Source organism: Calonectris borealis, chromosome 7 (assembly GCF_964195595.1).
Source record: "Calonectris borealis chromosome 7, bCalBor7.hap1.2, whole genome shotgun sequence".
Taxonomy (NCBI): Eukaryota; Metazoa; Chordata; class Aves; order Procellariiformes; family Procellariidae; genus Calonectris; species Calonectris borealis.
In genome coordinates, this window is record NC_134318.1 from 37,106,885 (window position 1) to 37,178,973 (window position 72,089).

A 72,089-nucleotide genomic window follows, 5' to 3' on the forward strand; every position below is an offset into this window, starting at 1 on the left:
TATATACTGCTCATTAACAAGTCAAGTATTTTAAATTAATACTTTGCCAGCTCATTTGTTTTCATTCGGGAAGAAAATATTCTACGGCTGTATTCACGTAAATCACCTTTTTTTGATGGGTTCCTGATGCCACGGGGCTTGTTCCAGTGGAAAAGAATCCCCCTCGGCTCCAGTGATTTCTGGTCAGGTCTCTGGTTTTTTTTTTAGTTTAAAAACCAGACCTCATCCATCATAATAAGACTTTGTTCTGAGGCTGAGGGTACATGCTGTGGACACATCAGCAGCCGCAACTGAGATAATAGCTGAGCAGGTGGTAATTATTGTGATTAACCGCTGTTGCTTACCTTCGAATTTCAGGCGGTTGCTCTGTTTTAGCACACCCCTTCATTGCGGTGCCTTCCCTGGGCCGTCAGTGGGAGCCCGTCTATCTGTTCTGGGGGTCTTTGCAGCTTGTAAACTCTTCCTGTGCACCCGATGCTATTACTTGCCTATTTATACAGCGCCCAGTATCGCCTGGTTGAAGCCCTGTCACATATCTGCTAAATAATACCAGCCACAACAGTTGTAATCTGGTATTTTCTGAGTAAATGTAACCTACAGTTACATTTTTCAGCAGTTCAGTCACTTGTTGCACAGACAGAAAATTAACCACAAGCACTGATCTTTCTCCCTATTAACCTCAGGGCTTCCAGCTTCGCTCCTCCCTGCTTCTAAATCACTGTTTATTGCTATTTTTACAAGAGAAGATTAATGGACTTAAATGGGCACAGGTAATTCTGCATTGTTCGAAGTCTCTTCAAATAGCACCTGCTGTAAATTCTTTAGTGCTCGTTATCTCTGCAACACATCTCGGTCTTTAAACAGTTTGTTCAGTGGAGGAGGGGTGCGAAGGGTCAGAGTGCCCTGGGAGCATTTCAAAAGCATCTCTTGGGCTTTGTGGATGCTGTGCCCTCGGTTGGGAGGGTTTTGCTTTCGCAGGTTCTCAGCCAGACTGGACTTTGAACATCTCTCCGAGCCAGCGTGCCTCTCGGAATGAACTTAGGTTGCTGCTCCAGGGTTCACGGAGGCTGTGGGAGAAGTGCCCATACTAATGGTTTTAGACATGAGCTTTTCCTTTTGTAATTTCCTCTCGTTTGGTACGTTCGGCTCTCAGCTGAGCTTTGTTCCAATAGCCTGGGGGGGATGTGACTTCACCGAGATATAAAACACACACGCACAAAAAGAAAATGCTTGAAAAATCGCAATGACATGGTTGTGTTGGTAGCTTGTGATTTTCTGAAATGAAATGTGCCTAGACAATGAAAATTGAGCCAAGATACTATATTTTCCAAGCAACCTTTTTAGCCTTCAAACAGGCTCCTTGGAAAAGCTGCACGCTGGTAAGCTACCTTCCTGATGCAATCATTTTTTGCAGTCCTAAGAGGAAAAATGCGCAATATAATGGCTAACATTGCATTAAGTAGAAGGGCTCACGTTGCAGCAGGTCGAGATGGATGGACGGCAAGAAAGAGCAAGTGGCAAAGCCAAATGGCAGAAGGTACAGCACCGCACCGCGGCGTGGGTGCGGGGAAAGGGCAGCTTCTCCAGCATGGCGCACACCGAGGGGTCTGGCCGGGGAACCGTGCCTCACGCAGGCACTAAAGCCTCTGTAAATCAGCCGGGTATTCAGGGATGCAAATTAGCTGTGCCAGTGCAGAAAATACAGGACTTCTGTGTCTAACTAGTTGCAGGTGGAAAACCATGGGCAACGTTTCAAGAAGTGGCTTTGAAAGTTGGCCCGTTGCGACCATAAACAAGAAACTAAAGAGCTTTACAGTATGTACTTACAGCTTTTAATTTTCTCTCCCTGTTCACAGATATCCGAGTATCTCGCACACTCGCGGACAAGTATTTTGATTGTTCAGCCCCGGTTTTACATTTAATAGCCTTGCTACCTTCTCCCCACAGCGATCACATTCTGCTCCCACATGTGGAACAGTTTACGTTTCTCTTTTGCATAGAGGTGGAAGGCATCCGGGCTCAGTTTTTGCGGTGAGCAGAATGGGCTCGCAGGCTTTGTCTGAAGCCCGTCAGGAGCCCAGTCTCACCGCCACGAGTATCGCACGACAGGGGAGGCATCGCAGAGAAAGGGCTGGGATCCAGTAGCGCTGCCTGAAAACAAGATTTCTGCCTCTTCCGCAGCTATTCTCTAGCCCGGTGGCACCGAAAAGTCATTAACAACCGGTGCAATTTTAGAGCGACTTGTATTTACACATAAGGACAAGGACTCATTATCGTCGTCATCTACATATTGTTGTTTTGCATAACAGCTGCAGTAGAGCAAGTGCACTTTGGTCAATAGTTTCATTTATAATAAAGTAATAAATTAGGAATATTTTTCCCTTGACAATAAGTTTTATGCCAAGATTTTATGTAGCTTAAAGCAAGTTGTCAATTAGGCTACTTAAATTAATTTTTGGCAGCAGTTAATTGGAGCCTAGAGTCTTTTGTCTTTAAACAGCTAATCCTAAACAAGAAAATACAATGATTAAATGTTTCTTAAACAATATTATTCACAGAATTTAAAATATAGCATTTAATTAAGATTTGGACTTGTTAATCTCTTTTTAATTTTTTTCAGAGAGATTAATTTAAATTTCTTCAAATAAAATTGCTACCATGACTCTGATTAAACTGGCTTACTGCAGGACTACGGTCTGAGACCTTCCAACACTCCTACAGCTCTTATACCCAAAGGCAAATTATTTTGGATTACTTTCTAAAGAGACACATTTTGTCCTTTCAGAGAAGCAGGACATTCCCATTTGGAACTCCAGAAGTCTAAGAGTTGTGTTTACAGGATAAAAATGCTGTATTACTATACTCAGGTACTGGTAAATATGCTAGACAAATAAAAGACTTCAGTAAGGCTTCCCAGCATGGCCGGCTTCTGGGCAGGAAACCAAGACTTCTTGAAACCAGAAATCACGGAGGTTTACTTCAAAAAGGCCGGTAACCAAAAATTCAGTCCAAAGTTATGATTAGATTAATGTGCTTCATATCAGTGACTGTAGAGCAGCTAGAGAGAGATCTCCCGGTCTTGATTTTAAATTTTTCCAATTCTGGAAATCTGCCGTATTCCTGGTTAAATGTACCATACGGTATCATGATTTGCAGAGAAATGAGTCCTGATAAGAGTAATATTCCTGACTGAATCTCTTACTTATATGCACCATCAGTTATGGCAAGGAGAGTGAATTAAGGCACTGTTCTTTGGTACGTTACACAGGAGTTAAGATTAGATAATTATAAAGCTTCCTACTATGAAATCCTGGAAGCTAATTTGTAATTAATGAATTAATTAAAGAGCAAAAAAGATGATGCATTTTAAATGATAAGTCGACCTAGTCACCTTCTCTCTCATAATTCTGGTCTTCAGTGCCTCCTTTTTTACTGGCAGGGAATATACATCAGGCGGACTTCATATATTTAAGAACTGGAGCAAAAGCCTGATAGTTTAAGTGCCCTGAGCATACCTAATCATAGAAAAATCAGCCTCTTATAAAGAAAGAGGCACAGACATGTAGAGAGAGCATCCCCAGTTTTGGGGCAGCAGGAGACCTCACACCATATTTCCTTTTCTCTGCTAGAGAAGGAGCGTTAGGGGCTCCAGGCGCAAAACGCACTGTTTGAACTAACTTTCCACCCAGCTCTCTCATTACCACTGCCACCACCCATGCGAAGGGAAAGCCTGTTGCTATTGTTTTGTGGTGGGAAGGCCCGTTGCTACAGAACTCATGGACAAGGACAGCAGGTGAAAGCAGCTAGGAGTAATCCAAGCTGAACTACTTTGGTTTGAAACCAAGGAATTGCTATTAGGGAACCGTCTTAGTGACTTCTTTCGCAAGAGATCTGCAGTACTGCCAGTCCCATGTATTCAGTAAGTCCCTCCTCATTTATGGGGTTTTCAGACAAAGAAATGTTGGGTTCCTTAATTAATGTCTTCATGTGTTTGAGTCTTTGCATTCTTGACCACTTCTTTGTAGCCAAGTAGCTAGAAAACTCTTCCCTTCACTTTAAAATAAAATGAAATTCAAATGCATTTACAGGACTCTAGCAAGTGGGTCTTCAAGAAAACCATCAAAATTCATGAGTCATCCTAAAACCACAAAGGAAGCTAAGAATGCTGCTCAAGGCCATATGTCTCACAAAGAAAGAGCATTGCTTTTTAACTTGAAGCACTGAGCCTGGTTGTTATTTGAAAATTAATAGGAGAGCTTCTCTGTTATGGTGGTGTTTTCTTATGTCTCAGCGTCATCCAGCACAGCAGCACTGAATCAGTCTACAAAGAAAAACGAAGGTGAGAATGACCGAAATAAAATGTGAAATGAACAGGACTGTTTTCATTGTCCAAGCTGATTGAAATGCAGAACAGTCTTTTCAGTTATTTAAAAACAATTTCACTTCACTTGTGAAAAACTGATTTTTAGTTTGAGAAAAAATGATTTAACTTGTAATGAAAACCCACACATTGGAAAGATGGTCATCAAATATAGACTCAAAATATAGTATCAAGATCAAATGCTTACTCATGGGCAACTGCTGAAAAAACCTTGAACTATATAAATTAAAAACAGATGCTTTAAATTAAAACACATAAATTACCAATGCTGATATTACTATAAATTTCAGAGATGAAAATACATCACTCAAGACTTTAAGGGAGATTCTAAAGGTTACACATAGTAGTATTTTGCATTATTAAGCAAAGTGTCACCTGAAGAAGTTCCCTGGAAGAATGTAGGAGGTAAAGTATCTCAGATTATTCTGACATGATTCAACTACCGTTACTGCTTTTATTCTGAGTCGATGTTGTATATCTTAGGCATTTCTTTGTTTATTTTCTGGTGTGTATTCAGAGTCTGAACGTAGAGCCTCATGTAGCTCATTCTATTTCCAGCTGGACATATACTTTCTCCCTATCCCCTCTACAGAGAACACAGCTGGAATCAGTAACATCTCTGCAAATGAACTGAACTTTTAAGTTCAACCATTGTATCATGCTTCAGGCTGCTTAGTGTCTTTCAAATCCTAGTGTAATTTGGTATTATTTCCACTAAATAATGGTCAGATCTTGTATATATGTATGGAAGGCTTTCATGTCCTCAGGACAGCGCACTAGTAAAAACAAAAGCTATATTTATAGCTCATTATTTTAGAAGGGTGACATTAACATCCAGCTGGAGTATTAGAATTTTGCGTTAAGCAGTTTTGGTTTTGAACAGTTTGAAACAGCGCAACAGTGTTGAAAACCATATATCAGTATAATAAACAGATGTTATAAATATATAAAATATGTGTATACATGTATAGCTGAACTATGTGAGTGCACAAATATATATATATTCTCACACATACATGCATGTGAATATAGACATTTTCTTAACTACACACATACGAAGTACATTTTATTAAGAGAATCCAAATTTTCATACATTTATTCTGGCTGTTTATATGAAAGCTTCTTTGGTTTCTTTTAAAACCATTTTCAGACTTTTCTATTATGACCACCCAATATTTATATTTAATATTCTATATCTAGTAAACTGTTTCTCATCTAGGACTTTACTAGATACAGATGAAGCATTGCTTAAAGAGAAGAAAAATCAACTCATAAAAAATGCACCTTGTAAATACCATAAAGTATTTGTTCATAAGTTTCTTTGAATTCTCTGTTTGTATTATTATTTTTAATGATGATACAATCCGTGGAAATGCAGTATCAACAACTGGCGTAACCAGTGGTGGAAGAGTGAAAAATGACGGAGATTCCCTGGTATCTTTCCATGCTGCAATATTTGAAGAACATTTGAGGTACTCGCAGTCCTTGATTTATAAACTGACTGCACAATCTTTTTCTGATTCCCCCCCTCCCACACACACACCGATTTCTATTTCTGTATGAAGGAAGATATTTTTTACTGTAAATTGACATTAGCTTCTTGATGACTGAACTGCCTGAAGATAATTTGTTGGTTTTGGACATCCAGCTACCATTAATTTATCATGGGACTGGGCATCAAACCCTTCAGGTATCTTTGGAAGTATTGAAAAATTGTATTACAGAAACAGGAATTTATACTTAGGGGTTTTTTTTGTTGATTTCAAACATGACTTGTAAACAGCAAAAGTAATTTATTCAACAGTTAAAATAATTAATTCACTGTCTGCCTCAGTCAGTTATGCTCTCTGTCTCTAAAGGCAGAACTAAAGTGACCTAGCATGGTTTGCAAAGCCCAGATGATTGCCCATGGTGCTTTTCTTTATATAGAAAGGGGAGCTTAAAAAATAGCTTCCTATGTCAGGAAGATCTACCAGATTATCTTCAATAACCTGATGATAGGATTTCACCAACCTACTATATATTATGCCCCATGACTTCTTCTGTAATTAAATCACTGCTTCCAGAAAACAACCAAGCTAAATTTTCCTGATAGTTTTTGCCCATGGATAATGACAAGCACCGTTAAAAACATACACCTTACTTGTAACTGAAGTTCACCCAGCTGTAACATCTTTCTTGTCATTACACCCGTTTTCAAAACATGTAGAAAAGTGCTCAAGCTACAAAAGTTCGAGCATTGCTCCCATCCTGCCTGCACTTCACCCTCCTGGCGACCACCATCCCCTGCCATTTCAGTAGAACAACCTTTTAAAAATAAGACCATGTATTTTCCTAATCCATGTTTTGTCATTCTTCCTTTCAAGTTTATGCAGCAATTTGAAGCTGCACTAACCTTCCTATGACCTTGAAAAGGTAAGGGAAAACCCTATGTTAACAATTCTTCTCTCTCCTTATTTGGGTAAACTAGAAGCCATGAGAGCCTTTTATTGACTTTCACTATAGTTTTCACCCTTGGCAGTACAACTGAACCTGCCCTGACCTCTTTTGACCAAGCGCCTTTGTCCAACAAACTGTTCAAAGCATCTTGCAGCCAGATGTGAGCCCCCACACCCTGAGTGTATATGCGCGACTGTACAGATCTCCTGCTACCTCCCCTGACTGCTTGTACCGCCAGCAATCGCCTTCAGCTTGCTGCCAGCTGGCCTGATTCTGAGATAAGACCCACTGGCCGGGTTAAGAAAATGACACCTGATCATGGGGCTGGTCTTGTTCCCATGAGCTGCACCCTCTCTGAAGGCTCAGTTGTGTCTTGAAAAACCACTCCATGCTGAAGGAAATAAAAGCAGCACCTTCCGCAGGCCATGGGAGGAATGCACGCAGTCCCTCTCCTCCCCTTCTAGCAGGGCTTGCTCTGCACGTTCCTCAAAGGAGCAGAAGACTGCATTTGCGACCACCCCAGCTACAAAGGGGAGCACTGAGGATGGGAAGAGACTCCTGAAAGCGTGGACCTGTGTAAAGCAATCTGTCCATCTGCTTATCACTGAATAAAATAATTTTCTCCTTTCTACATGGACAGTCACCTCTCAGCCTGCCTGGCAACAGCTCACGAAGATCTCACCCATCATCCCATATTTCTCTATCTCAAAGACTGTCCATACAAACTCCTAGTATCTTGTGATTTACATAGCACCAATGTGGCTAGAGCTTGGCTACTTGGTTAGGCAGCTAATTTTGACCTCATGGCTGTCAGGACGCAGACAAACCCAAATGAATAGAGTCAAACAGAAAGAAAAAATAGTTCCTCAGACTTAACACTGGCACAGAGTTTACGCTGACTTCTGTAGGCTTTGGATTAGATATTATAGTCTTCAAGATTGTTACTAGCTCTTACCATACCTAAACTTCTTTGAATCACACTCTTCTTGTTGTATTCATTGCATTAATTTGCCCTAGATTTCTATGAGTAAGTACGGTTGATTTTCTTTCCTGTTCACCAGCCATTTCGACCGCTTTCCAGTCTTTTGCACTCTTATGGCCCTATGCAGATTCTGTGCTCTAACAAAGTAATGCTTTCAGTATTTCGACCCTATTTCAATTTTATTTTGACTCATTTCTCCATACACTTAGACATCCCTGTGTCTGTCAGCAACAAATATTTGTTTATCAGCTTTTTCCCCGACTCACACAGTGTTGAAAACCTCAACCCTACTCATTGCAAACAGCACTTCTGAGTTCTTATTTACTCTAAGGTTCTCCTTATACTTAGCTGCCATCTCTGTCTCCCTGCTCCACTTGACTATATCCAACATCTGGAAAGCAGATCTATCCCTGAAGTCAATCTGACTCACATTATCTGGAAATAGCCTGGTTCCATTATAACAAGACCTTCACTGCCCCATTGCCTTCATGGCTGAAAGACATCTCAGCCAATGGGGGCACGGATTAATGTCCTGAAGGGAAAATGTGCAAACCTTCTAACGAGCTTTTTCTTCTCTGTATGAAAGAGCCATCAGCAACTGAAACTTCCTTGTAAGTCTTCAATTAGGCATTCAAAATTAATTTCTATTCCCTCCCAAAAATGAGACTCATGCAATAATGAACCCACTCTGAAAATACTTGTTTAGTAACAAATCCACTAAAAGAGAAAGGTTGCAACCAGGTTTGATCTGCAAGCCAACCAAACTCCTGCCAGTAAATACTGACATATTCTCACCTGGCAAAAATAGAAGTGGGTATTTTTAAGTTTAAATATTCACATACCTATGAGATTTTCAGCCAGCTCTACAGGATGTAATATTGCTGATAGTCCTTGAAAAAAACCAACCAAAATATGAAACCTTCTTTCTCACCCCTTCGACCCCCGTCAACACTGTTCATTTGGATCAGGTGTTTTTGAAGTTTGCACATGGCAGTCTCATTTGCATTTAATGTCCTTCAGATTACTTCCTTTTTGTTGTGCTAAACACCTCTCTCAGTTGAGTCTAATTTGATGAGGTCATGCTGTGACTCCTGACCCTTTGGGTTCTAAATGAAACCATCTGACAAAAAAAGTAAGTAGAGTGAGTCTTTTGCTTGTTCGTGGACATTTGATATTTGCAGATGTGCAGCAAGTTTTACAGACAACTCTTTTGCCAGGCTAACGCTTGATTGGAGAGGTGGAAATAAGTGAATTCCTAGAGAGAATAAAATATTCCAAACATAAATAGGTCATGGTAATCCAGTCTCCACAAGTCCACTAGCTAAAATAAAAATAAATCAGAAGCAAACACGGTCCATTATCTAAGTCAAGGGAATCCTAAATTCCAGCAAAACTTTTCTGCCCCCAAATTACTTAATATCTTGGTGTTTTCTTCAAATGTTTGTGAATGGAAACACCTGCATGGCTTGGCACGGAGACCTTGGGATTGTTTGGTGGCTCAGAGGTAGCCCATCGTGTGCACGGGAGCCCTCCACCTGCTTTGGGCTGATGTGCCCACTCTGCCGCAGCATTTATTGAAAAGCTGAAGAGGTGCATGTTTATTTGCAGTTGTCTACAGCCTGTGTTATACAGGAGGTCAGCCTGGATGATCTCACAGTCCTCATCTGGCCTTAAAAGTCTGGATCTGTTACTATGGCTTTGAAATGCTCTCAAGCACTGATCACTTCATTCCAGGCTAATTTTATGTAGAGGGAGTCACTGGAACATTAACACATATGGTCAAATAAAGAGCCAAAATGCTATTCCAGACTTTTCTGGCTCCAAAATAGATCTGAGTTTTACTAGAATATTATGATATAAAACTGGAAAAGGAAATAAGTAAGCTCAGAAATGTCTTCAGAATATTTTTTTCAATGTTCCTCTGCTCATCACCCATTACTTTGAGAGGCTGAAAGCAGGACCGTGCTTAAATAATATTTGGGTTTTAGCCAAAATACACTGAAACTGTCAGAAAGACCTCATCAGTGAACATTAGATGAGGCCATATATCTCTTTTTATTTGTAACTCTTCCTGTGCCAGCTCTCCCCACTTCCCCATACAGATGTAATTTTCCCTATGAACTCTATGGCTAATTGTACAGCTGCCTGTGGTATGCATGCCCTCCATAGCAAGACTATTTCAGAATTATCTGACTGTAGTAAATCATCTTGAGATGTACTGTAATTAAGTAGGAATATGCAAAGCATCAGACAGATTATCTTTGAAATGCATCAAAGTACATTATATTATAAAAAAATTAGGAAAAATCTGTAGGTCATATATTCACTAAACTCCTCTACCTTATATGAAAATGAGTCATTTTCCATCATACCCTGGGGGTGAGGAGGCTGTCAGATGAAGAAATAAAAGACACTGCTAGTTAAGAAGAGCAGACCATGCCAAATCACTAATTAAAATTTAGATTTTTTGCGTAGAGAGCAGGTGCATATGCTAAAAGCTATTCCAGAACTGGACTAACTTTTACCTCACTTTTTTTTTTTTTAAAATGCTATTTTACAGACTGAGTAAGGGCCTCAAAGACTGAATGCATTATTGAACCAAAGTTTTACATGTACACACATAAAAATGGAGCATTCAGCATTGCATCTTCATTTTCAGAGAGCATATTTTCAATTAATCTGGCAGCTTCTGAAAGAACAGGTTAAAAAAATCAATTTAAAAATAATTTTTATAATGGTATCATTGATCGAATTATGTTTTTAAAATTCAGGACTGAGATACAGATATATAAATATATTTAGTTACATCTTAACACAGCCTTGATTCTTGCGGTTTCAAGACCCCATGTCTTTCAGTTGTCCACTAAATTAACTCTGCACCTAATAAGGGGTCAGAAGGAATTTATTATCATTGCTGTGTTCATTATGATAGTTCTATGAAACTTTACCTACCTGAATATGAGCTATGTTTTTCATTTATATATTAGTTGTATAGACCAGTAGTCAAAATGATTCTTTAGAGTAAAGCTGTTGTGAACGGAAAGGAGCAGTGGTAGGAATTACAGCCAAGCAGCCGTAGCAGTCCAAGTAATTACAACCTCATCAGCACTTACAGAAATGTGAACTATTTTGACACATCCACTTCTATTCATGTATCCTCAAATCCTCAAAATTATTTGGAAGGGCTTTACTCCCACTGCCTTCAACAGGAATCACAGGATGAATCACAGGAGGAACTGTAGCACGCTCGGTGTGAGAGAAAACCCCGATCTCCACAGGAATACAAGAGAATCCGAAGGACTCACCAGCTACAACATCCATCCCTTGGGTGTCCACAGCTGCATGGCCAAAACTGAGGAACTGAGGTTTGAGTAGCAGCTCAGTCCTGGGGACGTCTTGGAAAGGGGAGATTCAAACAGCAAAAAAATTACATACATACATATGTACAGGGGACAACATTTTAATGTTTCAACTTAGAAATGTAGGAATCTAAACTTGCATCTGAGCGCATTCTGGAATTACGTGTAAAATGCATATTCATCAGGATTATAGCAAATTTGGGCCTAAAGAAAGAGTGGGATTTTCCTTGTGTTTTGTACACTGCAAGAGAGGTGGGCCAGAAACACATGCATGCCTGCTAGCAAGTGAAAGCCTGCTGATACCTAAACCATTGGGGGCTTTTTCCAAAAATGATTTATCCTTATATTACTTGGAGATTACTCATGTAATCCTGTTTGTAAAGCTGAAAGAAACTGTAACGTGCTTCCTACAAATATTCATCTGAATCCTTAAATGATTTTTTTTTACTCTGTTCACATGCCTTTGGTGTTTACTTTTCCAAGGAATTCCTGCAAATTCATTGACATGCTCTGAAAGAACACTTTTTCAGCAAACATGCTGGAATACTATTCTTTGTCTGAGGTTTTATAATTATTATTCATATTACAGAAGATTCAGAGATGCCAATCAGGCTACGAGCCCTATATCATGGCATATCAAATTATAATGACAAGAACTGTACCAGAAACCTGATCCTGTGTATAACACTCTCAATTACATGCATGGCTCTTCCCCATGGAGGCTTCTGTAACACTCCCAGTTCTGGGTTGAAAGACAACAAAGATTATAAGTGAAAGAACAATATGAACATTAATATTCCTTTAGCTTTTAAAGTTTAAGTCATGAATTTAACTATGAAGTAATGTCAGCTAAAATGGTCTCAATAGGTCTTCTGTGAGCATCCCTTGATTTGAAATATTCAGGTTTTTATGGCGACAGTGGATATGAGAAACACTGTGGCCGGTGTATTATGCCACCATGCAAAAAAAAAAAAACAACACAGGGAGTGCAGAGCCGAGGAATTTAATAAAACCTGTACAAATCAAGGCATGCATTAGGTGGACAAGACCTGGCATAATTTTGTTAAAGTCAGGCTCTACTCAGTTAATAAACCAGGGGAAACTCTAACACAGAACCCCACAAAGGCACTCCTCGCTGTACCTCCTGTCCTGGAAGGGGGCTGCCTGGCAAAGCAAATAAAATTGTGTCACATGACATGCATTTTCCTCATAAAAAATTTCAAATAAAGATAAAATTTCAAACAGCAAAGTTGAAGTCCTGAGCAGAATAAATTTGGAAGCCATATCCATTTCAAAAATCCACCTCAAAATTCAATATAGTAGGCAGCTAGGAACAATAAAATAAGACCATATGGGCTTGCATCAACCTATTAAACGTATACTATGCTGAAGGGCTGAGGCCAGTTATTCAGCGATTATCTGCCTTTAGTGACCTTGAGACGTGATCATTTGATTGCACCAAAGTCAAATTTTCCAGGCTTACTTCTTCATTTCTCTGTAATCTTTGAGTATCCCAACATATACTAATTTCCTCCAGGATATCAACTACAAACAGCGTTGGTGCACTGTCCCACAATGGCAGAGGCTGTGGCAAACAAATTCTGACACTGAATTTCCAGCACAAGCGAGGCAGAGGGTATGCTGAGGAAAGGTGAAGCTTTACTGGTTCATATTGCAAATCTGGTTTAAGAGGCTCTTTTTTATCAGCGTAGCTGAACTTTTTATTGACTTCTGACAGCATTTTAGAAGTGATTTCACTTCTCAGGGGATTATTGGAAATATGTTCTTTGTCTGAAGCCCTCTTAGAAAGCCACCTTCCTCTCCAAGAAATTACTGCACTTGGAATCACATCTTGTTTAGGTCACAACAAAAACCACCAACAGCCCAGCCTGCGTCCCTACGGACTGTGCGTCAGGATTACCAACAATCTGGAAAACAACTCTTGTTTGAAAAAAAACAAGCCTAAAGACCCCGTTCAACTTGTTTAGAGTGACTGACTCACCTGAGCAGGACCCCCTGACCATGGAGGCAGCTCTGCCGCAGGGTGACAGCAGGGACAACGGCCCCTGCCCCACTCTTGGTGCACCTTTCCTCTCCCTGTCCCCAAGGACGTGCCAGAGGATGGGGACAAGCTCTGCCCTCCCTGCGGGCACTGGTCCTGGGCTGTGATGCTGTGGACAGCTCTGGGGGCCCATGGAGATGGGTGACGAAGGCTCCACTGCATCCCCCCCTCCCATGTCTGTGTCAGCCCATAGGTGTGGTGGGTGGGCAGAGGTGGTCCTGCCCCACAGCTCTCGGGGAGGCCCCACAGCTCCACCTGAGGGCCACAGCAGGACCTCGTGTTCAGAATTCATTTTCCTTGTTGGTCTGAAACAGCCCTATTTTGTCAACCCTCAGGACATGCTGCAATGCACATTTGTTTTCCCAAACTGAGAAAAACTGGGAGAACTCTGGCAGGAGATCACAAAGCCTGGAAATTTCTTTTCATCTGCTAGGTTATGATTTATGTTAATGATTGGGCAAAGGAAGGAGGGGGACTTGAGAGCAGGCTGTCTGTATGGCAAGGAAATCTCTCCAGACAGTGGGAAGGAGCACTCAGCACAAGGCGCAGGCACCACTGCCTGCCTTGAAAGTAAATAAGAAAAGGCAGGTGGGCGCATGGCAGATCCATTGGACAAAATTGTCTCTCTGCGGAAAGCACAGGAGAAGCAATCGTTGCTATTCCTTGTAAATTGTATCCGGAGATGTGCCGGAGTCTGCAGAGGGAAATCCAGTCCCTGCAGAGATCCCCTGTGCAAAATATGTTTCTTCAAGTTTTGCTCAGGAGACCAGGATTTGGCTGCAAGACACAGGCAAAAGTAAAAGTTCAAATGCAGTGACAATGACGTATGATAGGAAAGCTCTTCTTTTCCTCTGCCTCAGAGTGAATTTCTTTCTGAAAATGCCACTTACTTCATTGTACACTGAGCTCGAATGCTTGAGCACTGTAAACTTCAAGACTGAGACACAAATAAGAATCTCAGGGAAACACACACATACTTTTCATGCCCACAGAGCTCATCCATGCAACTTCAGCTGCAGCTTCCTTTCTAATTCATTGACATCTAGGAAATGGTGGCGGGAGAAGGGAGGTGAGGGAGAAGGAGGGAGAAGGAGGAGAAAGACCCAAACATTGAAACACTTAAGTCTAGATCTTCCAGGGATCAATAATATCATTGCCAGTTTAGCAGCCGATAATTAGCATTTCAGCTATGCATGCTAGTATGGATTCAGCAGTGAGGTGAAGGGGATCTTTACCCTCTCTAATATTGGTGGGTATCCTTCAGGGCTCACCAGTCTGCCTGCATAGGTTGAGCCTGAGCCCGTGCTCAAGCCCCGACTTGGTGGCTCTGTGCTGCACAGAGATGCAAACACACACTTGGGCTGAGCTTCAGCTGACGTCTGTTTCCACGGGAAAGGCCGTGCTGTGGGGCACATCTGGGTTTTGCTGGTGTGACTGGGAGGGGTACAGGAGGATGAGAGCCAAGACAAGAGCCAGTATCCAGAGTTGGGGTCTTTCTAAGCACTCTGTAGAAACTTGGGGTGAGATTCCACGGACAACAACATCACACAAATCCCAGTGACAAGAGACTCTTATTGAGGAACCACCTTTGAACACCTTGAGCCAACCAAGGGAAAATGCTGCTTACCAGGCACTTTGGTGCACTGCATGCAAGTTAGATCTAGGCCACTCTACCTTCAACTTCAGTTTGTCTGCTCACAAAGCTCTCTGGTTTGGTACTTTGCCATGCAAACCAAGCCTCTACATACATGTGCAGAGGATTTGTCTCTGCTTGGGCTGACAGTGTCATTCAGTTCAGATTCCCTGTTCATGATCCTCAAACCTTGCTGGAAGACCTGCTTCACTGGATCTATCAAGCATGGATAGAAGACCAAGGACATTATCACCACTCCTGCCCCTCCATTTCCCCATGAGATGCCTGAGGGGCATTTCAGCTTCTACACGGCTGTGCACACTGTGTGCCTGCCAGCCCCTTTGCACCAGCTCCAGCTCTGTATCAGGGTGGGATGTCACTGAGGGGCACCTGGATGACATACAACCGAAGAAAATCGTGTAGAAGTTCTGTAGGTTCTGAATGGTTGCTCAAAATTGACCTGTAATGGCCGATGCTACCCACCACAGCCCCATCTCAGCAAAAGATACTACAGCAGAGCTGACCTTCCACTTAGAGAACCCTAAGGCTTTACTTTAGTATGAAGGTCCCTTTCTAAAGCTACTGTGAAAACACCAAAAACAAAACTTACATCCAAGAATCTTAAGGACTTTCTGCACGTTAATTAACCCCACAGCACCCAGAATGAGACAGGGAAGTGTAGTTAAACCAATTAAGTCTCAGATGAAGGGGAGGAATGGGGGGGTTAAGTGCCTTGCAGATGGAGGAACTGGAACCCAGGCTTTCTGGCTCGCAGTCTCGGTTCGACTTCCCAGGAGTACTGGAAGTGAAACTTTCCCTGTAGAGCTGTCGGTCTATGAAATCAGCTTGGCAGTGTGTGACAGACATAATCCTTTTCCCATATGTTTTATTTTCTATAAATAGAAAGACATCTCATTAGCATTCTGTAACTTTGTGCGATAAGGAGAATGAACAAACAGACAAACAAATATCTGAACTATTTCCAGAGAATTGCCTGAAATTCCAGGCAGCCCAGGAAGACAGCACTGGATTCAGCTGCCTTCTTTCCAATTTGACATCACCTACAGTGCCAGTGACTGGGCAAATATTTCTCCAAATGGCAAGGGGTGGTTGAGCCCCTTACAACACACCGCACCGCTGGGGGTGAAAGAGGCCACATATCACAAAGCAGTATTTTGGTTGGGTCATATCACAGAAGCTGTTTAATCCCAATCCTAATCTTTGGCAAACCACAGCCACAAGACAGACAGATGAGATATTTTTTAGGTATGAGATGTTCACACCCCACATCATAAAAGCTGTAACCCTCCCGGTATTCCTGTGAAACCATGATGGCATTTTTACCATTGTTATGGTAGCATTACAGGAGATTTCTATGACCGACATTTCTGAAGATACAATACTGTTGGGACGGTTCTGAACAGTTTATCATGGTATAGCCTTGCAAAATAGAAAATGATATGGTCTGTCCTTGACATTAAGCATGTAATATGCAAACTCTCTATTATTTCAGTCCCAATTAAAATAAACTTTCATATGATTAGACTAGGGAAAGAAAAGGACTCTATTTTGTATTTGATAATTGGCTGAAGGTTTCTTAAACAGAATAAAACATGCAAGAACCGCCACCCTAAATTGGATGTGGAATCATATTCTCCAGCACTTTGCTCAACAGTAGCTAGTAACAAACACTGTAAAGGAATATGAGCAGAAACCTGCATAATAAATAGGAAGGACTAGAAAGCAGCAGTTTTGTTTCATCCAGAAATTTCAATTTTCAAAACCAGATTTTTTTTCCAGTGCAGAATGAAAATAAAACTTACGAAAAAATTCAAGAAAAAACAAAAGAAGACAATTTTTTCCTTGTGAACAGGCACCCTAGGTGGGAGACACTACCTGGGGTGAATAAATTAGGCACTTCATCATTGTTGATGGACATCAGTCAGTATCTTCCCTTCTTCAGCAGAAAAATCTTCCCTAAAATGTTTGCAAAAATAATTCAGATGTGACAAAATTACACTTATGCCTCCCCGCCCCCATTTTTTTTTAACAAGTTTTGAATGATTATGGAACACCTTAAGACTGATTCCTTCCTCATCTGATTCACATCTCGATTTGTTGCCTTTCAATATCATTGAACATCTCTTTTTTAATATTATACGAGTTGGTAAGAGGACGACTGAATCTGCCTTCCCTATAGAAAATACTGATTTTAGATCACCTGCTTTTTACGTCTTCTCTCTCTAAAGTCAACCATCTCATTCTGCACCACCCCGAAAGCTCACCACGACTCTACCTACTGGGGTTTCCAGCCCCTAACCCACTCCCACACCTGCCGCAGCACCTGCCCTCCGCTCTGCCCCAGGGATGGGTTAGCCCTTCAACCAGCCAGGACCATGGGTTTGAAAGACACTTCAGGGTGCACACACGCAGTGACACGGTTCCTTCCCATAGGAATTTCTAGGCATTTAAAGGATTCTCAAGAGTACAAGGTCCTACAAAAAAAACCTTGTTTCCATTCTAATGCATCAATGACTCATTCCATCAGTGATTAAAAATAACAGGCTGGGGACAGGGGATAAATGTACCTCGGCTCTTTTTTAAATAAGAACCCTACCAAAATCACAGGGAAAGAAAAAATTTCTAGCACGCTGTCATACCAAAATTATATGAATGCCTAACTCCAGGAGGATAATTACAGTATAACACAACTTGAAATGTTTTTCATGTGTCTGTCAGGATCTTTTTCCCGTAGCGATTTTTTGCCACAGGCCAACAAACGGCTTTCAAAAACAAGCACTTTTTCTTCAAAGAGGATATCCATGATTACCGTATGATCTCAGGAACAACTGTAGAAGCTCTGGATAAGATTTATCTTTGTCGCTTGCCACGAGCGTATAGTGCTGGGTTTTGAAGCCACCTCAGTCTTCTCCCGAAGCCACCCCCAGCACTCGCCGCCCGTGCCAAACCCGGCTCCAGGTGCAGCTTTTCAGAGGGGCGCTGATGCCAGGGTGGGCTTTTGGGCTGCAGCATCCCCAGTCTGGTCCACAAGGCCCCGGGGGCTCAGCCCCTGCTGGGACATAGGTCTCAGGTGCTCAGGTCTTAGGAGCCTATTTTATACTGCCCAATGTGGCACCTATGTATACACGTTTTACTTTCCTCTGTTTAAAGCTGTGGTTAATTTGAACAGTGAATCACAGCATCTTAGAAGGTAGAAAAAGGTAGGAAAGTATGTAGGAGGGTAGGAAGGTACGAACCAAAGTGCACACAAACATCTTAAATGATCACAATATTCTCCATAAGAGCCAACACACAAACCGCTTAGAGCGCCAACAAAGTATTTTCCAGAAATGGTAAAATAATTAAGTATAAAGAACGTGTCTTGGAAACAGCTAAGTCTTGAAATTAAGCCATTGAGTATCTCTATAGAGATGCACAATTATGATTTTTATTAATTGTTTCCACAACAGAAGATTCCACAATCAACAAAGCTCTCAAAAATTTAGCTCTTGCACAGAAACTTTTCCATACTTGAAATGAGTTTTCTGAGGGACGATCTTTACTTTGGCTAGTAAATAAATCACAGGTAATAAATTTTTTTAAATTATTTAAAAAATTAAATAAACTGTGAAACTTTCACTGTTTATTCTTAATCAACTGTACAGCTGGTGGAACACCTTCAATCATATTTCAAATTTTTTCGTGCAGCATTTTTGGAGAAAATCAGTTTTTGCCCTTCATTTGATGTCCTTCCCTCTCTTTTGTTTTATTGAGCTCAATCCATCAGCAGCCTTTGAGAGTAGATCGTAACCAAGAGAGGGTTGTTTGTACGAAATTACAAACTCTGGTTCGTATTATATGTTTGACTCATGTCTCAGCTTGCCCAAGATAAGCCTATTAAATAGCATTCCAGACAGCAACTCTGCCCAAGGGAGACACTTGTCACTCCCTTGGAGGACTACCACTGGGAGACCATCAAGTCTGTAACCCTATGCCACCTTGAACTGAGGCTGAGCAGCCTCCGAGGGAAAATGGTCTCCGAGTACAAGGTACCCAAAATGCTGAGCAAGTGAGCAATATTTGAGGTTGCTACTGGAGCATGTGACGAGGAGACAGGATGAGTTACCAACAAGGGACTTTACTCCATATGCCCTTTCCAGAGTGTGGGAGGGGTATACTCAGACTAATTTTGGATACTCAGATCAGGGTAAGGGCTTCTCAGATTAGGAGACAGTGTCTATCAGGACATTTCCATGATCTCTAATATGATCAATACCATGTCTAATACTTGAACAACTTCAAGGAATCTCGTAGTTAAGAGTCATGTGCCAAGCTCATTGTTTAAAAAAATCACATGCTAAATTCATTGTTTTCCTGTAACATCATCCCAGAATAAAGCAGAAGACCAGACCATGCACAGCCCCTGCGGAGCCTTGGGAAAGCACATGTAAACGACTGGTGGGAGTTTGGGTGATCTTAGAGGTCACAGCTTGGGAGGACCCAAGAAATGGCAACTAAATTGTAGCCAGACACAGAGGAGTCAGTAGGACCACCTGTTGGATCAAATTGTGTATTTAAATGGATTAAACGACAAGAGCAGCCCAGGGGCAAACGTCCCGCGTGGCCGGATCCCGTGTAAACGCACACCACAGCAGTCCCTGCCCTGAAGAACATGCAGTGGAAGAGGCATCGCCTCTGCAGCATGCAGGGCTCGGGCAAAATGCAGGACTTCAAAGGGAGATTTGACTTTGATAGAGAGTGAGTAGGGGCTGCTGAAGAGGGACCTGTGCTACAGAACAACCAAGCATGTGCTTCACATTTCAGAAATTATATGCAGAAAAAGACTTCACAGATGAAAAAAGAAAGGAAGAAAAAAAAAAAAAAAGCAGCGTACAAAAGTCCTGGGCATCAAGACTCTTCTTAAGGTAGCGTTTCTGAGCCCCATACACGCTATGACATTGTAGTCTGAAAACTGCAGTGTTTGCATTTAAATAAAAAATATTCTTTTTATCCCATTTGGACTTATTTAGCAACACCTCTCCTGAGATGTGAAGGAATGCAAATAAAACATCCAATATGATCCTTACCAAATAAAAATTACATTAATTTGTCCTTTGGAGAGTAACCTTTAACCATTACAAAATACACTCTACTGTCTTTCTTGCTTTTTTTCCTCCCCTCTTTCACTCTTTTTTTGGACTTTTGAAGCAGATTTTTGTTGAATACATCATACAGGATTATACAGTTGCTTTCATATATTTCAAAAAGAAAATCATAAATATGACCTCATATGTTAATAAATCAATTATGGAATGCTGTTTTACACATATGCTCAAAACATGACCTCTTCCAAGTTCTCTTAGAGCAGAAAGTTGGAGTTTAGATTTAAGGCACTTTAGCTTTAAAGATACTGGGAATAACATTATCTGGTAAATATTAAGTAAAGCAGTTTTTCTGTTAAGTTCTATCTTGCCTTCAGTGGTTTATTAAAGCTTGTTCAACAACACCATTTTAGTTACACATCAATAGGCCTTAACTTACTTTTCTTCAATAACAAAAAGTGGTGTTTAGTAGCTATAATTTACTTAACCACTTTTGAGTTATGAAGGGGTAAAGCAGAAGCAGGCTGAGTTTTGTACATGCTCTTTTGCACTCTCAGAGGCAATTCAGTGCTAAAACATTTTCATTTTATAAAACAAAACAATGCTGATGACTCATTTGTAATGAAGACTTACATAATTGCTTTTTTGGGAGTTTGACAAGAAAAAAATGTGCAGCAGCCAATCCACGCAACTTTTAAAACTGTGAAACAAAAGATGCACGGAACACTTTTCATTTTATTCTAGGTTTAATTCTCTACTAAATTTCATCCTGGGCTTAATGTAAAAATGCTAGTTTTATTGTTACATGCCTGAAGGAGATGAGATAATGTTAAAAAACATTTGATATAAAATATAAACCACCAACAAAATATCCTTTGTTGTTTTCTGTAGTCCCTTTATGGCCTCCATTGCCATGATATCTAAGTAAACCAGCATTTTTCCATAGCGACTCCCCCTCTAAGGCCGTGCTCCTCTCCCGTTTTGGGGAACCGATGCACAGAGACTGAAAGCCAGACGCGGGAAAGGGACACAGACCACTGCCGGGCTTGGGTAGAGCGGAGGATCTGAAGTCCGGTTCGTTGAAACTGAACTCAGTTGAGACCAAAGGAGTTCAGAAACCGAGTTGCTCTTCCTAACATCTATAGATGTTTTCCTGCTCAGCTTCAAAATTCCCATGTGCCTACAGCTGGGTACACACTCATGCCGGGACCTGCATCAGTTATACAAGCTATAGGTTGTAAGATTGCACCTTTTCCACCCGGTGCTCGCACTCACCAAAGCTGAAGACAGCTTCTGCTGGGGAGCAACATGACGGAATTATTTCACCATACCCTCTACCACACGGAATAATGTGGAATAACATGGAAAATAGGTACCTGAAACCGCAGAGAAGCATGTAGATAAGCAGAGCCGTGCCTGTGCTGAGCAGAGAGCAGGATATTCCGCTTCCCCTCAGCCGCGGGGCTGCGGGGTGGACAGGGCAGAATATTAACAAAACAACTGATTAAAGCCCTGGTTTTCTCTACCTTTCCTGCTTTAAAAGCAATCCCTGAGCAATCAACACAACTGTATTACAGTGTCTATATTCAGCAGACCAGAATTATTCCTTTTGATAGAAGCTATGCTAGTTTATATCAGCCAAGAGTCCTGCTCCTGTATCTCACCACACCTAATATCAACACACCGTCCAACCGTACACAGTGACAAAACACCTTCTTTGAGTTGAATTGCTCAGTACCTGGCAGGATATATGTCTAGGCACTTAAAAACCCTTCTGCCTTCAGAGCTGGATGCCGAGGAAATTAAAATGAGCACGAGCGTATTGCTATCAGGACACTTGTGAGAAGTAGAGAGCCTGTTACTGTATATTTCAGAGAAAACAGCGCTATTAAAGGACACAAATGTGATACTCGATTTGGATGTTTTCCCATGCGGATGAAAGGAATCACTCCTCATGCAATTCTGAAAGAAACTGATTAGATTTATGCAGGCAAGTATCAGCTTGTGATTAGCATTTAGGTGAGGATGCAGTTATGTGCTACAAGAAATATTGGTGTGTGCGTTTTCTGTTTACTTTCATTATCTAATGTGCTCTGCATTAGGCTGGGAAAGACAGAAGTGGTTATTTGGGAGATTTTTGAGCACTTGTAAATTTATTAGTCTTTCCTGACAGAGGCATTGGACATACTACTTCTTCATAACACAGTCTTTTTGGATGGACTGGTATGAAAAGCTTTCCAAGCAGTTTCAAGCAGAGAATCAGTCTGTTGTTGTTCTGCTCGGAAGAGGTATGAAAAGGTTTGAAGAACCAGTTTTCCCTCCCAGAAATTCCACCTCACAAAAAATATTTGGTTTAAGAAGTAAGGCTTTGATGAGAAGTTCAATCACAGAAGTGCATGGGGGCTTGTATATATACATATATATACATATACGTATATGCACACACATGTATGTATTTTTTTCAGTTGAATTGGGATAAAATAAATCTGAGGTTTTACATTTTCATTCATCAAAAAAATCTGTTACCAAAAAGCTTCATTTCTGGCAACATTTGTGTTGAATCCTACAGGGACATTTACCTTCAGGTAACCTCTCTGTGTAATTCATGTCTTCGTTACAGCTAATGGGGAGATAGACTAGTTAGTCACTACCTTGGAGAAAAAAAAAAAAGGAGAAAAAAAGCAGCCAAGATTGTTGTATAAAAGCTCAGAAATCCTTTCATGCACTGTCTAGGCTTGGAATATAGAAGGAAATCTCTGCCAAGAAGCAAAGGATGTTGAAACAGAATCATGCAATGTGTTAATGCCGCAGGGCATTGGAAGTAAGATGCCAGGGACTTCAATCAGAAATTGAATGATCTTTGTGATATAGCAAAAAGGATGGAATAACATCAGAGAACTGTGCACACAATGGAAAGAAACAGCATAATCATTTGTCATCACTCCAAGCAAACGAGTGCTGGCAATGACGTTTTCTGCACCAACCTATTCATGTCATAGTTTCAGGTTCAAATACCTTTCAGTAGCAGATTCCACCAGCAACATCCTCTGATGGCATGGAAATTTGCAGCAATATCCACCTCATCTGACACTTCAAAGGACTTGTGCTCTGGTCCTCAGACAGTTAACTGTGGATACGCTAAGGTGGCTATGAAATCAGATTAACTTAAAGAGCTTGTATAATTCACAGCCTATTAAGTTAACCCAATTTCAAACCTGGTTCCACTTTGCATGAGAATGGACATCTGTGGCCTTCAAAATCCTCTACTATTTTTCATTCTTTATGAAGTATTCTTCCTTCCTTTATAGTGCTGCTCTCTAGCTTGTCTTATAAAGACTCAACTGAGACTGGTCAGATACTAAAACTGCTCCTGGCCCATTATATGCAAAATATCTAATTACACTGAAATTTTTTAGAAAGAAAGGTGTCAAAATGTCCTGCCCATGGACAGAACTTGAACTGCAAACACTTACTTTAGTGCAGATAAACCATTCGGTTCCCAGTGTTGGTCACCTGTCTGCATATTTTGGCAACAAAGTCGACTGGTTCCCAGTGTTGAGCAGTCAGTAGCTCTTGATAGTATCTAAAGGTGTCATATGGTGTCCAGCTCTTCTGCAGAGGGCCCTACACGAATATTTGAAAAAACTAACTTTAAGCTCCTGTTCCCGAAAATCTTGCATTTAATTTAACATTCAGCCTTCAATTGCCTAAAAATACAGAGAGAGAAAAAAAATCAAATACTTCATACTAGAAACCTTACCTATAAATATGTGGGGTTTTAAGATACAGCGATTTACTCAGGGATGTACATTAAGCAGAGAACAGTACTTTCAGGCTGAGGAGCAGCCAACACTTCCACTTAGATGGTGAAACCAAACTCTAATTATAAGATACTGTCTAGCCAATACAGCTTCATATTTCGACTTTCAATACAATATAATACAGTCTAATTTATAAGGTGCCTTGTCGTGCAAACTTCCATAGGCACAATAATTTAAAAGGGATTACATATAAACCCCTCTAAAAGCAAATATAAAAAAGAAAAGATTTTTAGTCTTGGAATATTTCAAAAACATTTATTGAAGAAGCTTCTCTGCTTTCGGGGGTGGTATGGAAGTCCAGAGAAAAGAAGGTACATGCTAAAATTGTTAAAGTTGGATGCCTTCGCTCTGGTACTTAAATCTATATTTAGCATTCAAGGAAAGGGCATGAATTCACCTTTTCAAAGGGCTGTATCTTAGATCTATGTAAATCCATGTCGTTCCACCAACTTACAGCAGCTGAAGAAAAGACCTCTGGTTTTAGGAATGTTGTGGGAATACTTGATTTGATTCTTCACATTCACACGTACTCTTGAAATAGAGAAGATTCTTCCCCCCCCCTACATTTTTTTCATCTGTTTCCAGACATCATGATCATGTAATTTCTTTCTCATGGATTTTCAGAATACAAAGTGCCCCTGATTTCCATCACTACAAGGCATGTGTTGAGGGATGTGAAGGGAAGCAGAATTTAGCTGTCCATGATCAGGACAGCAAAAGGTCTACAGGCAGTTTTGGTGAGATTGAATGGCACGAAGATTTTCCATGTAATATACACGTAAGAATATAGCACTTCAGTGCCCTACCATCAAACTATGCTGCATAGACATCTTTTTCCCATTCTTCTAATAAACAAGGTTCATGGATAAATTCCAGCTGATTGCTATGCTCTGAACAAAGCAAGTGCAATGGAAATGCTGGCAAGCACATTCTCACCAAGATTTGCGTAAGTGTTCATTCAGGATTACAGGCTTCATCCTACACAGATGAAGACATTTAACATTTTCTTTGACTTTATCAGCGATTGGAGCATTGGTAAGATGGTTAAAAGACTGCCTTAGGAAGCCAAAGCTCCACTTTTTTTTTTTCCCAAGGGAAGTTAGTCATTTGTAAAGATGTTACCTTATGAACGTTGCCTGCTGCTCATACAAGTGGAGACATCTTTGGTCAAACTGAGATTCCTGGGTGCTTTAATTTTTGTTCTTGAGTACCAATGAGAGGCTTCTACCAAAGATTCATTGCATGAGGTGCTGCATGTACAGATAGCCCACGGACAACTCTGGCTTCCAAACAAGGGTGGAAAGTCAGTTTTCTTGTAGAGTTGTGGAAACATAATATGATTAGCTACTTTGAACACGCAGGCACTAGTAGAAAGTGGGACAAATAAAGATCATTCCGTTACCATGTGGATGTCTGTCCATGCCTCCCCAGAGAAGGGAGGTGAACAGCTGACATGAGATTGATAAAGCAAACTCAATGTTTTCTTCAGTGTATTCATCACTGAAAATGCATCTTGGGATCAGTTTCTCCACACCAAACTTCAATTCTTGGAAAGGCATAAAAAGAAATCTTCATGTAATATCACAAGTTAAAAAACTAGACACATCCGAACAAACTCAACTACCAGATGTTACCTTTGGGTAGCATTCAATCTTTAACTATAGTTTTTAAAAGTCTTTCTCCAGGCAATTAATACTACCTATCTCAAGCCTACCACAACCCGCCTGACGCTCTTTACTTGGGAACAATCAAGCAATTTATATTAAATAATTTAAATGAGCTTTTCTGTGCACTGAGCTATTGTAACTGATAATATAGAAATGTACCAACATGTCATGACATCAACTTCATTGAGCTCACAGAATCCATCAATTATTTTGAATAGATTCCTTGTAAAATGAATGGAATGTTTGTTATTATGAGAAAATAAGTCAAAAGCACTCAATAGCATTAATCAAATAAAAATAATGTGGAAATTTAGACTTTCAAAAACGAAAACAGTGAATCATCTGTGAACTTGGCACAGCATCAAGCATACGCTATTCATCTTCACTCTAAAGGCCCTTCATGACCTATCTATACTCCACCTATCATTTTTTCTATGCTATCAACATGTCAGCTCCCTCCACTGATCAGCCAGTGATGCCTGCCATCATCACCCATTTGTTATGTTTACCAATGAGCACCTTTGCCCTTTCTCCCATGCCAGCCTTCATGCATGGAAGAAGCTCCCATAAATATCAGCAAACCTGCCTCATTGTTCTCTCTCAAATGCCTCTAGAAACATCTCCTTTCCCGGGATAGCCACAGGAAAACACTTGATAGTAAATATAGTGCCCTTTTTTACTCTGGCTACTCTTATCTAATTATTTCCTTGTGCTTCCCTGTCTGTCTGGTACAACTACCACTATTGTGGTACTACTACTATTTCTTGTCTTAGACTAGAAGTGACTCAGGGCAGGAATTGAGTCTTTGGTCTATATTTACACAGGGATGAGTATAATGGGTTTCTGCCTATAACTGGGTCTTCTTAACCGTTACTGTAGTATTAATGATAACTTCTGAACACAGCTGTACATTTTAATTTGGTTTATATGAAACCTAGTGGCAACACCTAACCATATGGACACAGTCCTCTAGCTATTTAAAAATGAACCACCGTAAAAATTTGAATTTTTTTTCTATAAATAGTGCATTTACTAGAGAATATTCTACTAAGCAGTCTAAAATTAGTCACAATCTTTTCAAATCATTTCTGAGGGGAAAAATTAACATGAAGAGAAGATCATAAAGACTCCCAGCCAACCTACCATATGTATAAGTTCATTTTCCTTGTGACCTGAGGTTGCAGGTTGAAATCACCTGTGTCTGGATGTGTGCTTGGTGAGCTGGACTGTTTCAATGGAGGGAGACATTATTGCCCAATCATTCTGGGAAAGGTGCTTAAGTATAGCCCTTTTGTTTGCATTGCTTTGCTTTCATTTCATATGCCCATCATGGAAAGAAACTGATTTCTTACTAGCTCAGGAAAAAGTTTCCTTTGACCAGCATTGGTAATACTTGGTTTTCATTTAAATGCTTTTGGTTCTATCTAAACCATATTTTCAGACTTTTTTCCCCCTCACAGCCCTAATCTCAAGTAATAACTTAAGAAAAGCAGCAGAATTTAATATAAACCATTACTGGTAAGACAGGTAATAATAATAACAGTAAAAAGTGATTTCCCCACCACCACCACAGTTATTTGTCATTCTCAAATGCCTGGGGGAGAAAAGGTGAACTTTCTACATGTCTGAATGTCATGAAATTCAGGCAGTTTCAGACCAAGGAAGAATGAATTCCAAAGCTGTGAATCTGTTCTTTCCATTATGGTTCTAAAAGAAATACAAGACCTTCTACAACATGTAGGAAATAAAAATGTCTCATGGATATAGAGATTATTGTGGTTAAATCCCAGACACTTGATATTTGTATTGCATAGGTTATGGTATAGTGTGTGGCACAGTGGTGTCAGGTAAATATTTATTGTTGTGCATAGTAGGAAAGACTCTAGAAGTAATCAATAACAACTAGTAGAAAATAAAACTAAAATCAAATATAATTTCTTTTGTTGTTTTCTTTTTTTTTTTTAAATCATCCTTCATTTTGAAGTTACTTTTCATCACTTCTCTTATGAGCTTGTAGCTGCGACAGTTGTACAATACATAGCTACACATGTACGTACGTGATGGAAAAGAATGAATAGTGGTACCTTTCTTATCCAAGTCAATGGCAAACGCCCCATCGACTGAACAGGCACGTAAGGGTAGCCCCAGAATAAATGAAACAGCACCCGTGTCGTGTCAAAGGAAGGGCAGCAGCAGGCTGACTGTGAACTGATGTTTCCGATAAGAACTTAAAGTGACACAAGCACTCAGCTACCCCACAAAATCAGTTTCTGTAAAAAAAACCCAACCAAACAAATAGATACAAACCCTCTTAAAGAAGGACGAACGAGAGTTCTTGGTGTGTTTCTGTGTTTCTCATCACTGGAGGGAAGAAGCACAGGTTTGCTTTGTGGGGCGCACAGGCTTCCCAGATGGAAACATAAGTGGGGATGAAAAGTCCACCAGTCCAAGCTCACAGCTCTTCTTGCTACGTCAGCAGCCAAATCCAGACGTGCAGTGGACAAAATCATTTCTCTTCACTGCCTAGAGACAAGAGACACACATGGAGTAGCCACCCAGTCTAACCAATTTTAATACACTGCATGGTGGTTACAAGGGAGTCCTCAGGTGAGACTTAGTTTCCATCCTGCCATTGCATGGATTAGCATATTTAAGGTATGGATGAACAATTATGTCTTTGCCAAGGCCCAGGCTATCACAGCAAACCTGCACCCCACTGTTTTACACAGCACTCGTTCTTCACACCACGTAAAAGCCTTCTGTACATGGCATGCTAGGGAACAGATGCAAATAGAGCTCGAGATACTGCGCTAGACTCCTCTCACTAGACAAGCTTTTGGCTTCCTAATGAGTGATTTTTTAATTAAAAGTGAGGTGGCGCATGCAGATTGTCATCTCATCAGTGGAAGTTAGAGACACTGAGCTTGGAGTAACGGTTCATTGTGTAAAATTTAACAAAGTCTTTTTCTTGCTTATAAAAGCACAAGCAAACATGGACATTTTATTAGCATCACATCCTAATGTATAACATGCTAAATAGCTTATATATCACAGTAAAATGCAACAGCCTCATGTTAAATGTCCCACCGCAGCCACGGTCAATTCTTCCCACAGCCCCAGCCTGCTTCTCCCTCGCCTGCGGATCGCTGGGAGCTCCCTCCCAACAGGTGCAGCCCCGCAGACAGCACAGGCACACTCAGCAACACACTCTAGCTGCAGGGTTTCAGCCCCTTTCTCTTAAGGCTTCCAGCTTTATTTCTTCCTAGAACAAAATACATAAAACAAATTCACCTCATCAACCACATCCCCTTTCCTCTTTTTGCCAAGGACTTTGCAGACCCTCCAGTGTAACACCTGACAAACTCCATTCTCTCCTACTCAAGCTTTCAATACCACTCTCCCTGTAATTGTACCCAGCCACCAGCATCCTGCTATTTTTTAAAGACCTGACAACCAGATGAAGGGCTTTAGAGACCAGATGATCCACCTAGCTTCATCTAGGATGCTTCAGCTAATTGCATCTCAGAGCAGGGTCTTATGTCTTTTGTAAATGCCAGCCTTCATCTGACAAGGTATCTGCAAGAATCTTCCCTTGCCATGGCTGCATGTCACATTTCTGCTGAAGGTGGGTTTGATCTAGGGGAAGGAAGCAGTGCCAGAGCCATCAGACTCGGAATTCCCAAAGAGCTCAAGGGGTGCAGGCACTTGGTGCTGTCTCTGCAGCAGGATGAATTTCACCTCCCAGCTGAACATCAGTTGCAAGAGGGAGGACAGGTGAGAGAGTGGGAACACCTGGATTCACTTCTTTCCTCTGCCCCAGATTTCAGTATATTACTTAGTCTTGCCGTGCCTTTCCTCTCCATCTGTAAATTCATCATTTGAGAACCTTTTCCTCCGACCTCATCTGGAGATAACAGTGCTTTCCCACTTCATTGAAATACTAAATATACAGAAGATGATGGGGTTCTCAGATGACGCTTGAGCATGGGGATATGGAAAACACCTAGGACAGGCTGGTTATGTGTCTATTACAAAATTTATTTTTCACATAATCAGGCATGGAACGACTTGAGTCCCTAACAAACCTCTCCTTTAGAGTACAGCCCGAAGTCAAGGCACTAGCTGATGCTTCATTCCCTCTCCTGAGTAATCCCTGAACTTTTCAGCCATGTTCTAAATCCATTGTATCTGGTTTCAGTAAGATTAGATGCACTTTTAGATGGCATACTATGAGATTTTGGTAGGTTACATTATCAATCAAACTTTAGGGACATTGAATCAATGGCTCAGCAGCACGTATTAAATCAGCTGGGGGATTATTTTCTTCTACTTTTGCCAATTTTACAGGAAACACCACCTTTTTATTACTGTTTCTCTCACTGAACACAGAAATCAGTGAAAACCTTATCCCTCTTTCTAGTTTTGCCAATAATTTATGAAGACTATTTTGTAACAGGCTTTCATGAATTTTCTCATAAGAAATTAAGTAGAGATAAAAAGAGGACTGTAGAGTTTTGGGAGCAATATACCAGCCATGGCTATTTACTCACCTACAAGAAATCCTACTGAAGTGAAGGGGACTGCTTTTATCCGTAAATACAAGCCAAGAGTCTATGGCATAGCTCACAGTCATTTCCAAAGAACAGCAACTCTTACAAACAGGGATCTCCTTTCCCAAAGAGATGGACGAAATAAAGACCTCAAAGCATGCGACTCCCACCAATCCCACACCATGTTTTTGCTGAAGGTGTCCATTCCTTGCAACATTGGGCCTAATCCTGTTCCATTAAAATTAATGGAAGAAATTTCCTGTCACCCACTTCCTAAGAGTATTGTAATTGTCATTACAGTGTTGAAACGATATTGCAAAATACCTGGTGTGTTTCAAAAAGGTTTTCTTTTTTTTTTTTTTTTTTTTTTTTTTTGTAATTGCCAGCAATTAAACATGTTTATCAGATTTTAGCCTCTCTCCATCATTCAGAGAGGTAATTAAAGGTTTAGTCATTGCATACTGGGGTGTTTTTATGTTTCATTAACTGCGGTGAGTCTCTGAGAATCAGGCTGATTCTGCTCTTATGGTGTTGCAATACCACGTAACTTCCCGTAAGCCGGCAGGGCACCACTTACCATGCCCTCTCTTTTAAAAACCCACCTCCTTCAAAAGCCATTTCACCACGCACACAAAGCACTGGCACTTCTGAATCACCGCGTGCCTGCCGGAGCGCAGACTGGCATTTCACGAAGCAGGGTTTTGATGTCCCTCTGGTGCCACGTGCCACCCGCTCTGCGTTCCCGTCCCTCGTGCAAAGGCAGATGTCCCTGAGCTAGAGCATGGCTTTTCCAAACACTGCGAGGTCTTCAGCCACCCACTGTTGTTTTACCTGGGCTTGAGTTACAGGAGGAAAAATTGCAAAAATGGGTAATCAAAATTAGATGTTCCAACCTCTCTGAAAATGAGGTCATTTATCCAAGTGCCAAAAATGGATTTGTGACTAATACCACAATACTCTGCATGAAAGTTATGCATTTAAACACCACATCTAAGATTTTATTCCTTCAGATTCCGAAAGGAAGAAACTGTTGTTCTTTTAAACTAAACACAAGATCACCTTTTGTTCTGGGTTTAATTTAATCTGAACGTCATTCAGCTCAGGTGACTGCTGGGTGAATCTCTGTCCTGCTCCATGAAGACAAACATCTACTTCACAAAATCTAACTACTCATAGGCAAATAAGACACTAGTACTTGCGAGGCCAGCATCTCTGTTAAGGCTGCAGTACATTAGCTCTGTGCCATGGGAAGGCTGCCTCTTGTCATCTCTGGTTTCTGCTTACCCAGGGCTGTCAAACCAAAATTACAGTAACTAGAAAAACCCAAAGCACTTTAGGTTTCATTATTTACTTTCGATTCTGCACTACGAAGTCTGACTTCAAAGGATAGGCATGCCATTCGGATATCACAATTGCAATTTCTGAAGCTATTTACCTTGAAAAGTTTGTATTACAGCACTAGTGGTGATATATGAAAATAAAATATTTACTCAGTTGTGGGATTCACTCCTCAGCTTCGGGAAGAGGTTTGCCTAAAAAGAGACTGAGAGCTTTTTACTGACCTAGAAGAGTACCATTATAGCTAGGGGAACTAAATATGAATCCATTGCTTATATGAAATTATTCTACACTGCATAGGAGATTTCCTTCAACCCATTGACTCTCCACAAAGGCAATGTTGTCATGATGTAAGTGAACAGACAAATCATAAAATAATTGTATGGGACTGTTGGGAGTCATTATAAATAATGTTATTTTGCCGTCGTTTGGAATACCTGTGTTAAATTGACAGCTGAGGAATCTGGGCCATGGGATAGAAATAAATGAATATGAATGTCAATGATAAACATGCTGCAAAAATTGGTGTCATAGAAAATAATAATGCATAACCTTAACACACGGGTTTAGTGCAGTCACAGCCTCACATCTACCCTGTTGCTCTGTCCTGATTCTGTTTAAAGCATTCCTATCACACTATTATAAAGAGTCCATTTCTCAGGACACATAAAAGAGAATAATTTCTACCAAAAAATTTGTGAGCATGTTTAAAAAAGAAAAAGATCATTTTGTGTAAGTTATAATTTCAAACTATTTTATAAAGTATATTTTAAAAGATTGCAAATAATAAATTAGGAATGCCTGTACCCCTGCTTAATGGAAAAATAAAGATTTGATTGATAATACATCTAAAAAAGAATTTTATGTGTAAGTACACTTGTTCATATTAGTTACTTTCTTCAATGCTTAACAGGTTTCACATTTATTCTCGCATGAATTTGTCCAGCATCATGTTCTAAGCATTAGATATCATCGTACCTTTTTCTGCTAAAATACTGGTTTTCAAGAGCAGGTTTTTCTTCCCACACAGGCATTTCATAAATCGCCTCTTAATTTTCTTTTGGATAAATTAAGTAGAATGATATTTTAAAATTGGTTGATATAAATCATATTTTCCAGACTATGCATCATCCAACCAGGTAAATCTGCAGCACTTCCCTGCAACATTTTCCCCCTTAACTTAAAAATACACATTCCAGACAGTTTTTTATTTTTATTTAAACAAACTCAAGGTTTCACTGGATTCAAGTCATCCCAGCTCTGCAATTGTGTTCTCTTTATTAAGCAGAAATGTTGAAGTTGGCATTTTTGAAATGGAAAAGTCTAGTTACTTAGTTTTATTTTACTATTGAATTGAAAATGCAAAAAACCGATCACTGTCTGTTCAAATTCCCCTCCTCGTATCAAAAACATCTGTAAAACAGAATTCCTTGTTTGTTTTCATTGACCCTGTGAGGAGGGAACACTTGGGCTGTATTGTAATTAGCAGCGTTTTTTTCTTCAGCATGTATTTGGGTAGATAATTGTTCTCACAGTGGCCACTTGTGATAGCATACATCTTTTCAGTATGATAAAGAATTTTCTCCATACTCCTATACAAAGATGAGATTTAGTGTCGGCCTCCAGTATATTGCCAATATAGCATTTCTACTACTGATCAAGAAAGTAATTTGAACCCAATACAATCCTATCCACAATATTTCTCCTGACTTCTTTGACTCTCTCACATCATTGATGTACATCACAAGTCAAGCACATTCACCTTTGGTGTTCTCTTCTGAACAGCCCTACCCCTTCAACTCCTATGTTCAAGTCATGATTTGTGTTTCACTACAGTTTGCTATTCTGACTGCATTTTATTTCATTCTCCAAACTGCTCCAGCTTCTCAAGGTCATCCATTTTGTTTGTTCCTGGTACTGGTAAGCCAACATTATATTTATTTCTTACTGTCCAAGTCTAGTTCTTTAGCTGTATGTGCTAGACATCCACACCTGACTGCGCAAAGCAATCCATATACTCTTACGTAGCTTAGTTATCCAGGCTTTATTTCCCCAACTTTCAATTTAAAGCTCTCATCAGTTAGGTCAGCCTTTGTCCTTGAAGACCAGTACTCCAAGGCAGGTACTCAGGTTGGATCATCGTTCTGCAAGTGCCGTCTAAAGACAAAGAGCTGAATTTGACCCATCTTTTTAATACATCCTTTTTTCCTCCTTAGTCTTTTCCATCTCTTTTCCCTTATTTCAACAAAATAACCCTTTCTTCTACTATCTCTCACAGTTGCCTTATCTTACCTCAGTATTTCTCCAGTTCTAGGCTCTGGTCTTATCCTTCTTCCTTTTTGCTGTCCTGTGACATGGTTCCGTTACTCCTGCTTTTGTTTCTGTCCATTTCTCTTTCCTCTTTTTGGTAAAGAAAACCTGATCCTGAATACATCCCTCAATCAGTAGCCAATTTTTCTTTCATCTTAAATTTTGGCTTCCATGCTTCCATGTACCTTCAACATTCTGATGGCTGTCTGCAAATTTTAAGCTGCACAGGGATCTTTTTCTTTCTCCACCATGACTTTGAATACTCACCTGAACTCCAGCGCTGTTTCTTGCATCACCACCACTCAATAAGTCCCATCAAATGACACTTACACAGAAATTGCTTTTCCTAGCCTTAGCCACCCCAAGGCAGTATGTCACCCAGCTGCTGTGTCCAGTCCCTTTGTGGTCTCTACTCTTGGGGTTCACCTTCACTGCTCCCTCAGTAACTGTTATCATCAGTTCTTTCTAGGAGTACTTTTAAGGAAGACAAGAGCATTTCCCTCTCCCTCTCATAAATTTCCCCATGTGTTTTCCTGTTTAATTATTCAGCTCTTTGGGCTCCTTCGATTTTAAACTAATCAGCCTGACTACTCACTTAGCCTTAATGGATAACAGGTGAAAAGCTGTCCATCCTAGGCAGGAATCCTCACCCCTTCTCCAGCTGAGAATCTCTGTCCCATTTACTACCGAGACATCCCAGAGAGACATCATACTGCAAACTGCAGCCAAATCCCATTTCCCACATGCTGCACTTCCTTTCCTCCACACCAAACAAGAAATATATATATTTACCTCTCTCTTCTACCACGGAATAGTTCACAAGAAGACTTCTAGCACAAAATCTCATTTGTTCACCCCTCTCATCACTGCTGGGATGAGCAGAATTGTAAGCAGGTATCTAATGTTGGGAGAGGGAGAAAAGAAATTTGGGTACATTAGAAAATAGTGTTTTGTATGACTTTGATGGATCTTTAACAACTTTGGAAAAATATGTCTAAAGAAATTCTAATTTTATTGCTAAATTAATTTTAGTGAAATGCTTCTGGAGAGCATGCTTCAGGAATTTCTGTAAGTTACATTTATCCCACCAGTGAGGATTATCTGACTTTTTATAAGCTAATCCTCTTGAGTGGTATGTCTCAATCCTATGAGAAAGCATGTAATATTTTACATTACAAGTGTTTTAATTTTATCTTCATTAATTTCCAGCATGACCCTTTAAACACATATAAAAATTTCCACACAAGGGCAGACAGCAATCCAGATGCAACATTCATAGGTTTTGGTAATTATTTTCCATTATCATGCAATAGCATCTAGCATTTTTGAACAATTCCTTTGTTTTCACTGTTATTCCCATCGCCTCTTATTTCACAGACCATCCCCATTTTTTCATGTCTTGGCAAGTATCGGCTGCAAGAGTGATTCACCTTCTGATGATTTTTTTGTCTCACTAGAACAATCAAGGGAAGAAAAAGCAGTGCTTTCATATTTATATTGAGTTGTGTTTATAGACGATGGACAAATTCTGCCCTTAACATGGGTGCACAGCCCTTCTTGTGAACCCAGGAGACTGGGTTTCATTTGAAGGTATTCTGCCCTTAATGCAGTGATCTTTTTTGCCTTGCATAAGGAAATGGATATTTTTATGCCTACAAAAAGGAGGAGATAGTTCTTCCTTCATTGCATGAAGTCATACAGCCACTGTAAATGTATAGCTGATACTCATTCAAAAGCCATGACTAATATATGACTTTGAATAATCATGATGCCTTTACAAGGATATATAGAATTATCTGCCTTGTTAATTTTTCCAACGCATACATTTGCATACAGGAAACATTGCAGCTTTTAAAATACTCATTATTGTGCTAATATAACCCCTAATTTTCCTTGGATAGGCTGAAAATATTTAGCAAAGGGATCACAAGTGTGAGTAAGCAGTAAGGCAGACCATGAGAAAGTCACTAAATTTCAGAAAGGAGCAATATTACACATTGGGTGTTTGCAAACGGCGAGTCAGTCACAAACTGGAATCCCCCTGAAGTTATCAGTATTCAGTCAATAGGAAGTCTGACAAACCTGGATCACACAGGTGAGAAAGAAATGACACTTTATTTTGTCATGGATTTTTCTGGGCAGAGCGGAAGAGGTGTAGCTTTGCACTTGATGAACATCCACCACTTCTGCTGTGCTTCTCTACCCATTTTTCTTTCTGAAACTGGACTGTGGTTCTTGAGACATAGAGACTGCTTTGTGCAGACAGCCAGCGTGAGATTTTTATGCTCTGCTTAAGTCTCACTAGTACTATCGCAAGGTTTAAGGGACATCTAAATCACAAACATGCTTTCCACAGACAGGTGGGTGTCAAGAGAGAAAACAACTCTGTTTGAAAAGACACGCATCTCATTATATGTCCCTTCTACTAATCACAGTATGTTCTAGAGTTTCAGTGGTTCCTTTGCATCAAGGTGCCAAACTCAGCAATGGACACCAATGGAAGCCATGTCAAAACTCAATTTGGGCTAGAGCATTGGAAGTCACAGATGAGGATGTTGAAAGCCACAGACGAGCAAAACGTCACCATTGGCACATGCCTCAGTCAGTAGAAACACTACTGAATTTTATAGACAGGTTTTTCTCTTTATTCATAATGCTGTAAAGGCCATTTTATCTACCTAATAAAGGTTTACAAGACAATACCATTATCCATTTATATCATACAATAGCATCATTTATTTCTGCAGAATTCCTTTTTCTTGGATGAAAACTCAAATATTTCCTATAGAAGCTTCTCAGTGTATTTCTCTTTAGAGATACTTTCCTTCTTGTGAAATTGCAGATGCAGGTCTGAGAGAAAGAGAGCAATTTTCTCTTCCCTAACTTGAGCAGCATTGCAAAGAGCCTGTCCTCATCAGGATATGAAAATGTTCCAATTGTATCTCTATCTCTCGATGCTCTCTACACTGCTGTTCTTCAGAGAGAGACACAAATCCTCCCAGTGTTCCTGAGCAATACATTTCCATTTGGAGTTCTGCCTTGGCTGACACTTTCTAAAAAATATATATATATTCAGAGTCGGACAACTCCCTGGTGACTATTACACAGCTGCAGATGCTGAAGGGCACAAATTATTCCTGCTAAGGTCAACATTACCTTACACTAAAAAATTGTCTTCCTGACCATTCATTCTTTCTTGACTTCCACGCTGTGGACAAGTGATGAATTTTTATGATTTCACCACCAACCATTGGTCATATTATGTACCTCTTGGGGAGGAGAAGTGAGGAGGTGGAAAGAGGTCCCAACCTGCATATAGACACCTGAAGATCTGTCCTTTTTTGTTTCATAAGATGCCATTAAACCAGATGAGCCAAAATTTCATTTGGAAGCTGTTACAGGACTCAAGAATAGCCAATGTAAGTGAGCCACAGAATGAATCTTATGAAAGGGATGGAAGGATATATTCAGACAGTCCAAATTTAAACTCGTTTTCAAAGTCTACTGTTTCCTACTGGCTAGCTAGTTTGGAAGGCATGGAGCCAAGCAACAGATCTGAGACCTATGTGGAAGTTAGTTAGGCAATTTTAATATCGCCCAGAGCTGCTTAGCAGCAAGTGAAATTCCCCAAGCGGAACCTGTGTGGAGGATAGACATTCTGTTTCATGAAGGAATATGCTACTTTAAAATATGATTAAATTCAGATGTGGGATGAAAGACAGAAAAATTAGAAGTTCCCCATGACTTTCCTTTAACCAACTGAAATATTATATTCACCTACATTGAAAAATTTTAGTTTGGTTATTGCAATACTGAAAGCAGCATAAATTTAAAGGATCCCCACTTCAAAAATGAAAGCTTACACGCTGCAAGCTTTGTAAGAATCCCTTCTTACTTTTTCCTTCTGATCCATATTCTCCTTAAAATTGATACCACTGCATCAAATGTTTTTATTTCAACTAAAGTCCATTTTGCAACAAAAAAAATGTTCCCTCAAAGATTTTCCCATTAGCTTTACCCACTTACTAGTGCATGCACTCCTTTCTCCAACAGAAGACGGAGGAACAAAGAACTGGCAGTTCTGTAATTCTTTATTAAAAGTGCTCAGATACTGTAATACCAGAAGAGACGTAGAATGGAACAGAATTCACAGGCTGCAGGCAAGAACGTTCTCCCCTTTTGTCAGAGCAGGCAGCATGTAGAGTCTGGCCCTAATCAGATTAGGTTGTGCATATTTATAAACATCTGAAGACCATAAAGAAAGGCTCTCAATTAAAAGATACTCTGGATTTACTTCTGCAAGAGTTGCAGGAAAACATGGCGATTAGCATTTCCATTAGAGACTGCAATTTGGAATAAACCAGGCTCGTAGAACGGGGTCCTCTGTAAATGTCTTTTCTACCAGAACATATCCCTGTGTTCTGTTCAGATACATTGAAAAAACATGTCACATTTTATCTGGCTGTATGAAGTTACACAATGCCATGTCACCACATGGGATGTAACCCCATGTAATGTAATGCAGATTCGAGCAAAACTCTCTTTTCCATTATGGGCAGGAGTAAATTACAGATAGCAGTTTACCATAATTAACCACAACCTGGCAATAAGGCCTATTTTCTGTCTTTCTAGTTTATTATCAATTTAGCTAAGCCCTTCTCAAGCTTACTTTTAAAAGCAGCTAAATATACAATAAAAGATATTTAAGACAAATCAGTTCTGTGGATAAATATGCTGTGTGAACCATCCAAGCTATTTGGAATAGAGAGCGAATCCAAGATCCTGGTTAGGTGTGGCCTGTTTGGTGAGTAGTCCGTGCCTGACTACAGTTTCTCATAAAAATGTTTAACATTTTTTTTTCTGACCAGTTATTCCTCAATTAAGATCTGTGCTGTTGTTACCTCTTAACAATAACACAAGCCTGAACTCAGGACCAGCAGCTGCCCACAATGTGTCTCTTACAGCTGAAATCACTTCATCATTTATTATTCCAAAAGACTAAATAAGGGCAGGCATTTTCCTAAAGAATTGATTTTTAAGGGCTCAGTATCAATCAGTTCTTTTTGCCTTTGATCCTCAGTAATCAGAGAGCCCAACATTTATAGAATTCAATATGTAGCCCATTTAAAGATATTCTAGACTTTCTGCCGCTCCCATGAACCACCTATTTGTTTTAGACAATCAGCAAACTTTTTACTAACGGGATGCTTTATCAGCATACAAAACAAACTCACGGCAGTGTTTGAGACAGATCTAGAAAAGTAAGCACTCTAATTGGGCCATTTGCATTTTAATATTCCTGCAGCAGCTCTGATTAGCGATACTTCCTTCAAGCACAGATGCTGATCCTTCCCTGTGTGACAGTCTCCACTGCCACTTGCCACCCCGAGCCCCATCCCTGGTGCTTCTGCCTTACGGTTGTCCCTGAGCACTTGCAGGAGGTCTGCCTAGCTCCAGAAACACCAGAATGGCTGCTGCATGTCTGACCTTCTGCATGTCCACAGTTTAATTTTTGCCTGCTGGAGCGTAACAGAGATCTGATTCATCTGCAGATCACATCCATACATTTCTGGGTTCAAGCACTGGAGAAATTCCAATTAACATTTTTTGTAATATTTTTTGTGGACAAGTTTAGCAATCAATCCAATCCCTTAAAGCAGTACCTTTCCAAATCCATTCATGTCATATTTTCCCTGTTGCAAAGTGTACCTTTTCAACTTCTCATTGTCTTTTACTCTCAATATCCCAGTTCCAATTGCTTCTTATTTTACTTTATTAAATGAAGTAATCTCCAGCCACTATAAAATATTGGCATATGTTATTCAAATGCAACCTGCCCTATGAGCAGAACCAGAATCTCACAAAAGCAGCTGCATCTGTATCAACGTTTCACTTTGGATGACGCACCTTGACTGTCCTGGGATGTGCTCAAGTGGGGAGAAGAGGAATAGGGATGTATTTGTTGTCAGAACACAGAGCAGAATCCTACAGATAAAAGGTCCTGCAGAAATTTTAAAAAAGTTTTACTTGAAAAAAAAGCCTTAAACTGTGGACTTCCCCATTTTTTATTATTATTACTATTATTACTGTTGTTATTGTTGTTGTTGTTATTATTATTATTATTATTATTATTACTGGAGTTACAGTTCTGGACATGCCTTAGGAGGGAAGTACATGTGATCATACACAACACCTGCAGACTGCTGGGAAAACCACCTGCTCACAACACAAAAAGACTTTGCTATCATATATAGTAAAACAAGATGCTTTAAGTGCCCTGAGTCCTGTTATAACACTGTTCCTCATGTAATTCTCACTCAGGCTAATAAGACATGATTTCAAGTCATATCCAGGCTATAATGAAGGTGGGAAAAGAACTTGAAGTAGTGCCGTAAAGCTCCAGTGGTTTTCTGGACCTTAAGCCCTGTGGCTAGTTGTGTGGTGGAATGCAACTCAGAATACAATGAATTAATTAAACTGATAATTCTTCAGGCCAGTTTTGGTACAAGAATTGAGCACAGTCACAGGCATTAAAATAATTAAAATTTTAGTACTGACTTGAAATAAAATATGTTAAATATGCACCAAATAGAGATCTCCCTTCATATTATTGAAAACATTTTAAAAAATCCTGCTACTTTTTTCTTTTTTTAAAAACAAGCACTCACTTTCTAAGAAGTTCACAGAAAATCAGCAGAAAGCAGGTAACTGGTTGGACTCTGTACCAGCCTGTTCTCAGCAGAACACCAAGAGCATAAATCAATGTCCATAAATCTACCCCCCTTCCTGAGTTTAACCTCATCAATAACAAAAATATAGCTTCAACCTAAGTTTCAGCCCCGTGGGCATCTCTAGTGCCGCTCTAGCATCTCTCCATAAGCTGTGGATTCACAATAACTCCTGTTTCTTTTACATTCAGTTGGAATAAATAGGCCAAAGCAAGCCAGATAATTTTCTGCAGGATTCTCAAAGCTGTGATGGGATGGGTTTGCCATCCGGTTGCTTTCTGCTTCAGGTATGTTTATGTACTGGGCACTTTTCATAGGCATCTAACTACCTTGGAGTGAAGACTTATCCTTCTGATAATGAATCTTCCCAGAGGAGGCTAGTTTGGAGATTTAGAAGCAAATTCTTGTGACTGAATCATCATCATTCAATTGTTCTCTTTTAAAAACAATTTCATTATGTAAACAATTAAGTACGATTATATGGATTTAGAAAGCTTTTACTCCAACTTGCTCTTGCAGTGACAAGTTACAACATAAGCCTTAACCCACTGCTAACAAGAGTCTGCCTAGACAAACACTTTTCTTTGGTTACCACAATCCCTTGGGTCCATACCTATGGTGCCACCACACCATCTGAATTGTTATGAAATCTGGTGGGATGTGTGAGCAGAGAGCATGGATGTGTCAGAAACATCACCTCTTCTCTGGCTAAAGACTGATTCCAGTCCTACATCTGAAAGAACAACATCAAACAACTCCTTCGGAGCAGAGTCCTCTGGAAAAGCACGATGGAAAGAGCACCCAGCCTGACGTGGGAGCGGGCTGCTCCCCCCAGGCTGGTCATGGCCATAAGCCTTCCATCCAGAGAGAAAGCTCTTCATCCAAAAAGCTGAACTCTGCTCAATTTTGCTTCATAAGGCAAAGACCAAAACAAATCAGCAATATATTCCTCGTTTTAGATGTTTTGAACAGGCTCACCAGGAGCAGAATTAAGGGGAACTTGCCCAGGTACTCACACTTATCACATTTACTGGCGTCTAGGAACTGCTCTCCCTTGCCTGTTTGACCGCTCTGTGTTTCTTCTCTTCCAGCCTGAAGAACTTGCTAAAAGTTAATTCAAACAGTTCTATGTCTGCACAAATATTTAAGTGACTGAAATAAAGTATTTTCATAAATACTTCCAGAATGAAGGCTTGTTCTCTCTGACTTCAGCTAAAAGTTCTTTTCTTAAAAAAAGACTCTACCTAAATTAATTTCTGTAGCTTCCTTCTGGAGAAAGAAAAAAAAAAAAGAATGGCACATCTGTGTAAGTTACTAAACTAACTTTGAGAGAAGTCCTCCAGTGGACAACAGCTGCTTTCTCTCCCCACTTTTTTTATTCAATATCATTGTAATCTTAACAGCTGTATTTACTACAAATTCCCTGTGAGTTTTTTGGGTCATTCACTCTCTAAAAGCATAACCCAGAAATGCACACTCAGAGCGTTAATGCTCATATGCAGTCACCTTGGCTTGACTCACATGCATAATGGCTCCTTGGATGATTAGCGATTTTCATCATCAGGTCCTACATGATAAAAAAAACCTTAATGGCACTAAAAATATTAGGAGTCAGCTATTTCATACTAATGACTTGTTAATGTAACATTATTGCTGGTGCTTTAACTACTGTTGTCCTTAAATGCTGCACTGCATTCATGAAGGACTTCGGGAAAAAAAGAGAGTATGATGCTGAGACTTACTGCATTAAGAGATCGGTTTAACAGATTGTTTAGTTTTGGTAATATAATTTGACATCTAAACATAAGCTGAGAGGGATCTCCCACAAAACCTTTGATAATATGATTCATTGTCAAATGTTTGTTTTGCCTATCTGGTACTCATTAATTAATTCTTTTTAATATATCTTGGATTTACTGATTTGGAAAAAGAGAATTATTCTTATTGATGTTGCTAAAATATCCAGGTGGCTTGAATTTCACCAACTAGATGGTATAATCTAGCACATTTGTGTAGACCTAATCAAATCTCTACTAACAGATGTGAAGAGCCCAGCATGGGAGCAAATGTTTGTGTCTATATGATAATTAAATTACCTCAATAAAGAGAATAAATGAACAATGATGACTATAGTTTTTTTAAACCTAGGTTATCTTCCTCATGCACAGCCTCTATTAACCCCTTTAGCAATTGGCAAAACTTGAAGTTTTTCAGAATGAACCGTGTTTTTCAGGTAGTGCCTTTGATGAAATCTACCAACCAGGCAATACGATGAACTTGCTTAAGAATTCCTATGCATCCCCATCAATGGAAATCAAATAAATAATAAGTTCTGCATTAAAGATACGCTGTGTATAGTGTATTTCATGTCACATAAACAGTTCAGAACACATCAGTCTGTGTTTTAATTCCTCTTTTAGTTCTCCCATTCTTGGAGAATTGCTTTGCCTATTATCGTAGCATTCTTAAACATTTTTGTCCAGATTTTAAATGTGCTCAGATGCCTTAACAAACAGGCTCATGTCCTTCATATGAGCTGGATGTAGCTGTATGGACATTTCTGAGAGCTCCAGTAAGCACTTGAGTGAACCATATGCTGCTAAGCATCTTCGAAATCTGGCCCTCTACATCCAGTTTGCCACACAACCAGATAACTTTATTTAAATGCCTATAAAGTACAACAAAAACCTCTATTGTAACCCATCACCAAATAATCATTTCCCTATAATTCACTTCAGGGAGACCTACAAAAACAAGCTTCATGAGATAAAAAGATATTTTAAACATATCTTTGTTTTAAAGGCAGCCTTGTGGAAGTGAGATGCTTCCACAAGAAAGCGAAGCTAGCCCTTAGTAGCAGTATTGCTTAGATATCATTAAGCAGGCCAAGTTGCAGCTGGAGTTCAAATCACTTCTGACCATGTTTTTGCTACAAACAGGGGAACAGTTCTTTCTCTGTTCACTCCACGGCGTGCTCTGACCTTGCTGGAGGCTAAGTAATGTCACCAGCTGCATGTGTAACATGGTCATTGGTGATGAAAAGTGAACCGGTGTAGCTCGCCTAGGGATGCAACCCCTTTTAACATATCTAACATTCTTGCAGGTGTGGTGGCTTTATTTGTGTGTTTTACTGTGTTTGTTTATTTGCCTGACTAACTAACTCATGTCCTCTTGCCCACTGCAGATAGAGCCTTCTGATTTAACATTCCTGAAACTTTGAGTGTTTAGGATATAGATTGTTTCCAGTCTCAGGATGTAAAAGACATGGGATAGAAGCAAGAGAGATTAGGGCTCTTTTCCTCAAAGTTAAACAACTGGATTGGTTTTCAGGCAATGGGGCCCTGAAATAGCTAAATAAAAATAGTCCTGCACTTACAAGGAACTCACAGATTGTATTTCTAGAAGGTCTGACTGAGAAGCTGATATGACCAGCAGCACTTGGGAATAGCCCGAACACATAAAACAGTTACCTCCTGGTGTCATAAAGAGATCTTTAGTCAGCTGAAGTGATGCAGCAGCGGGGCTGGAGTCATTTGGGAGGCTAATTATATCCTCTCCGTATGTAAATGAATCTTTCTACTGAGTCTTCTGTACTGTGGGAGAGAAACAAAGTCAGGAAATGGGCTAGTCACTCCCGGCTCAGTAAGTCCCAAACTACTGACTGTTTCTAAGACCTGCAGACAAAGAGAAGTTGGCTTTTACTGGGCTTCACTGCCTGCGCAAGGACAACAGAGCAGCTGGAGCTTGCTGGAAAGGGGTAAAAGCCACTCAGAAAAACAGAAGCTGGAACAAACAAGTTCCCTTTCAGGAGCTGCTGTAGTGCCATTGCTACATCTTTGATTGCTCAAGAGTTTTTATTTCCAGACAAAGCATTGCAGCTATCAGCTAGCGCCAATGTATTTCAATGCCCTTTCTTAGCTCTCTGTCCACCCTTGACTACAGGTCTGGCAGGACACAGGCATCTCCCAAAATTCTTTGGCCACTGCCAAGGCTGTTATGAATTCACACCTCACCACGTGCAGAGTTGCTACTATCCCCTACTACAGAGAACTGGATACATCCATTCAAATAAAATGTTGATTTCCTGAAATATTGAAATATTTCCTAAAATGTTCATTTTTGCTTTGGCATTTGAGGTCCACCTGCATGAGTTTTTTCTGGTGGAATTAATTTTCTCTCCTGTTACGGTTTTCCTGGGCTGTGCACATCCCACAAACGCATCATTGTACAAATGCTCCTGCTTCCTCTTTCCCATGTCAAGGAGAGGGAACAGCTGAGTTCATACCCGCACTCCAGACCGCGAGGCAGTGCCTATGACCACAGCTTACTCCAGCCCCACATGCCAGAAGGATGTTAACACATCTTTCATCCACACACCGCAGACTTAAGATTGGCTAACCGTGAGCTCCAGAGTCCGAACTTTTGCAGGCTGGGCACTGTGAGCCAGTGGCCCCAGATGGAGACTTGGTGCTCTCCTTTCTGCTCTGCAAACACCAAAAGTAGCCAGGACTGAAGTCCCAGTCAAAAACATTTTCTAATTATTCACGTTCACATGAAAGTCTGTCTCTTCTGCCAAACGTACACATACAAAGTCTATCAACCAATTTCACTCTTTTCAATCTGCGTAGCTCTAACAGGAATATGTCAGCAACAATTTCCTCCTTGTCTACCTATTCAAAGCAGGACCTGATAACGAAAAGGTTATTCTCTTTGGAAATATTCCCTTCAAGGAAGGATTTGGGGAAGTTTATTCTGATTAGATTTGGATGCAAGCCCACAGAAAACAAGTAGAGAGAATGGTCTTTTGCTGCCCCATAAACTTCCCAGGCTTCACAGCCAGAGGCATAGCTAAACATCACCAATGACCTGTGAAAATGCAGCATAAAATAAATAATCTTGTAATAGGGAATAGGAAGGAAAGCTACATGTGTGTTTGTGTCACCAACACAACTATTAAAACTATTTGTTCAGGTAGGAGCACGGGAGTGAAAGTGATAAAGTGTTGGTTTGGTTTGGTTTGCTTTGGTTTAGTTTTGCTCCTTCTTGGTGGACATAGCCATTTTGGATTGACTGGGTGTTCCACACCACTGCCAGCTGGTACGAACACTGGACTGCTGTTTGTACTGGAACATGTCCTGCACTGTAAGGGCTCACCAGGTCATAAGTTGTGGTGACAGGAGAAGGAAATAAGACTGGAATCTACCCGTTTGTCATTTGAACCTCACTCGGCCCACCGGGTCATGGATTTCTCTCTTCCACATACCAGGTCAATAACATTTGCGGAGCTCTGTTTTGGCATGGAAGTTTGCTGAAGCACGGTCTACACTTCCTTCACTCCTATTTGTGCCTCCTATTTCATAGCCTTGGTCACTAACAGTAACTCCTGTCTGCACTGAGACCATCCCAGGCCCTTTCCTGAAGGACCACATCATTGAACAGTAGAGCTAAGCAAACGGGGTCACACGGTCGGGTATGACATCCCAGGAATGGTGTCCACCTCCTGGGGCAGACATGTTCCGGCCGCATCCCAACCAAAGGTCAAGGCAAGATTTGGGTCTGGAAGGAAACCCAGGCTAAGCAGAAAGGGTGCTGGGATGTGCTTGGAAAAATCCCCAAGTCTAAGTGCACTTTGGGGTGCAACTGAAGCAGAGACGCAGCCAGATATCTTTTGAGACATCAACTCCCTTTCTCTCCTTCTGCAGTCATTTCAGTGACTTGCTTCAAATTTCTCACATTTGTTTTTATTTTTTCACTTCCATCCTGTCTACTTTCATCCAGCTTTTTGTTGTCACAAAGACTCTGAGAAATTTTTCAATGAGAGAAGGCTAGCTTCTTCTTTTCCCCTTTACTCTGCTAAGAGTTCCCTATGAATCAGTCTGTGTTTTCCTTAACCACCCTTCATGGTTCCTCATTGTGCAATCAGGTTTTAGCCCAGTTTTTCATAAACAGGTCTGCGTTACACAAGTGGGATTTTTTTTAAGTGGAAACAGGCTCAGTAATTTGTAAATATGCTTTGGTTGAAAAGGAGTTAAAAATACAGTCAAAGAGACTTTGCTTCCCTCGTTTCTCCCATGGTTCATGACCTTTGCTTTTTTCAACTTCCTCAATTTAGTTTCAGTAAATTGTCACAGAATGGCACAACACCTGCCTTGGGTACTTGAGAAATTGACTTTTCCTGCAAATTACCCTGATCAGTGACCTTGTCTGGCTACTAAAGGGGTTTGCAGAAGCAGCACAGCTTTATGTGTGGCCATCTTCCATCTTCTGATTGGTATTTAGCCCTTTGAAGTTCACTTATCTCCTTAATGTGCAGATACTTTTTGGAAAAAAAAAAGAAAAAGGAAAAAAAGAAAAGAAAAGGAAAAAAAAGGCCATGATACACTTGTCATCTCTGAAACCAACAAACTGTACTCCATCTCAGAAGGTGCACAGAGCAATGTAAGCTGAAAGGCTCCACTGATCCCCCTTTCCAGAAGAATGTCTTGGATTTCTTTTTTTCTTTAGCTGTTTAGACACTGGCTGATGTCGTTGCAGTGGAGTGGTGTTTACTAGAAAGGATGTAACAAGGCTGACCTTTCCTTCCTTTCCTTTTTTTTTTTTTTTAAATCTGTTGTAAAAAATCACTGCTTTCTGAGGAAAAAGCAAATATCTGCTCCTCCACACACTGCACAAGTGTTGGGGCAGAGGTTACTTCTGGAAACCTAAAAGGTAAAATTCTTTTTTATGCTGAAGCTTTGATTTCACAGTGAAACATAAAGGGGTTATTTGTTTAATTAATTATTAATTGCTCTGGTGGCTAACAGGTGCCAGGTCTCAAGTGCGGTCCCCGGGGCAAGCAGCCCAAGGGGAAGAGTGATTCACAGCAGCCTTGAGCAAATTGGCCCAGGAGAAAGTTCTGGAGCTACTTCCCATGTCCTTGTCAAATATCAAAGAAAAACAGTTAAAATGTAAACTTATATTAAGCATTGTACTTAATTCTGACAAGCTTTTAGGATCGAATTGCAGACTTTAGTCAACAAAGCAGAATTGGTCCGGGCTCTTCAATGGGGGGTGAGGGGTGGGAGAGCTGTTTGAGGGCTATATGCATAGCGCTCATCTTATTTTTCACATCTGTTCTGTTTAATTTAGCTAAGCACTTTGAGTCACAACTTGTGGCTGAAAACTCGAATCCTATTTTACCTGGGACGCCAACTGATATTCTAGATCTTAGAAGGAAATTAAAAAATGCCTGAAAGATTACATTATCTAATAAATTTCACCCACCCCACTCTCTTTATTTTTGCAACTGGTGAAGATTTATTGCTTAATTGCAATTTAAGAAAAATTTTAATACAGTCAAATGCAAATTCTGTTTGAATGCGTGGGAGGATTCTTCCTTTCCTTCTTTTCCCCTTATCTTGAAAAAAAGTCTAACTGCGGAAAGACCACAAATAAGGTTTGGGTAAGGAAAAAATAGCAGAGAACTGTTTTCTTTATTTATATTGCTGTCCTTACCCTGTCTTGCCTGATCCCCTCTCAAGATTTGCGATTTTAACCTTCTAACACCATTCTGAACTGCGGAAATATTACCCTTGTTTTAGAGAAAGGGAAATTAAGACAGAGGGCCGATAACGTAAGAGGTCCGTGGCCGTGGACGCACTGTGTGTTTGGATCAGAAATGAGCCCCGGAAGGGCACGAGCACAGCAGCTGCGTGAACAAACAGGCTCCATCATTCCTCGCGCAAGGATCCACACCGGCTCCGTGGCAGCACAGGAGGAGCGCTATGAGAGCATCACGGCACCGGCACGTGCTCCTCCGGCAGATCCCTCCTCGCCACTCCCTTATGCCACCGCACTTCCCAGCCACCAGGGAAGTTGCTGGGATGCTGCAGGCTCTCCCCCTGTTGTCTCCCTTTCCTCTGGTGGTTGTTCTACCCACTGCCCCTCACCGTAGCCTCGGGGCGTACCTTATCTTTGTTAGGGCTGGACGCAGCCTCTGTCTGAACCGGACAGAGGCTGCCAGTGTTACAGCTAATGGAAGCTAATGAGAATAACAAACCACAGTGACATGGTGCTCCTCTGCTATTAGAGAGGGCAGAGAGATGAAAGAGTATAAGGTAAGTGAGTCCAAAAGCCTGGTACATTCAGATCACGGGGATTTAGCTGCGATCTCTCTTGCCCTAGGGTCAGGTACGGCGCGTGAGTTATCCGCGATCTCTGTCATTGCAAATGGGACTGAGCCATCCTAGAAGCCACGTCCAGTCCCACCGGTCTGGCTCTGCACCCTCGGCACCCGAATCACAGTGTGGGGACTCCGGGGCTGTGATGCCGTACTCCACCAAGCACTGCAGCCAGGCCCTGGTGTCTTTAAGCTGTTTTTAAAATTTGGCTGAGTGGTTTAGCTCAATGTGTTGTTGGTTTGACCAGGTTGAAGAGCAAACCAACCCCAGTACGAACGCAGGCTCGGGACAGAACTTTGCTCAACAAGTAGCTTGGTTTGAGAGAGAACCATTTGTAGTTCCTCATTTTCTTACAATAGAGATCAGCCTGTTCAGAAAATCAGTACCCAACACCATGTTTTACCATAAATTAAAACAATTAAAACACAAATCACATCTTGAATCTGTTAACTTTCAGATAAGTATAATTAGACCCCAAAATGCTTTAAGTAGTGTTTACGCATTTATTTACCAAAAGACAATTATTTAAACAAAGAAACATTTCCAGTTAATTGATAGAAAGATATGAGAAAATGTAATTAATCATCATTAGAGTACGCAGCCCTTTATTGTTCAATGGCACGTAGCTGTGGGAACTGCTGGCTGTGACACCGCTCCTGTCTCTAGGACTTGGTTTAGGAGGATGAGGGAAGTGGTGGCTGTGCACTGCTGTGGACTTACCATAGGGGTGCCAGCCCTTTCCCATCCAGCGTGTCCCAAAAAAGTACAGCTGCTGCAGCCTTGCCCAGGAGAGGCCCGGGAGAGGACTGACGGTGGGGACCACGGCATATCAGCAGAGCTGTGTGCAAGGGAAGGGTCGCCCCCTCCTTCGGGTCCAGCTCCAGAGCAGAGCTGCAGATGGCTCCTGCCTGAAACTGTGGTCTTTTCCTCAGCCCCATACTGACAAACAGGAGAGACCGAAATGACTCATCCAATGACCGAAATGAACTATCCAAAACAAGGCAAACAAATCTGGTGGAAAGCAGAAGAAATTATACAAGTCAATAGAATTACACCAGCGAGGGAAGAAGAAACAAGTCCTATATCCTTAAGTATTCAACTCTGCAAAGCACAATACAACAATATTACCTTTTGTATGATAAGAGAGCTTTTTATTGCAATATGATGTGAAGTAGCTTTGCTTGAAAGATTTCTTCTGTGTTTTCAAAAATCCTTCTGGTTTCCCAGAGGGAAAATGGGGATTACACCAATAAACCCTGAGCAAGCATGCCCATTGCAGGACCGTTTATTCAGTACAGAACCAACACTGGTGATTTCCTTAATTGCAGCAACTCGGACGATTACTTTTCTCAGAATGCTTTTTGGAGCTAGATGAGCTGCCTCCTGTAAGACAGGAACCTTTGTAAGTTTGGGTTTTTTCCTCCCAACTCTTGTAAAGGTTTACCACAACTTTCTCCGCTGTTCAGAAACAGCTAGCCAGAAAACTTATGCTCTAAAATTCAAAACTACTACCATTTTGCTGTCATAAACCTACTTTGTTCTTAACTGATTGAGATTCCAAAAGTAGAAAATTCAAACCCTGTACAAAGAACGATGAAATTTCAGCTGTTCTCATCATTGTGGTTGACTCAAAAATCTGAGTTTGAAATGTCTTGTTCTTTGTTCAGCTTTAGATGTCCAGGCCTTGCAAAATACACTAACTATCCAAAACAAGGCCAAGAAATTACAGTATGGATGGTAATAAACTCTTTCTAATCTCTCTAAACTTCTGTTGGATTAGAACAGGATACATCCCCAAATTTATAGATAATTGTGGTCTCTGAGATACTCTTCTTCTTTTTGCAAGGTCAAGAACTATAGGAAACAGTGATTCCTGACAAAATTCTATCCCAAAGGATTGCATCTGATTTACCTAATTTCTTCTTTCACCCCTGCCTCTAGTCCCACTCCTCTTTACCAAGGGATTAAATGCTATGTGTTACTGTACTGTAGCTACTAGAGATGCTGTTGTGTTTCACTCAGGGAAAGCTCCAGTATCGATACGGTGAGGGGCAGTTCCCTCCAGGGCAGGGTCTGCAGAAAGCACTCGAGCTGGCGAGACCTTCTGGAAGTCATGACTACCCAGGACATCTGAGCTGTCATAGGAAAGACAAAGCTTTTCAAGAGGATAACAAGATGTAAGAATAAATTTTCCCACTAATGCTGAAGAATCCATCCATGCAGGAACTAACTGCTGTATGTCAGCACAACTGTGCAGAATATTGATGTGTGAAAGCAGCACTCACAGAGTGATCTACGCATTGCACTAGGGGACCCATACAGTCTTTTATAGCGGGAGACACGAAAATGACTATCGTGTTTCACTAGGTTCTGACTGGTACATGGATAGCTTCGTTTCTGGAAATAAATTTCATTTCTTTATTCTTTTTTTTAATTCATTTCTTCTCATAATCTATTCTTTAGTCATATGTCTCATGACACACCAGTAGTCTCACATCTCCAGGAAAAACCGCCTTACAGTACAGATGATCCATAAATCACACTTGGGACACAGCAGCACCCAAGACAACTGACACATTTCTATAGAAAGCTTTTTCCTTCAGGAAAAACCCTTCAGGATTCTTTAATCTGAGAGACAAAACGGATCTCTGAGTCCTTTTAGTTGGAAAACAGATACCTAGTCTGGCAGTGAAAGGCTTACTAATGCTCCGGAAGGAATAAAACCAATTTACCTAGCTGATAAATTGCAACAAGATCTCAGTAACAGAGACGACCGCCTGAGCAGCCAGAGTGGGGTACCAGGGTCTGCACAGGATGGAGCTCTTGCTGTGATCACTTCCACTCCACGCCAACGCTCTAGTAATGAAAAAAAGAAACCATAGATAAAAGCTTTGGCCCGTCCTACACTTCAGCAAGCAGTAAATGAGCTGGTAATAGTTAGACAGAAAAGGAGGAGGAACTGAAATGCATTAGCAGTATTTCATGTGAAAAGTTTGATATAATAAAAAATTATGCTTTTTGTCATACAAATGCAGCTTTCCATAAACAGCCCCAAGAATAGGAAGCACATTGTTCGGATTTCCTGCTTTTCCTGGGTTTAGATGATCTGGTTTTGCTTTTTATTAAACACAAAAGATTATTCTTAGGAGTACAAGCTATTTTCACGCATAAGCAGTAAAGAAGAGGGCTCCCATATATTCAGTGCCTGGGAGGAGATGCAGTAAAACATGAACTACATTAATTCTAAATACTGCTTCAAAATTATTGATGTTACATTGCCACAGAATTCTTTTGACTTACTTGAACATCTTAATCACTAAACTAATTGAGGACTTAAGTCCTTCCCATTTCTTCAGTTCTTTCAACCTCAAGAAGCACATTTCTGTAGCTGTGGATCAGTCAGGCCTGAGCCTTTTATTAGATACATCACTTGTGGAGTCTACATTTCATTTATAGCTCGCATTCTTCTTTTCCTTTTCCCTTTTCCTTTTAAAGTCAGATCATCTTTACTCATTTCTCTTCAGCTATTTTTAATTTGCTTTCTGACTTGGAACAAAAAGCATTAAAAAACCCCTAGACAGTGCTGTAACATCACTGTTGAGAAAAACAAAAACAACAAATAAAAGCAAAACATTACATGATCCAAGGAGTGTTTAGAACCTGTAATAAGGGGCGTTTGTTAAGTGAGGAGAAAGATACAGCAATACATGATTGAAAGTACTTTGAATTTACAGTTCTATATACTAGCCTTCTGCTCTGATGCAAACCACGCTGCTAATTTTACCTATTTTGAGCAAAACATGAATATTCTGTCTGTCTAGCTCCTGCTGACTTAGTCTCAGTGGGACCAGGAGCTATCACTTTCCCCTCTGTTTTATCACACTTGACAACATTATATATATGAAGGGACTACCGACTAAAATTGAAGGAAGTATTTGAATTATATCATCCTTGAAATCTCATATTGTGGGCCAGTTTCTTCTCTTTTACACCAAAGGGCTCAGCTGATTTCAGAGTTGCTCTACATAGAAGCCAGTATCAGAACAAGCTTCTACTACATTTGCCTAGAAAGTACAAGTTGTTCTTCGAGAAAACTCATGAAAAAGATAGAGAGAGGACATTCCCCCCAAGATGACTGCTGTTTGGGGAGGGACTATCAAAAAAGCGAACTGAACACTTTCAGCACCTCATCCCTCAAAATATTTTTAGTTCACAATGTTCTGTGCCATGCATATATATATATAAAGTCCAACTAAAAACACATTTTAAAAGGGGGAGGGGAATTAGGCAACCCTGTTTTTTCATTAAAATATGCATAATTTTAATCAAATAAAAAATGAGGATCATTAAGCTATATTCTAGTTAAAAAGAACATTTCTGTGGACACATTTTTGTCAATCCTACTCCCACCGGGCTATTTAACTAGAGACAAAACAAAGAATTTCTCCTTCTTTCTGAAACACAAAATAGCATGTAGATTTGTGGCATGTCTCTTACAAGCTGGGTCCAAAGCGATTCCCTTCAAGGACTGTGTAAATCAACACTCACCCTGAGACCCTTAATTTATACCTGCCATAACATTCACTTACAGACCTAGCACCCAAATAGCTACTCTCATCCTCTACACATACTTTGCTCCAAAAGATAACTAGCTCTTTCAATGGCTTGTGTGATATATAATATCCACTGCAACATACTGATGGAAGCAAGAAGCCGTTTATTTGATGAGCGGAGGCAGAGACGGATCCGGTCTCCCTCCCGGCACTGTAATATAACGGGTCATTTCACAAGCGTTAAAGACTCCACATTTACCGGCCCCAACGCTACCACCCAAAGAACCTGCAGTCTCTCCCTTGCAGACCCATGACCAAGTTCTGCCTGCCTAGAGATTTTAGGGACCAGCCAGGCCCCCTCCTCTTCTGTAAGTCATTAATGTAAGCAGTTGTGGGAGACAGTCGCATACGGCACTGTTCGCAGAGGAAGAGCTGCCACACGTTGTGCGGGGCAGGTTCCTCTGCTGCCGGGGCTGGAGCAATGCTGCCGTCTCCTCACTGTCACCCCTTCCTAGAAGAGTAGGACCCGGTAAGCACAGCTCTCCTGTTACGTACCTTGAAGCTTCTAGACAAACTCACTGCCTTGCATGAACAGGCAGTGCCCATTATCTTAGCCCATTATCTTAGAGGCAGAGACAACATATCAGCCCACTGAACGCCATGACAGAACTAAAATATACTCAGGTTTCCCCAAAACTATTTTTATTTTTCCTTTCTGTTTTCACTCAGATTTTCCCCCCCCCCTGGTAAAAATAAGTAGTTTTCCTCAAACTTCTGGACCTCAGGGTAGCCTGGGCAGAATAACAGTTCTGACTAAGCTGCAGGTACCTGGAAGATTAGGGCTATTGGACACACACAAATCTGTTCCTAGCTAATATTCATGTCCAGCTCACCCAGGATGCCCGCACAGACGGCTTGTGTTCACCCTGCAGTCCTGCTCCTCCCAGGACACAGAGTACCTTTTCCATATCCCTACCACAGCTCAATATACCCTCCATACTAGGAATGGCACCCCATACTATGCATGGGCCAACCTTTCGGCTGGATGTATTCGCTGTTGTCCAAGAAACCTCAAATAATCATATGGCAATACTAAGATAGCTGGGGGCTACAGAGGTAACACAGCAGTGGTGAGAGGCATTTCAGAATCCATGTGCATCTTTGCAAGAGCGTTCTCCTGACACGTTCCTAGTTGTTTGTCCAGTAGCACAGAAATACTCTCGATTTTCCTGTATGGGAATTGCATCATTTTCCACAGCCTGGTACATTGATATTAGCCTACTTTCTGGCACTCAGCCTGAATTTTCGGCACTGCATCTCAGCTGTGTGCCAGGGTGCAGCAGATATGCCCCCAGAATTCCACTGCTGGAGATGCTATTCATTCCCTCCAGTGGGGATATATACATAAACTGTTATAGATGATGAGCTGAGCTTGGAAAGAAAGGGGATGAGATTGCAAATAAATAAAAACTAAACACAGAGCTAAATGGGGAGAGTGAGGCATGTCAGAGGACTGAGTTCTAGTCCCTGCTGCAGAGAAGATCTAACATTCAGCGTGAGCTGAAGCATGTCTGAAGCATGAAGCTGAAGTTTCAGTCTGAAGCCATAAGCCCTGTTGATCTTCACTGGCTTTGAACACAAGTACAGTTACAACTGAAAAAGCACCTGAATAGTTGGGTTGTCACACAGAGAGATTCAGAGAACACTCCAGAAAGTATCATCAGCTTTAGGATTTTACTGAGATCTCCAGGGTGAGCTGGGAAGATAGGATTCTTGTCTGGCTAGAGAAAAATACTATGTTTCTAAGTGTTGTTTCGGCGATCAAGTAATTATTACTTCTGTAAAGTTCACCTGACAGCTGGATCCTCTCATGCTAGCAACTACACACCACCAACACGTCTTGCAAAACTCCTTGCAAAACCACACAAGACAGAAAAAGTAAGCCTTGCTATCTCATTTACGAATTGGAAGCAGAATCACACATCCAGTAGTGGGTAAGCCTCTGAATATACCTACAAGCATATTTGCTAAGATTCCTTATAAAGAGAGACCTCTTACACCCTTCCAGTCACAGCCCTGAAACCAGACTATGACAGACACGCAGACAATAAGCCAGTCAGCAGAAATACAGAGGCCATGCGGACGTGACTTATTGCCACTGTCAGGAAGACACCTGTGTGCGGTACCGCTGCAGCCTCAGAGTGACTGCTCGTTGGATTTGTGACAAAAGTCTCAAAAGGCTAAAAATACATCAGAAAATAAATCGCCAGATCTACACTGTACACCAGCTACCCTGCCCAGAGTGTAAGGTCACCTGGGAGTCAGTAACGGTATCCGTGTGGTCTTTGAACTCTTGTTTCAGGTCAGTCTGCCCTACAAATCCCACCTGCCCCTGCACGGGTGATGCTGGGGTCTTTGTAAGGAGGAGGTTTGTGGTTTTGTCTGCCCAGCATAGTCTCTTTGATGTCATGACACAGGCAGATGAGGCAAAGATTTCTGGGATAGACGGAGAATTCTGGGGCTAGTCTGTCCTACACATTACACTTAACGATACCTGAAAGCACACGAATTATCCACCCCTTGGAAATACCTATTGCTGCTACCAAAGGCAGCTCCAAGGATGTTGCTGTGAGCAAACAACATATGGCAAACGCAGCCTTCAGGCATGGGACTGCTCCTCCGATGCACACAGACACAGAGGGTCACTCTGAGTTGACCTGTTTTTACTGGGCAAGAAAAGCAACAAGCCTTAACAACCTTCCTAGAATAAGAATATTGCCCATAAGCCAACCTTCAACTCAAACTATGCTGGAAAGGGATGAAGAATTTGGCCCATCCCTTTCAGAAAATAGCAAAAGCAACCTGCAGGTGCCTGTGAGATGAGCTAGGGAACAGGCTATATTTTTATACAATGGAATTCATTCAAAAATTCTGTTTCTTTGTTTCCAAGTGAGAAGCAAAGAGCAACATACTGGCCCTTAGGGCAGGGTTTTTCTTTTTGCATTGTTTTTGTCACAGATCATTAAAAAAATAGCTCTTACCAGACCAATTTCAAAACCACAACATATTCTTATGCGTCACAACATATTCCTACTCTTTCCTCCCCTCTGTGACAGGTATTTAATTGAGCTAAAACTTTGTTTCTACTAAGATGCAAATTTGGAAAAACAAGATCACTGTTGCCTCAGGCTAGGTTAGCTGAAGATAAAAAAGCAACACCTGTTTTAGGTATCGCCATGTTGAAATGCAGGTATTCCTCAGGCAACATACCCATGGTAACCAACTACAAAACTTGTCCTTCTTGTTTGCTTCCTGGAGACTACAGCATGGATATGGGTTGAGAAGTCTGTGCGTAACACGGATTTTTTTTTTTTTAATAATATTGCCTTCTGAAATGTTGCTTATTATCATTTTTAATGTGACATAGAAGACAGCTTTCCATTTAAGTTGCCCGTTAGTCTGATTAATAACTTATTTTTATTTTACATTTTGTGTTTTATGCTGCCTGCAGGGCAAATATTATCAGTGTTTTCCTACAAGAAGTAACACAATTCACACAACACATTTTATGCCCTGAGATCAGAGAAATAAGTTTAGATTTATAATACCCAAGGACTGTGGCTTTTTATGAAGTGTATAAAGAGGGCATGTTTAATTATGTTTTGTTTATATCAGTGCTTTGTCTGCAAAAATAACACGAATTACCATATTTTCCTATCATTGGCAGTTATTTCTAATGATTGATTAAATTTCTTAAGTGCAGAATGGATTAAATCGCAATTTCTTGCAAATGATTTGGGAAAGAAAAGATACAACTAACCACCCAATTAAAGCTGGAAAGATCAGAGTCTGACCACTCGAGGCAGAGTCCTGTCCATCTTTTACAGTGACAACAACTGAAAAAAAAAAAGCAAAATGCTTATTTGAAACTGAAGTACTAAGTATGGAGAGCTAGATCCTAAAAGCTGTAGTTTGCAATGTCTACAACCGTTCCCAGGGGCAGCCTGACTTGAATCGTTTATCGTTTTGCTCACAGCATCAGGGCTGTCCCATTTGGGCTACCCACTAAATCCTCACCGACCTCCTCTTGGTGGGGCAGGACCGCGTGTTCTCCTGCATGTGCTCCTCAATGCTGAGCTATGCTCACAGCCACAGCAGCTTTTTAAAAAAATCAAGGTATTGAATATTCAGAAGTGCTGGAAGCCTTACACCAGCAAAAGGTGGTATGACCAGGCTTTCCATCTTGGAAAGGAAAGAACACTCCAAAAATAACTTGGTGGGAAAATACGGCATGGTACCAGCAATGCTGAGGGGAAGGTGCTTGGTGCTTTCCCGGGAGTGAGTGGTGCCAGCTCACACGGTCAAGAACTGCAGCATCCAATCCTCCAAAATCCTTTGCTTTGTTTTAGCTGGTTAGTACAACAGCAGCTTTGTTCACCTGCATGTTATCACTGTAAAAATATAATAAAAAATTATTAAAAGAGTTTTATTAGAAGCAGGGAGAACTCGTCGGGCTTGTTTTTTACCAGGAAAAGGCTTTTTTAAGGGCGGTGAACAGAAGTGGTTGTCAAATACCATCTAGTGGTGGCGAGGCAGAGTGCAGGTGCGCGGCAGCGCGCAGCCTGCGCGGCTCCGGCTGCGCTCCCGGCCCCGGCGGCCGCAGCCGCCCCGAGCCCCGGTGTGCGCCGCCCGCAGCCCCGGCTCCGGGACGACGGCCAGCAGCCTGAGCCCGCGGACCTCTCCTCCTCTCCTTGTCCCGCAGAGGGCTGGACCACGTTGCTCCCAGGAAAGTCCTGCTTAAAACTGACGGCACCCGAGGCTGGGTTGTCTCCCCAGATCCAGCTACACCTGAAGCAACTCCCCAAAGCCGCTCCTTTATGAACACGGGTATAAGTAATGAGAACTGAACGCCCAGAGCAAAGTGTCTGTCTTGCATACAGCACGGGAGAGCTCACTCCTAAGGGCGGCTGTAGGACGTTCGGTGTCTCGGTGCCAGCATTTTACGCAGAAAGCCTGAAGATTTATTAAGCCGACACTCTTCTTTTGTTTTTGCTGCAAATCTTTTCATATTGGGAAAGGAGGGAGTGACATGAGAAACAATGCTAGCCAGTTAGCTAAATTGCTATTGCATCTAAGTTTAACTTGAGCAATAATTTGACAAGGAGGCCCCAAATTCTGGCTTACTCTGCATGTGAATCAACCTTCCTAGAGCCCAAACCCAGAGTCAAGATGCATCCATAGATCCTGTGCAAACGGGACAGCCAGAGAAAGCTGGACTGGGTGGTCATGAGCAGCTCCTGTTTATGACCGACAGCAACACTCAGCTGTAACACACCAACTCAGAGGGCTGACCCGGGCTAGCCACTCGTGGACCTCAAGACTTATATACCTGCTGGGAACACGAGTATGCCACATTTTCAGAATTATTCAATGTATTTTCAACCCACTAGGACTCTTTCCTAAACCAACACATTGTTTTCCTGTTAGACTAAGACACATCCAGCCAAGTACTCAGCTAAACCACTTGCCTGAAGCCATCCCCCATCATGTTTAGTCTCATTCATCTTATCCCACTATTTATAAATATAGGCCCTGATCTTGCAGCTAGCTGGACCCCTGTGAATAGACCCCTGGGCCTGTGCAGAGCTCCACTGACATTAATGAGGTCCTGCTGTGCAGAGCTAGTAGCAGCATTGCATCAATAATCCATAATACAGTCTAATCAACATTAAAGCCGAGCGGCCATCTGGCCAGAGTGAAGTGTTCAGTCATCCACCTGCATGATGTGCTCCCGTGCCAAGAATGTACCGGGGGGAAAGAGTTTCTTTCCAACGGGAGACATAACCTGTGGATGTGAACAGGGGTTACAAGCACAGATCAGCAGAACAGACCCTATGGCACGCGCTGAGGTTTCAAAGATCTTAGCTACCTACAAATCCCATGTAGTGACAGAGGCTGTAGAACTTCAGACTTAATGTTGACACTTCAACGTCCAGCATCCAACTTGCCTTTTGCCCTGACGGCAGTGGTTTTCTGAGTTTGGGCCAGAATTCCTCATTTTAGTTTTTATATTATTTTTACTATGATAATTTTGGTCTAAGAAACTGGTTCTGTTCAAAATGAATGAGATAAAACCACTCAGGACAGAGTGTCCTTGCTCCTTAGCTGCTTTTGTTTTGGCTTTATTTTAAATGCTCCCCCCGGATATTGTTATTTCCACACATTTCAGAGGTACAAAAGGAATGCAAGCATCAGACTCTGTTTATATGAACTCGAAACACTGATGCGATCACAGACCTTTGCAGGAGCTCAGATACCACGATGACAGGTGCAATATAAGAACCACCTGTGTAGATTACTTTGGACTTACTCATTGCGAACGCTGAATTCCTTGTGTTTTGCGTTCAGAAGGAACTCTTGGGCTGTAATCCAGTATTCAGTTGCAAAGTTGATAATTATGGCATAGTTAGGGAAAGGAATTATTCAACACAAGTGCAAGGTCACCGCTACAGATCTGGCTATCTTCAACGCCAACAGGGCAAGATAAGTGGCCTCAGCAATAAGACCAAGCAGCGCACCTGCTAACAGGAGCTGAAGACAGGGCTAGTGTATGAGAGCAGAGACAAAACCAAGGTTTTTATGGAGTATTTTGTATTGAATGTCTCTATTTTAGGATCACGTTTATACAAAGGAAAGCTGGTGGGAAAATCATCTACAAACAAAAATGGGTATGAAAAAACTTTAATTTGCTCATTTGTGTTCAATTCCTTGCAGTACTTTTGGTTTGGAATCTCTAAAAGGCACATTAAACCATACCTCACAGCCTGCAAATCAAGTGCTAATTAAAACTGCATTAACCCTAATGGATTGGAAAGAAGAAATCTAATTGCAAAAACTTCTGTTTACCTAAGGCACGCTGGAAAAACAAACCATCCCATATTTCTCTTCAGTCTTTTTTTTTTTTTCTTTCGCTCAGCATGCACACACAGAATTGCCTCCTCTTACTCTATAATTTACTAAATCAACCTTTTGGGGGAGGTTTAAAGCATGCCAAACCTCTCTCACAGCACTTTGCAAACAACCTTGTACTATCACAACTTCAAAATATGTGCCACCACTCTCAAAATCATGCCTCAAATGGGCTTGTGCTAATCAGAGTCACAGGTGCTTACTGCTCTCTACCCAATTACTTCATTATCTTCTTCCACTCCGAGGACCAGTCTGTAGTTCCTGTAGCTATTGCTCTCACTTACTACGGCCAGTCTGGCCATTCCATAAATTCTCTCTAGGTTAGGACAAGTCTTGTCTTGTTTCCTTGATTTCCCACATGGATGGGGCAGAAGTGTCACTGTGGAATCTACTTAATGACAAGAGCTCCTAGAAGCACTAGTGATAAATGACCTGTTGTTTGGGGTAGGAGGAACCAACCACGTATTTTTGATGCCCTTATTTCTGTTTGTTTTCCTTTTAGGCCCTCATACCCACCTCCATGTGATGGTGACATATCTAAAACCGAATTTCCAAAGCTTTGCACCCATCCTCAAAATGAGCAGAACCTGGGCTTGCAACCCAAAGCTGTGAGTAGCCCCCTGAGGCTTGTTGTCCTAATGAATACCAGGCCACAAATTAATGAAGGAGGTTTTAGGAAAACATTGTGATTTTTAGCCCTTCAAGCATCAGCAAATCTGCTAGAAGTCCAGACAGCTGTTTATAGCTTGTTAAGATGTTGGTTGTTTACAAATTAGATTTTCCCTTTGAAAACCCTGCACCTCTCAGCCTCCTAGTGTCACTCATCGATAAAGAGAGGGTGCTTTCTCTGACAAAGAAGAAAGGCTGACGTTAGGTGGTCTAGTCTGTACTGAGCTTATTTGGTTTTACTTCCTACCATCAGAAATATTCACTATTTTTCTAACCTCCCCATTTCAGATGGTTTTGCCCTGGATTTTCTTCAGCATTCACAAATTCATTTGTTTGTAATTGTTCGTAACTGAAACAGTTTCATGGAGGAGCACATGTATTGCCTTTGCATTTTGGATATGCAAAATACTTTTTGGCTTTTCTCTAGAAACAAAGGCTGGTGTCTGGGAAAAAAAAAGAAAGGAATATGATATAAAAGAGGAGTTTCTGTACGAGAAGATTTGTTTTCTCACTGACAGCTGCACAGCCCCACAGGCAGCACAAATTGGCTAGGTTGTGAAGTCAAGGCCAGTGCCTACAGCATTCGGCAGCTTCCTGTGTCTTAATCTTTCTGTTTGGGGAATGAACTGTAATTTGTTTTCATTGACCCATAGCTTCAGTTGCAGAGTGTAGGATTACCTTAATGGACCAAAACTTGAGAGACATCAACTTTCTTTTTAGTCCTTCCAGTGCTGTATCCTTTCTTGTGCCATTCATTCCCCTGGGTCGCAGCAGGGCAGACTGTGCTTGCTGTCTGCCCAGCAGCTCTAGAGGAGAGAGGGGATGCTCGGGGCTCTCTGCACTGCTTTGGGCTGGCCAAGGGTCCCCCCAAGTGTCCCCACCGCCACTCTCCTGCGCCTCTTGCTCTGAAGCGCAGTTCCCCCACCCCCAGTCCATCTCAGGAGCCTGTTTCAATAACAATTAGGAATCCTGACTCAGTTAGGAGCACCATAAATCAAACCATGAGCCTCCAGCAAGACCAATTTCCTGGCTGCAAGCGAATGTGCTCCATAATTTTCTGTGCACCATTCAGACCTGCCATTTAGCAAAGGTTGAAGGTTTTTCTTTTTCATCACGGAGTGCTACTGCGTATCCCTTTGTAACATATCACTGTGTGTTTACTCTGAACGTGGACAACAGATATCCCTGTGGGTTAGCCAGCTCATATGGGACTCTCAGAGCAATGTTATTCCGCAGTAAGAAAGATGCTCTTTTGGTTAAAGTGGCAGACTTGAGGAACACCAGTTCTGCTGCAGATTTTGGCCATGTTACTTCATCTCTTTGTGCCAAGTTACTAGAATGGAGATAAAACTTTCTTTTTTTTGATTAGATTAGCATAGCTTGTATACTCTTCAGGGCATAGATTGTACACGCAGCACTTGCTAAATGGGCCATAATCTCTAGAGCCTCTAAATGCTACCATATCCCACCAATGCTATCTTTTCAAAAATTGGCATATGTTGCACAGAATAAGGAAAAGAAGTAGAATATTTTTCTTGCTTTTGAAGCTCAAAGTACTAACAGCAGGTGTAACATCATGTGGTACACCAAAAAACCCTTGATTTTATTCCTTAAGATACAACCTCTAGCCCTGGCTTTCCATTATGGTTAGACAGCAGCTGGACATATTACAGACAGACCTGATGCAGCTTCTTGATGTCCTGGTAGAGGGAGCTTAGAAGGCAGGTTTGCAAAGATCTTTGAAAACCTACATGTACCAATAGGTTTTTTAGAAAAATACACTACACGCTTATGTGGGAATTTGAAATATTCTGAGTCCTTTCCAAAAACTCATGAAACTCCAACAAGTCAGCAAGCACAGACTCAGGGGAAGCTGCTATGCAACACTGAAACTAAGCCTGAAGCTTTTTTAAGGCATCCATGAGTCACTAGATTTGCACTGACTCTGTTTCATGCTCGATACAAACCAGGAAAGTAATTAACAAGTAAATCAAAGTCTTCACCCAGACATTTTAAATCACTTTAAAATTGGAGTCCCTTGTAACTGTGCCTGTCAGTTGTATGGGGCTTTTCAAAGAATCACACAAAAATTAATTAACTGATTTCCAGATCCCTTGCCTGTCTGCCATTCAAATCATTATGGCATTGGTCCAGCAGACAGTAGAAGTTTGTACTGCTTTATTCCAAAAATTCAGGAGCCAAAAGAAATGCTTTTTTATAATGAGTCATCCTGGGACTTTATCAACTCTTCTCACCTGAAGAGAATTTTCTCTCTTGCATGGGAAGTTCCTCTGGCAGAAGGAGAGACACCTCTTCTGCCATTTTGGAGTGGAGTCCAAATGCTAAAACATTTTATCAATGCAATTAGCATATCAACATGCAAAACACTACTGAAAAATGCGCTGTTGACAAAACAGCTAGAAGGCAGCTCATCATAATACTGAAAATGGAAGAAAAAACCAAAACAAAACCCAACAACTTTTATCCAACCAGTCACTGTGTTGGAGAGAGACCAGAGAGGCCAAAATCCACAGGATTTTGGACACTCCTCAGTCAGAGTTGCAAAACAAAAATCAAGGGTGATAGGAACCAGATAATCTTGGATATAAACTATGATAACAGTTCCTAACTTCTGTCCATTCCTTAACATTACCATATTTAATGCCACGTTTAAGCAGCACCCATAACTTAAGTCAACACTTAAACAAAGCCCCTCCCAAGAAATTATAGCACTGGGCAATAACTTCAAATTAAAGGAAACAATAATTTTTTCTTTTTTGCTGTCTGTCTTCTAAACCAGAAACATTCACACGCCTTTCCAGCTTTTTCCTTTACCATGCAGGCAAATATGAGAACTGACGTCACATAGTCAAATATCTCTGAGATTAGCAGCTGCAAGAGAAACCCAGAGATCGCAGGGCTTGTCATCAAGAAAGAAAAATTTATTTGAGATCCACAGTCTGTATTTACAAAGGGAGAACTGGTTGTTCTTTTGCTTGTCAGACAACAGAAGAAGAAAGCGTTCTGTATTTAGTTGCTTCCATTAGGTTGTTCCCGTACAATCAGTACAGTGGATGAAACAACTTCCTGGAGCAAGCCCCACCGGGAGCAGGTGGCTCAGGAATGCCAAATACTTTGAGACCTACTTTAACTGCCACATAGGAAGAAGTGCTCCTCTCCCTCCAGTTGTCCTGGACACTCTGCCTGTTCTCCACCTCCGCAGTTCTAAGAAACTTTTTTTTTTTCAGTCGGTACTAAAGTTTCTAGTAGAAAAGTGGTTTCCTTTTTTCCCTCACTTTCAGGAGGAATACATAAAAATTCAGCACAAGTTAAAATGTCCCAAAATGGCCAGTGATTTTGGATGTCTCTAACTGCTCCCCAAACTCCTAGCTATTTTTTAAGCATCAGATGATGAGTCAGAATGAAATATTCACTGAGATTGCTAGCAGGCCTCCCGGCATTCAAACTATTTGAACATGCCTTCAGGGAAAGAAAGAGTTAATGGAGTTACCTTGCATTTAGTATTCATCTTTTTTCAGCTTTGTCAGGTAGCAGACAACAAGCCCAGACTTGACTTGGAGCATCAGCTCTGTACTAGCATAGTCTTGTGGGTAGCCTAATGTAATATTAATTGAATTGACATCTCTGTTGAGATCAGTTACACATGTAGGATTCAGGTTATTTAACAGTTTGTGCAACTGTATTTGAATTTTGATCATAGAGACACATGCTGGGTTAACAGGGCCAGAGGCAGAGCCAGAATCATGTAGAGCAGAAGTGACCTGGGACTCATATTTTTAAAGCATGATTTGTACAGGGGGGAAAACAGACTATTTCCATACATTGTTCCAGAATGGGTGTTGCTTTATAGCGATAAGCATGTTACATAGTCAACATTTAATCTTAAACTGACCCTAATTCAACTCGTTAAAAGACTAGGGAGTGTGAACAGCAAAGAAACATCTCTGAGTATCTTCTACAAGCTGACCGAATTGTGTCTTCCCCCCTAGAAAGAGACCTGGAGCCTGGGCAGATCTGGGCAGGTTGGAGGTCTTTGGAAGGGGAAAGAGATGAGAATGACAGTCTAAGTTATCTTAGAGTACAAAGCTCCAGGGACTGAATCACTGAGGATTCACTGGAAAAGGGATTTTGTTTCTGTCCAAAATGAGTTGCTTCAAACCATGCACAAAACCAGAATTGAACAGTGTTGTCTGAAAGGGAAACAATCTCTCCGTACTCTCTTAGTAAAACATAAAAAAACCATCCCTGCACATTTCTCAAGGAAATTTCAGTTTCAATGGGAAACAACCCCCCCCCTACTTTCCCTTAGATTATATTTTTGACAAAATATGTTGCGAACCTCTATCTGCCCTGGGTTTCACTAGGCCCTGTGCTCTTTGCCCCTACACCTTGGTCTCTGGAAGAGACTTCCACTGTCAGCTGAGGTTCAGCCTTCCTGGACTGCTCAGGACCCCTATGCTTATTCACAGAGAGAACACTTACTCACCTGAGAATCTGTTTGCTTACTTAGCTGTGTAAGTAAAAGTGTATCACATGAAAAAAAGTAAGAAAACCAGGCTGCAGACTTAGAAAGATAGGTCATTTTTTGACCTAAATTGGTTCACCCTGATAGGAAACTTTGCTGTATATGTAATGTTTTTTTTAAAAAAAGGAAATCCTTAAAAATATCTGAACAAAACTGAATTAAACCCACTTGCTCCAAAGTGGGTACAGTCAAAAAACATGGCAGAGTGAAACAGAACAGGAGTACTAAAAAATTAATTCCTTGTGCTGCTTGCTTCCCTGCTTTCTGTGCCTTATGCCAAAACCCCATGCATTTCAAATCCAATCCACTGCAATTACACCAGTCCCCAGCCACGCACCATGCATCTGTAGGAGCATAGTGAACAAGAAATGGATTTCCTTCAGTTAAGGTGTCAAGGGAACAGCCAGCAGATTGGAATTGTATCCAGCCATTTCCCCAGATATACAGTAGTGAAATTAAAAATACTTTCTGCCCTTCACCAAGATCCAGCTCACAAAGCTTTTGTGGTATTTTATCCTGATGCCATTAAAACACTAAAACTTTCAAAGAGATAGTATGCTGCTACACAAATTCACAAAATTTACCTGTGGGAGCAACTTTTTACTGGAGTAAAAAACTCCACACAACCATGTTGCTGTACCTTGGTGAGACAAGTGTCTCATGCTGAGATGAACCCTTACAGCGTAAGACTACGGAAGCAGGAAAGCTTTTGAAGTTGCATCTTCAGACCACAGGCAAGCAAACCTCTCGGAGACCCCACCAGCTAAGTCATTGCAATAGGTTTAGACACAGCGTTTGCTGAAAGAAGCCTACAGCGAGCTGGTTCTCACTGAAATCGCAGAGCAGGGCCTCCAAACAGTCTGGTATCAAATCAAGATACTCTAGTGCTGGCCCCCAGGAGTCTGAGAAGCTCAGCCCCCACAAGCAGAGAGCAGCTGGCAGCAGCAGGTAAATCACTGTCAAATGGCTACAGCGGATGTTGCAGCCATCATGTCTGCCAATAAGTAAATAATTGTGGGGGAACACCTGGTTTTCATACCACCTAACATACCTGCCACCGGCGCTCAGGACACAGAGGAACACATGTGGAAAGCAGAGCAAACGTTTATTTAAAATCACTACAGAAAACATGAAAATATCTGGGGGCAGGGGAGCCTATGGTGCAGAGAGACCTGAAGGTAGCTATTTATTTTATGAACTAAAATGCTTTTGCACAGGAGAGAATGGAATAGAAGCAGGTGGTCCGACAAGGCAAGAACCCAAAAGCCTTATTTCCAATCATTAGTTTCAGATTGAAATATAATGATCCATTTCAGTCAGTTGGCTGTAGCTATCCTAGGTATATGCCTAAGGGATAGACAACTACCCCCTATGTCCAAAATCCCCCATTTCAAAGTCTTTGCTCATTTAAGTCTCAATACCTAAATACTGTGGTCCGTAGTTGCGAATGGTATACATCAGGAATGCACAGTCATGCTGCTGAGACTGCATTATAGATTTCTGTAATTTGTTTCACAGCAGCTTCTGGATGATCCAGTGAGATCAGATCTGTGTTGTCCAAACACACGAGAAAAGTCAGACCCACACACACACAGAGGTTCATCACTTTCCGTCTTGTCATACCGGGGCATGACTGCACTTTTTGCACAGTAATATCCTTCCTCGCAAAAAAAAAGCTACATTCTACTAACAGCTATACCACTTCTGGTCGGAGAGCTTGGATGCTCGGGCCACTGCTGGGTCTGGCATTATTATGATGGTTTTCAACTTGTGAATTGTAATTATCCGCACTGTCGTCTACTGAAGAAATCTGTAACCTTTTTCTAAGAGAAATGTGGCAGGAATATCTAAGGTTTTGTAACTAAGAGAAAAGGGAAGTTTTTCTGGTATTACATTATAAACACAAACTGACTTGCAACTGCTGCCAGCACACATCTCTGTAAGCAATGAGGATATTTTTGCCCTGTCAGGATTCAGTGGAAGTATATCTCATACATAACACATTCGCATAATAGCTTTTGTTATCATAGCCCCTCATAGTAAAAGCCCTAAGGTCACCCCGCAAACATCTTCAGTATTATCTTGAGGTCCTTTTTCTTCTACAGACGAAAGCATGAGAAATTCTGGGCAAACATCTGACTTCTTTGGTTCACACTACAGATGATGTATCTTCACTGAGGACCGTACTGTCATGCCATGTACTCAAACCCTTCGATAAGCTCTTGCTGCCCAAAGGGAGAATGAAGCTTGTTTTACAGCTAACTTGCCACCCTGATCTGCAAGCCCACATAACCTGGTGTAGCTCCACTGACTTCTATGGACTGACAACCATTCACATGTGGCAAAAACATAGAGCAGGACTTTTTTTTAAAGGGTTTAGACATTCATTGCACCGGGGAGTTAAGCACCTAAGTGCCTTTAAGAATCTGACCACTAGAACCACTCTTAGTATCTTCTGATAAGCAAACCTAACTTGAGACAACACACTAAATCACAGTTATTCCCAGATACCCAAACCATGCTAGCAAAATTGTATATCATCCTTTATCTGACTGACAACTATTGTTTGGAAATTATTAAATGCTCAGCTGCAGGGAGGGTATCGTAGTCAGGGATCATTGTGGGTTACAGACAAATGAGGTAGTGGAGATGCCAAAGCAGTCTGTGGCTTAACTTTCAAAGAAGGCTATCACAAGACCAAAGTTGAAGGAAAACTCAACAAGTGAAGGTACATGCATTTCTGTACTTTAATGTGGAGGACACTTATTCTTTTACATGACCCAGATAAAAATCACACTCAATTCTCACTATATCTCCTTTTCTAATGCTTATAAACAGAGCTTTTACAGTGCTTTGAATTAGATCTGTGATTTGTGAGCGACATGTATAATAATTAGACTGTGAAGATGTACAGTTAATCCATTTAAAGGTGTAAAGAAGTCCATTTAATGAACATTATAGTCACATTAGACTTGGAAACATCTAACTCTTTTGTTGAATAAAAAGAAGTTCAATGAGATTAACTTCTCTTAGTTGGTTTTAAAGAATACTCAAACATGTCCTACTCTGATAGTGTACTATTCCTTGGTGCATGGTTTCTGCATACCAATGTCTTCAGTGTAGAAGAGTAAGAATAAGACTGGGAGACATTCTATTTCAGTTAAATAATTACAAATTAAAGAGGATCACTTCTACTTTCTATACTTACTGTAGTATGATAAGAAGCTGAACTCCTTGAACTTGTAATTATATAACAGAAATGTTAATCTCCTGGTTCAGTATTCAGTTCTACTGCATTAAATGTATTCTTACAATTATCAAGTTTACTACATGGCACATAGACATTTCTATTGGGAAACCTATTATTTGATCATATCAGATTTTGACCATAAATACTGTAATAGAATTCTGTTTTCAAATCTCTCACTGCCACAAAATGACTAATGAGGGTTAATACACCTATGTAGCTTGGGAATCTGAAAAAACATTCCTATAATTTCTGATTTTCAATTTGTAATGCTAACTGAGCTTCCGATTATTTTGTACAGCTTTGTGCAATTAAAAAAAAAGATTTAAGCTAGAGAACATATAAGTCCAAAATACGCTAAGTAACTTGTAACAAAGAAATTTAATTTTAAATATATGTATTTTAAGCAGCTGTTCTCCTCTTAAGAGAAACTCATTTAGGCTTAAGAGTTACTGGCCGAAGCTATCTTCTTTTCACAGCATACTATAATATGTGCTATTGGCTTCAATAGTTTGGAATTACAATTTACATCCTCGTCCATTTAAATATATAAAACTATTTCAAGGGTTAGGGTAGCCAGTTAGAAAAGAAAACAAGATCATTCTCTGACTTCCACTTCCATTTTTTAATGAAGAAAAACTTATCTTTCCAGCAAAATTCTGGCTGCCAATGATTTAATGAAGCTGTACCTCCGCTAAAAACTGATGATAAATTCTGTAGATAGTCACTTCAGAGAGATTTTAGCCAGTGAAACGCTTGCTTCCAGCGGAGATACCTGGCTTGTTGCATACATCAGGCTACATTCTTTTGTAGTTTGCAGAGCAAAACCTGATAAGATCAAGAGACAACATAATCCTGGCTAATGCAGAGAGACTTTTTATGTACTGTATGGGATGCAGCCAAATGTTAGAAAGACCATCCTTCCACCTGGGGAGGCTTGGGCAGGGAAAGTACCCTGCTAACCCTGCACCTAAACGGCATACGCAGGTTTCACCTACTGAGCATGCTGAGCCTTCCAGTCATTGTCTAAAAAGAGGCATTTTTCCCTGTCCCAGGGAGCTGTGCATTGGCATCTTACAGCTCCCATCATTACCCGCTACTCAAAACTCTCACAGCACCACTTGCAAAGCACTGTCACAAACACATTAAAAAAAAACATTTTACTTCCCAAATGCGTCAGTTTGAGTTTTATTAGTCAGATGCTTAGGCAGAGGCTTCTACGGGCAAAAAGGACAGGAGGAAAGAGAAGCACGGAAGAAGAGCAGCCCATTCAAGACAAGATTTGTTGCTAAGGATCTCTGAAGCTAATGCTGCTTTTGACATATCCCAGGTGTTAGGCAGTCCGGGGAGTCTGCAGGCACCTGGGCGTGAGATAACCGGGTTCTCACTCTAAAGGTCCAACCTTAAGGTGCCTGTGCAGTGCCCAGATTCTTTGCCTGATCAAGGAACAAGCACCCACTGGCCACAGGGACAGGGCTGTGCCTGACAGTCACCAGGGCTACTTTCTGCTAAACCTGGCACCACCCCCTTGCCCCCTTTAGACCTCAGATTCCTCCGCAACCATGCTCTCCTCAGGCATTTGATGCTCACTGGAGCAAACAACTGAGATAAGGATAAAATCAACTTTGATTGTGCTGCATAGAAAATACACTTCCCTTTAAATTTCCTGCCTGCCTGAGTTATTGGATACACACACAATGCCTGGTCTAATGACTCAATCATGCAAGTCCAGCTACCCAGGCTGACCCACAGAGCCTCTCGCCGCAGCCTGACCTGCCTTCTGACGGAGCGTGGTTTCCAGTGGTAGAGCTCACTCCACGCTCTCAAAGAGAATAACCATCGTCTAAAACATCATGTGAGATTCTAAGACAGCACCAGTTTGAAATTCTAAGCCACCGCCAGTTTGAAATTCTCTTTTTTTTTTGTCTTTCCATCCTAGCTAGGCATATTAGTCCAGTACTTCATTATCCTCCTACTATTAGCAAGTTTCAGCTACTCTCTAAATTAAATCTTCCCCATTTCAGCTGAAACATCCTTGTCATATGCACTATGGTCCTGGAGGATAAGTTACTACCTATCTCCTTAACACACGCATACCTCAAGCATTTCACATGCTTGCTCACATAAGTTGCCACGTCTGCCTTCTCAGACAGGCTAACCAGAACTTCTCCCTTTTCTTCAATATTTCTTCTTTAGTCATTTTTTCTGGACTCCTGATCATTCATGCTCCTTTTCTCCCTCCCCACCTTTTTTGAAGTGTGGTGCCTCTGAGCATGCTACTTGAGCTGCGGCTTTATTCCCCCTGGACAGAACTGAAGGATTACTTTTTGTGTCCTACAGCCTCTTTTTCTGATTAGTAAACCAACAACAGTGGTTGGCATTTCCACAAGGCATTTTTACTTCCCTTCAACATGTAAGCTGAGGAACACCAGATCTTCTTCTGAAAGATACTAAATAATTCTAGTAACTAGTTAAGATCAGTATCCAGTGTCATGAGTTGTAGATGTCAGTCTGTTTTCTCAGCAAATGCACATTTGTGGCATCTTCTAGCACCCTCCCTTGTTCTGAATACACCTGAAAAAGTCATTGACTTTTATTCCAGGAAAGGTCTTCTCAGTATCCCAGCTTGTCCGAGTCACAGCATTAAGCCAGCTTGGGAAACTTGTCCCTTTGCTGCTGGGTCTGCCTGTTTTGCAAGTAGCACACTTCGTTCTTTGGGGCCAAGTGAATTCACAGGTCTGAGCAGGCCACCGCAAGTCAGAGAGACCACAGGGACAGGAACATGCTGGGGTAGCTGAGAGACTGCTGTGGGTATGAGTACAAATAAAAAGTGTTCCGGCAGCGACTGGGGATGATTCAACTTCACTGTGAAAGGGCAGAGGTTCCCACCGAGTTCCCAAGCTGAAGTCAGAGCCTGTCCCATGCCAGAGGCTGCCAAGGGAGAGACGGCAGGGAGCAGATCCTGCCCTCCCCCACGACAAATCCTTCCCTAGCTGGTTAACAGGGACACATCAGCAAAGAGACAGAACATGTCACCGCTCCAGGTTAGCAGAGTCACATCTGGCTACAGCGCTGTGAAGCTGCGTTTCCTCTACGACAGCAGAGCCCCACACACTGAACAAAGAGCGGCAAGCAGGCAGCAACGGCAAAGCAGCAGGTATTTGTTTTTAACGTACAGCTAGCAAATACTTGCAGAAAGTATTCCAGTCTCATTATCTTGTCATAAAATTCATATTTCCCTCATATATACAGTCTTACTGTAACATCAATATATCTCGATTAGGTTACAAGGCTGTTCAGATAATTAAATAGTATACATAAATGTGAACTGGCACATTGGGAAACATACTGCACTGCTGCTTAAATATAGCAGATAAAGCTATGGGAACAAGGCCACAGAATATCCTGCTGTAAGATTACAGAGATAAAAATTCAAGTACTCTGTCGTGGTGCCGCTAGAATATGGAGAGAAAGTTATTAGAAACAAAATGAATTCAGTAGCGCCTTGAACTCACTATCATAGTCTGGGGCAAGTTAATCACTTCATCCTCATCCACTAACACATTTATCCACC